The following is a 72,089-nucleotide window of genomic DNA, read 5'->3' as shown; positions in this document are numbered from 1 at the left end:
AACTGTCTTCTGAACTGGCTGCACCATGTTGCGTTCCCACCAGCATGGATGAGGGTTCCTGTTGCTCCACTTCCTCATCAACGTTTGGTGCTGTCAGTGTTTTGGATTCCCACCATGTTAACGCTGTGTAGTGCTATCTCATTACTGTTTGAATTTGCATTTCCCTGATGACATGTGCTTGTCTGCCATCTGTACTCAACGAGTTTCAACTGACAGAGATTCCTTGAAGTGTAACAGAAATACCTGGATAGATATGAAAGAGAAGCTGTGTTTACAGTCACAACATTTTGCTCTCCTTATGACTTTGAGTTTAATGGGATTTGAAAGCAGGTGGACCTTCTACCAAGAGAAGGACAGCAATAAACTCAGACACCAGGCCAGAGAGGGGCTGCAACACCTGCATGGAGTGTGGGCAGCACCCTGATTTGAAGAGGCTATGACTGCTTCTTGACGGTGTGGACAAGGACAAACCAACAGCCCTAGTGAGTCACCAAATACTGCAACAACTTTTATTCGGCTCTATCTGAAATCCTGAACTTCGCAGAACACACAGGTCTATGAAACACAAAAGAATATTCACTATTATTGTGAGGAACAATTTGCCTAGAAATAGTAAGCCACATCTCTACTAGAATCTTATTAAAAGACCAAAGAAGCAAATTCTTGGGTCTTGCAGTCACTGTAGACTCCCTATCAAGCCACTTAAAAAATTGATTCTAGGGGCTTCCCTGGTGGCGCAGTGGTTGGGAGTCCGCCTGCCGATGCAGGGGACGCGGGTTCGTGCCCCGGTCCGGGAAGATCCCACGTGCCGCGTAGCGGCTGGGCCCGTGAGCCATGGTCGCTGGGCCTGTGCATCCGGAGCCCGTGCTCCACAACGAGAGAGGCCACAGCAGTGAGAGGCCCGCGTACCACAAAAAAAAAAAAAAAAATTGATTCTAACGAGTTCTCCACTGTAGAAAGGTATGCACTTTTGCTATCGCCAGAGCAGCAGGAAGCTCTAAAAGTAACGCTTCTTGAAATTAATTTAGTATACTTATTTCCTCATTATTTTGAAATCTGAAATTGATCATATCAGGGATATTAAAGTGTAAATTTTATTGAAAAAAGTTTTATTCCTGGGAAGTGTAACTCAATTGCTTGTGCAAAAGCCAAAATGTGACCTTTTAGAAAAATCATCTCAGAAATGTCTATTTGGAAAATTAGAACTGGATGTCAGAGCTACCTACTCCTAAAATACACCTTTTTTTTTGATTAAAAAATATGAAGAACCACCAAAATATAAAAATAATGGAACAAACAATATTCAGATGAAATGTATTAGACAATTAAATATTCTTTCACTGCAGCTTATGCATAACATATTCTTTTTTTAATATTTATTTCATTTATTATTATTATTTGGACTGCATCGGGTCTCAGTCGCGGCACGCAGGATCTTCGCTGCGGCATGCAGGATCTTTCATGATGGCGCCCGGGCTCTACGTTATGGCACGCAGGCTTCTCTCTAGTTGTGGCACGCAGACTCCAGAGTGTGTGGGCTCAGTAGCTGTGATACGTGGGCTTAGCTGCCCTTCGGCATGCTGGATCTTAGTTCCCCGGCCAGGGATCGAACCCATGTCCCCTGCATTGGAAGGCGGATTCTTTACCACTGGACCACCAGGGAAGTCCCACACATAACCTATTCTTGTTAAAAAAATCACACTGCTTGTCCAAGGTTATCATATTTTAAAGTCTCTCCTGTTTTTCGAGAAACAGAAATATATAATCACCATTACGCAAGTCATATTAAAAATTAACTGCTCGGGGCTTCCCTGATGGCGCAGTGGTTGAGAGTCCGCCTGCCGATGCAGGGGACACGGGTTCGTGCCCCAGTCCGGGAAGATCCCACATGCCGCAGAGAAGCTAGGCCCATGAGCCATGGCCGCTGAGCCTGCGCATCCGGAGCCTGTGCTCCGCAACGGGAGAGGGCACAACAGTGAGAGGCCCGCGTACCGCAAAAAAAAAAAAAAATCACTGCTCGTGGTAAATTGTGAAGTGGGTTATTTGAAAGATTTCCTTTCAAGGGGACAGTGCAGGACGGTAGATAATCAAGTCCCGCCCCTTCAAGCAGAAAGGCAGAGAAAAGACCTCTGAAGAAAGGCCAAGTGCAGTGGTCAACCCTGCCACCAAGCCCAGGGCTATCTGCAGGGAAATTTTCCGCTACCATATGGTTTTGGGACAGCAACATATTTCCAAATCCCTATTAGTTTTCTTAAAATGTTGATGGCTTGGATGTCAGAGAGCTAGCTGTGTGGGGGGTTCCCAGGAGTCAGAAGTTGCCAGTTGGTTCTTACATCATATGCTGGTTTGAGATCCAAAGGAAGAGCTTCACTAATCTTGTAAACAGGTAGAAGCACGGAGCAAAATACCTCAGTGATGTATAGATGATAACAAGATTAAAGGCACTGATTTATCCTTGGAGAAAAATAACCAAAGTGGTCTGTAAACACTATGAGTTGTAAAAGTGTAGAACCTGGCATGGTTATAAAACTTCCCTAGTTCCACGATAACTGCCTAACTTTATCAATCTGTGCATTAACCTGGTACATCGACAACATTGCTTTTGATTAGTAAGCAAAGCTGGTGTCTTGCGGCCATGTGATGCTCGATGGATAGGAGCAACTCAACTCAGCCAGGTGGTTTATGCTCCCTTGAATGCACACAGGAAAATCAGTAGCTGCTTGGTATTATAAAGAGCACCTCTCTGTTCAGGAGTCCAACTCCATATACAGCTTTTTTTTTTTTTTTTTTTTTTTTGCCACGTAGGTGATGCAATGCTCAGAAACCGATACCTTTAGGTAAGAAAAACACACTGACAGCCTAACGGACTCAGGAAGGCTCAGAGTTCTCTCATTTTGGGGGTGACAACTGAGCTGTCGCAGATGAGCATTCTAAGCAGGTGACAAGGGACTTAGCAATTAACGTTCATTGTTATGTGTGCAGTGATCTTCACCCAGCTAATGAGCCAGAATTTTCTAGGACTTCTTAAAATCGTTTCACCGGGTCATCCTTGGTTGGTCTCATAATCCCACAATTCCAGAAAGCGTATCATGAAGCTTTGGACATTTCCGTGTTGTAAGACATTCCGCACTGATCGGATTAACTCAGAACGGACTCTGATGAGCGTGACTGTTTCAGCATCTGTAGTAGAGAGGCGTCAAAACATATTGATTAATTTGAGCAAAACTAGATTTTGATAAGCTCTCCCTACCTCCCTCGTTCTTCCAAGCAGGTATAGTAGGGAGTCGATTCTCTCCAAATACTGAATGAGTTTAAGCTCCTTATTCAGAGGAAATGTCTGGTTTCCACGATGCTTCATTCTGTATTTTCATTTCAGCATGAATATCGCAGCTTACTATGTGTCCTCTCCAAGTGAAACGGAGCAGGACCCTATGGTCCTTCCCCACCATGTCCTCCCCCTGCCTTTTGTCTGTGGAAACACTTTAGCCAAAGAATAAGTTTAATCAGAGAAGTAAGAAAATCCAGAAGCAAAGGAAAACAGTCAAAGGAGACCAAATAATAATAATTTAGTCATTAAGCAAAGTCAAGGACCTTTTAGTTCCTCCTCAAGGGCTATAGATCATATTCTGAGCCACATCCTGTGAGCTGTCTTACAGATACGGAAAGCCCCAGCAGGTGGAAGAAGTTAACTGCGTGATGACCAGACCATAGTCATGACATAAGCTGCCACAGTTCCAAGAACTGGCCTCAAAGAAATGGAAACAAACCGACCCTAGAACTGGAGATTAACTGTACTTAAAACTATCAAGATGATGCTGGTCAAACCACCGATGACCAATTTCAAGATGACGGTCAGAGCTGACTGTGCTGTTTCTACATGCAGTCTCCTCCCTCAGCCTATAAAAGCTCTTGCCCACTGATTGTCGGGAGCGGGGTGGGGGGGGGCGGGGGGCGGAGTCAGCTTTTGGACAGAAGTCCACCCTCCTCCCCAGTTGCCAGCACCCAAAATAAAGCACACTTTCCTTCCCATCAACCTTGCCTTTTTATTAGCTTTTCAGTGGCGAGCAGCGGACCCCACTTCCGGTTACACAAGGACGCAATTCTTGATTGATACTCAAGCTCCTTTTTGTTCTGCGGTCAGTTATTCATTCACTCAAGGTTCTTTGTATGTCCAATATGTGTTCATTTCTTTGCTAAGTGCTGGGGATGCAAAGACAAGTACGGCATGGTTTCTGCTCTCCAGTGTAGCACGAGAGAAAGACTTGCAAACAAGTAATTCCAGTACAATGTGCTATGAATCATGATGAAGGAATGTGTGTGGTGCACTAAGAATACAGAGTAGGGACAGCCAGCATGTCTTGGGAGACTCTGGAAAGAGAACTGGAAGGCACTAAATGTCTCTTTTAATTGACCCCCTTCCTCAGACAATGTCTGGGGAAATTTGCTAACCTTTCTTTTTCAAACTAGGTAATAATAACAGTATGAACTTCTTGGACTCTAAATCCTAACAATAGGAGTTATACTTTTCTTTTTTGAGTAACAGGGGCCCACTGTTTGCCAAGGGGCCATTTGGGACAGCCAAACGCATTTCCAACATCAGGAGTGAGACCACTGCCATTTTGAAATCAAGGAAAGTGTCAGTATAGTTTGCAAAGAGTTTTTCTGAGACTTGTAAGTGAAGGAATCTCTAATACGTCAAAATCAATCTCTGACTTTCACCTACAATATATGACAAACAAAACTGAATACTCCAGTCTCCTGGACGACGCATTGCATCTTCAGGGTACTGTTCAATCCCTGGATTCCTCAAGGAGGTAAAGCCATCAATGCTGGGTAACAGGAACACCTACCGTCCTTGGTTTCACTCTGATGGATGTCAATGGAAACCTTCCACTTTCCGAGAGCTGCACTTCTGATTGAGTCATCCCAGAATAATAACTCCAATGATGGGGAGACATGCTTACTATTATCACAGAAACATACCCACATCCACGGATTCATGTGTGTACTGAACACAGACTTCCAGTAAAGCCAGACTACTGGCTAAGAAGTACCTTAGTTATGCTGGGGCATGTATATCCTAGGTTATGCGGACCTTAATGCCAATATCAGATTTGACATTGGCTGAGAAAGTCTCAACCGAGAACACAGCACCAAGGCCTGTCAGAGCAACTACAGGTCAGATCTCTTGGTCAATGTCAAATTTCCTTTTGGACAGAGGTCTCATAAATGTCATCATCAGGCATGTCATATCCACTAGGGTCCATGTTGCCCTGCATGGTGTTAAGAGAACTAGTACCGAGGCAGCTGATAAAGCTGTTGATCTGTTTTCTTTATTTTTTAATATATTTATTTATTTATTTTTGGCTGTGTTGGGTCTTCATTGCTGTGCGCGGGCTTTCTCTAGTTGTGGCGAGCAGGGACTACTCTTTGTTGCGGTGCATGCACTTTCATTGCGGTGGCTTCTCTTGTTGCGGAGCATGGGCTCTAGGTGCGCGGGCTTCAGGAGTTGTGGCGTGTGGGCTCAGTAGTTGTGGCTCGCGGGCTCTAGAGCACAGGCTCAGTAGTTGTGGCGCACAGGCTTAGTTGCTCCGTGGCATGTGGGATCTTCCCAGACCAGGGCTCGAACCCACGTCCCCTGAATTGGAAGGCGGATTCTTAACCACTGCGCCACCATGGAAGTCTCTCTGTTTTCTAAATTTAATTTCCTAAATAACAATTGCTAGCATTCACGAGAAGGTGCTTTCAGGAACCGAAACAGTGATGACATGTTCCCCGCATAAATGAATCAGATGAGATGATGAGACCTCGGTATCGCAAAACTTAGGTGGGTCATGTGGAAACACAGCATAGTTCTATTTTTAAAGAGCTCTCATTATCACAGCAAAACTAAGAAATTCTCTCAGCTTGTCAAGAAGCATCCTGCTTACTCACATGGTGTCCAACACGACTCCAAAGCAACCCCTGAAAGCCCAAGGTGGGCACTATACTCAATTCCCTTTAGAAGGAAAACAGCCTCCCAAAGCCTCAGTTCCTTATCAGCAGGAGATGGTATAATTTGTCATCCAAACCAGGGCACGTGAGAGGGAAAGGGGGTGGGCTTATCAGCTGGGTCAATGGGCAACAGGTGTCAGCTGCAACTGTCCTAGGTAAACAAAAAGTTACCCCAGTTGTCAGAAACAAGCTTGTTGGTTCCATTCAGTCATTTTTGCCCCTGACTACACATTAGAATCATCTTTGGAGAAAACAGACATACACAAGCATACACCTATACCTACATATGCATACACATGTTTACATGCACAAATACATACGCATATACATATACTGAGATGTCTAAGCCCTACTGCAGACAAATTAAACAAGATTTCTAAAAATGGAGTGAATCTTGGGCATCGACAATTTTTAAAAGCTCCCCCGAGTGATACAAACAAGCAGCTGGGCTGAGAACCACTGAACTGGACACTCTCCAAAGCTTTTCCAGATCTCAAATTCTGGGAGTATAATTCCTGAGAATGAAGTTCCCACCCTTGCTATGGTCAAACTTTTAGTCTCCTTTCTAGAACACAGAATATTTCATACCACTACGATAATAACCAACACGTATTTATGAAGAGTTTATACTTTACAAACCACTTTCTCAACATCATCTTTTTTTTTTTTTCTCACATTAACTCCATGAGAAAGTCAGGTTCGTTATTATTGACTTTCTACAGGTGAGGAAATTGAGGTTTCAAAGATCAAATACACAGGTACCAGGCGTCTTCTACAAGAAGCATAGGGAATAACCATGCCCACATCTTGATTAGCAACGGCAGCAGACAGGAGCAGGTGCCTGGGATTCCTGCCACACAGGTCTGAATTCCACTTCTATCATTTATTAGCTTGATAAGCTGGGGCAAGTTACTTAACCTCTGCAAATATCACATCTAAAATTAAAATAGTGCCAATGCTCTTGTTCTGTAGCGCTGTGGGAAGTACTGCGTGGGAGTTACATGGCAGACCTTAGCCCCATGTCAAAGAAACAGTAACGACTGTATCATTGCTTTTGTTGCTGTTACTGTTACTCCTCGTCCTCTTCACCCTCCTTTCACTGCTATAACTATTACTATTACTACTACTACTGCTAGAACTAATGACAATCATCCCTGCTATAGGCAGAGTCACTGGCCCTGCAAAGAGACAACCTTAATCACAGGAAAACCCTTTGAGCTAATCTTTACCCTCTTCCCACATACTCTGCCCCCAAACCAAAAGGAAACATGAGTGTTCTTCAAATGACACACTCTGTGAAATCAGACACCCCCAGCCGTGTAACAATGTTGAACTCTGGAAGTCTTTGGTATACACAGCAAACCGTCAGACTCTAGACAGATGCTCAGCTGGATTTAGAAATCAGGGTGAGAGCAGCCTTGCAGATGTGCTACGCGAATGTGCCTTCGAGGCAGAACCTATTGGGTTGGCCAAAAAGTTCGTTTGGGTTCTTCCGTAACATCTTACAGAAGACACCTAACGAACTTTTTGGCCAACCCAATATTTATCAGCTGCAAGGAGCACACTTAGCTGGCAGCCTCCAGTGGCAGCCCCCTGGGGTCTGCTCCCATGTTTAAATGGAAGCCCCACACTTTGGGGGGAAGCCCCCAGCCTTTCCCCATTGATGGAGTATGGTCATCAGTACGAGGGTCTGGCCATTTCTGCCCAGTGCCTTGCTACTCGAGGGCCATCTTTGCACTGCAGCTGCCGCTGGACCAGGAATGCAATCTGTGGTTCTTCGTCCTCCATCCCCCCTTTCACAGTATCCGATTACACTGTGGTATAAAGACCCTCTGGTGAAAAATAACACAAAGCAGCCCCATACATGTCAAACAACGCTGTCAAGGACGGTGGGGTGGTACCCTATACAACTGAGAAACAGTGAAAACAACACAAAATGCTTTGTTCCAGAACTGTATTATTTCATGACTTTCTAAGAGGTTATTTGGAAAGCTCTATGGAGTTAGGAAATATGTCTGACGTGTCTCTCTAATGAAGTGCCTACAACATGAGGCTTAAAAAAAGTGATTATGGACCATGTTCTGTTCATGTCATCTTTGTTTTGCAAATTAAATTTGTTATGCCACATGAGCTCAAAGATGTGAATATTTTAATAATGCCAGATCTATAAGTTGCAAGAAAAAGGAATTAGAATTTTAAAATGCATTCAGTTTCAAGGAATTGGATTTCTTGAGGATATATTTTTCACCTACAGAGGAAAGGTATTCTAAATTACTGTGTTTCCATTTTAACCATGTAATTTCATTCTCATTTTGGTAATTCATATTTTTCAACACAATGAAAACATTAAAAACAAGCAAAAGCTAAATGGTAAACTAGTTTAAAATACTAGTTGGACCTAGTAACCTAAATGTTCTTAATGTTAATATTATTATGGTTAAGGATAATCACAATAAAATAGTTACCATGTGACAAAAGGTATTCTATACTCTTTGCATGTATTAATCCATTTGGCTTCAGAAACATTTTACATTTTAAGTATAATCATTACCTTCTTATACACATTGACAAACACTTTATAGGTTATTTGATCTGGTAAATTACGTATTTTTAATGTTAGTATTGTTATGGTTGAAGATAATAATTATGCAATAGTTAAACAGTTCTTACTATGTAACAAACAAAATTCTAGGTTCTCACATATATTAACTCATTTAGCCTCATACACATTCTATAATTTAGGTGTAATCATTACCCATGATGTATGAATTAAGAAACTGAAAAACAGAGAGGTTAAGTAACCTCCCCAAGGTCACACAGCTACACGTGGTACACCCTGGATTTGAACCAGTCTGCATGAACCAGGAAAAGAAATGCCGACTTACCTTAAGCCACATCAATTAAACTTTCAGTCTGTGTGTCTGTATGTAAATGCACACGCAAACTGAGTACTTTTAAATCAAACTGATTTGACTTCAGCAAATGCATCTGAATTTTAAAATCCAAACGAGTATGGTCTTTGTCAGAGTACTCACCCTGAATATCCGAGGCATGTTCAGTGTGCTTTGGCAGCCGCCTCTCTTGTTCAAATGAGTCTCTCACCTCGCGGAAGAGCTCCTGCAAGTGATGAAATGAATCAGCAAAAGCTCCACAAGAAAAGCCAGCTCAGCACTCAGACCTGTCTGGTTCTAGGCCAGAACCAGAATTTTCCAGCTGTGCATCAATCATTTTGTCAGACCTCTTGCACAGTCAATCATCAGTAAATAGTCATTAAGTACCTACTGTATGCCGTTCCCTCAGCTAAATCCCAGAGCTTTTAAAAGGTAAGTATGACTCTACTGAACTAGCAGTATTCACAGAAAAAGAATCCAATTTATATCAAATATTTATCATTTGCCCCGCCCCTCTATGGGATAGTCAGTAAAATACCCTAAACTTTTGAAGACGATTCCAAAAAAAAAAAGAGCTGCCTGCCTTTTCTGTGACTATGATGCAGTCCTGATCATGTACTTTTTTCCAGTTTTACTGAGATAGAATTGACATACAGCACTGTGTATGTTTTAAGATGCAGAACATAATGGTCTGACTTACACACATCATGAAATGATGACAATATGTGTAGTGAAGATGCATCATCTCATATATTAGATACATTAAACAAACAGAAAAAATATGCATTTTTTCCTTGTGATGAGAACTCAGGATCTATTCTCTTAACGATTTCATATAAAATGTGCAGCAGTGTTAATTATCTTTATTATGTTGTACACTACATGCCTATTACTTATCTTACAACTGCAAGTTTGTACCTTTCCACTGCCTTCATCTCATTCCCCCTCTTGCCAACACACCTCATAATCACAAATCTGATTTTCTTTTTTTTTTTTTTTTTTTTGCAAGTTAAGTTTTATTTGGGGTGAAATGAGGACTGCATCCCAGAAGACACTGTTTCAGATAGCTCTGAGAGTTAAACTGCTCCGAAGAGGCAAGGGGGGAGCCAGGCAGTTTTGCAACAAAGGGCAGGTAGTCTGAATGTCATAAGATTATTGTTAATTAACGAAAACCAGACATCTCAAGTTAAAGAATTTAGGGCTTTTCTATGTATGGGAAGATGCAAGAGCCTGGGCTCACTGAAATCCTTCCTTTGATAGGCACCTCAGCTATCTGGGGCCAGTATCCTGTGTTTTCACATCCTGAGTTTCCTCAGGGCTCACCGCGGGGAGTGGCTGCCGTCTGATGGCTGCTAGATGGCAGGTATTCTTCCCTTCCTGAGTTCCCTCAGGGCTCACCCTCTCACCTGGCTGCAATCACTGATGACTGTGACATCCTTTGTTTACTGACAGGGCAGGAAATATCCGATTTCTCAAATCATCCTCTTGGTCAGGAATTCGACCAATACTTGGGAGACACGCATGACCAAATTTAGTGCCATGGTGCTGGGAGGCTCATCCCAGATCAGGAGAAAACTCCTGTTGATATGCCACTCCAGGTGCTACTTTCCGGATTAGGCCCTGTTGATAATTAAAGATTCTCTGGATCCTCTGTCTGTTATGATCCAGGAAATGTTCTCCCTTATTGCTTCTTCCTATACCTAGAACCACATTATTACAATTATTTTATAAGACTCATAAATGTGATCTATTTCCTCAAGATGTTTAGTCATCATCAATTTTGTTGGAGACCTGGTTACACACTGGGTACTGTTTAAGAGACAACAATCTTATAAAATAGACAGGATGTAAGTAATGCAGCTAGTAACACTGACAAAGCCATAGTGTAGCAGGGAGACATAAAGCACAAACAATTTGGAAACAAAGAACAAATTAAAACACTGATTAGTGTAACTATTTGTAATCCAGTTGCAATAAACCATCAAGTCCACAGGAGAGCCAGCTGGAGAAGCCAAATTCTGGCAAGTCTGAACTCTTTTTCTATGAGTCTCTTTGTTCTTGAAGTATAATTGACCTTCAACACTATGCTAGTTCCTGCTACACAACGCAGTGATTTAATACTTCTATACATTTCAAAATGATCACCATGATTAGTCTGGTTACCATCTGTCACCACACAAAGATATTATATAATCATTGACTCTCTGATGAATGCACTTTTAAACTCTTTACCCATACTGTGAAATTCCATTGGCAGGATACAGCTCAGGAGTCATGCTGCTTTAACACGTGACCTGACCCCAGGGACTGGGTTAGGCAGGATTCCACATCACTGGTGCCACCTTAATTTAACGCTTACACTCCTGTCTTGCAATGGCTGGTGTCATCTTTTCTCCCTCATTAGACTGTAGCCTACCTGCCTCATTCATTATTATACCCACGGGCCTGTGAAAATGCCAACACACAGAGCACTCACAGGTGAATATTGCTGAAAAAATACATTCATAGATTAAGGAGACAGTTAATAACCTCTCAACAAGACTGTGTGGAATAAAACACTTACTTCAAAGTATGAGCTCTGACGGGTGTTAAAAAAATCTATCATATTACTTTATGGACAGTCTTGCTCTTCGTCCATTTGATACTTTAGCACTGACACCCATGGCATGTTGTAATTTATAAATTTAGTAAGACACAAGTTCAGACAGCATTGTTAAAGCTGTTGGGAAGACATCATTTAGGTGGTGAAAAAGCCTAGCAAATAATCAAACATTGACATCTAATATAATCTTTCTTCTCTTTGTATCATTCACAAGGGGACGCTATTATGCGTTAAAATGATTTCACAAGTCTAGGTTATTGATAAGACGTCTGGAAGCAAGACATGCAAACAGGAGTCTTACATACATTTAATATTAGGTCACTGACTGTATCATCAATTAAGTTATTGGCAGTTACTGGGTTAGATTATCTCATACTGATGGCTTTTTATATAATGTTTCATACTAAGTTTGAGATAGAAATCTCTAGAAAGTAAATTATACATTATATGTGCCTATGTGTGTTGGGAATATACATCATACATATTAATTTTACATGGGTAGTCATTACTTTGTTTATCTAAATTTGTATTTGTTTGTATCCTTTAAATTTTCTATGAAGAATATGTGTTTCTTTAGAAATACGACAAATATTTTATTTCTTAAAAAACTCAACTCTTACAGGAGTAGAAGTAACTCACACTTCTTTTGTGAAATAATGATTCCCCCTTGAGTGTGCGTGTGTAATCCATATACAAACATAGTTCAAAAGCCTATTTTCATGACCTAGAAGTTACATTAGCAATAGCTCTAATTATGAGAGCTCATTAATAGGAAATTATACTAGTTAATATAGAAATTATACTTTTTTTTTTTTTTTTGCGGTACGCGGGCCTGTCACTGTTGTGGCCTCTCCCGTTGCGGAGCACAGGCTCCGGACGCGCAGGCTCAGCGGCCATGGCTCACGGGCCCAGCCGCTCCGTGGCATGTGGGATCTTCCCGGACCGGGGCACGAACCCGTGTCCCCTGCATCGGCAGGCGGACTCTCAACCACTGCGCCACCAGGGAAGCCCCTGGAAATTATACTTATTTTTAAAATGTAGTTTTCCTCACTAAAAAAAATGAGTTCATAAAGTAGACTCCAAGTAACGGCTATTTAGAACCTCAATGAACATTTTAGATACAAATAAACATAGAAACAGTCTGAACAAGTAACATGCTCTATAGCCATTTGACTTTTATTCAGGACAGAACCTAATTCATCTACCTTTAAATCAATCAGTACTCTATAAAGGTGAAGGAGGCAAGAGATGAGAGGGACAGAAATGACCATATTAATCTCAGCTTTCTTTTTTTTTTTTTAACATCTTTATTGGAGTATAATTGCTCTACAATGGTGTGTTAGTTTCTGCTTTATAACAAAGTGAATCAGTTATACATATACATATGTCCCCATAACTCTTCCCTCTTGCATCTTCTTCTTTTGAATGTTTACATATTTGATTTTATATCGCGATTTCGGTCATGTCTCAAGGAAGGGACACAGAGCACGTGTGCCCTTTGATGCATTGTAGACTCAAGTGGATGATGATAACTGGGTCTGAAAGCTGATTGCCTTCTCTTTGGAGGTGATGTGGGGAATGATAAAGCACAGGCAGGGGAGAGTCTGCTGGTTTCTAACTGGACTAGGGCCATGTTAAAGTGAGACCTCCCTGGCACTCCCAACCCTGGGAATTGGGGCTTCTCTCTGCCATTTACATCCTTCTGGAATCTGCGGTGTCTCACTCACATCAGCCAGCAGGGGGCAGCCTGTAGACAGTTATAGAAAACAATGAACTCGGACCATGTGAGGAAACCTATTTTCACATATGGGTCAGTTCCATCTGGCATTACGTTTGTGGGATTTTGCACGTCATCTTGCAGGATGCAGGCCCACTCTTCTGAAAGTCACTCAGTAACTAAAGGCAAACATTTCTGAGAATCTGCTGTGCTTAATTGCTACTATCCCTTTAATCGAGTTCTTTGGACAGAATCAAGGATCAGAAGTTGTCGCAACACTTTGAGAGCAGCCAATGAATAACCGGGGGGAAGGGAAACTATAAGACAGTGATAATAGTCTCTCAACAGTGTGCACTAAAACAGCCGCAGTTTACTACTTCCCAGTAAAACAGCTAAGGGTACAGCTTTGCCCTCTGACGAACCCGGGTCTCTTTCCTTTGCTCCCTCTATTTGGCCAGGTAATCTGGGGAAAGTGCTTCAGCGTGTGTGAGGCCACTTTCTCTACCTGCTTCAGAGCATTTATTGTGGAGATGGAGATGAGGAACATAACACAATTAGCAAAGGCTCTGGCACACAGTATGGGCTCTGTAACTATTACCTGATTACTATTAATTATGATTACTCTTCATGCACAGGACATTTAATCCAGTGCAAAGGTGCAGCAGAAACTGTCAGGAGTATCTGTCCAGCCCACGAGCCTCCAGGCCTTGAAGCCCATCCCTCGCCATTCCTCATTGCTTGGACCAGGGATGGATCCTGATACACATTTGGCCAAGCATATATTCTCTCCACCGGACACGCAGCCTAGAGGGAAAGGGAGGCTATTCTTTGTGCCGTTTGGCTGAACTGAGGGGCTCCCACGTTTGGTCACGTGCACCGTGAGAAGCAGAGAGAGCAGATCTCCTGAGAGGAAGGGAAATAAAAGAGATGCTGCATTAGAATCCACAAGACCCTGGCATTCCACATTTGCAGCAACACGGATGGACCTGGAGGCTGTCATACTGAGTGAAGTAAGTCAGACAGAGAAAGACAAATATCATATGATATCGCTTATATGTGGAATCTAAAGAAACGGTACAAATGAACCTATTTACAAAACAGAACTTGAGTCACAGAAGTAGAAAACAAACTTACGGTTACCAGCGGGGAAGCGGCGGTGGGGGGGGGGGGGGAGATGGAGGGATAAATTGGAAGATTGGGATTGACATATACACACTACTTTATATAAAATAGATAACTAATAAGAACCTATTGTATAGTGCATGGAACTCTACTCAATACTCTGCAATTACCTATATGGGAAAAGAATCTAAAAAAGAGTGTATATATGTATACGTGTAACTGATTCACTTCGCTGTACACCTGAAACTAACACAACATTGTAAATCAACCAAACTCCAATAAAAATTAATTTTAATTAAAATGTTAAAAAAAAAAGACCCTGGCAATCCAAAGCAGAAGCATGGTTTCCACAAGCTTTCCCCTTTTTAGTGCCCATCCCCTCTGGACTTCCATCGTTCCTTGGGTTCTGTATTCTAACAATAATTTTCTTTATCCACATATGATGATTTTTGCTTTTTTCTCTCAGCAACCAAGGGAGTCTTAACTAAGGCAACAAATCTCAAAAACAGAGAATTTTTTTAAAGAGCTCATTATTTTATAAGTAGAACCCAATAATCAAGACAGACTCATTTCAGGCATAGCAAAATATCCCTTTTCTCCCCTTTTCCTCCAAGATGATATCTGGGTATACGGAAGAGTATTTCCGAGCAGGGCTAGCTAGATGGGCCCCATGCTCAGAAGGCTCTCACACCTGGTTTACTGCTCTGCTGTCACCATCTTGAAATTCTTAATCATTTTACCTCTGAGCTTGCGTTTTACAAGTGAAGTCCGATGGGACAGTAAAGCGTACACACGAATGAGCAGAGAGGATGCATGCGACGTGCATCTCTGCTTTCCCTTGCCACCGCTCTCTTGCATAGGGCCTGCGGTGCCCATGAACAGGCACGGAATTCCAGTGGACCCGCAACGTGTGGGAGACACCCAGTCTCACAGCCAGCACAAGGTAAGCACGCCACACCCGGAACTGAGCCGGCAGGGGTGCTGCCAGCCTCAAGAGGACACGTTATTCATCCCCACCACAACTTCCTACAAATGCAGAAAGAAGGCACAAGGGTACTAAGAAACACAAATGACCAAGAAGAAACCCTATTACTCCCTTTCTTCCTGAGGTCACTTCCCTGTATTGGCCAATCTCTTAACCTGGAAGTGATGACATAGAAGAAAAGTGAAAGAGTAACTCTAGTTGTTTTCCTTGCAGTCCGTGCACACTGGTCAGGTGGAGAATGACCAACGTGGACTGTTCAACAGGCTGTGCAGAATCTTCTAGACCCCCTGATGACCAGGCTGAGGCTTATTCTAGCACTGGCTCTCTACGTGGGCACCTCCGTCGCCCAAACCTGCAACATGGCTCTGGTGTCATGGTGGCCAAATTGAGAACTTCTCAGGAACAGTGGTCCTCAGCCCTGGCTACACCTTAGATTCACCTGGGAGCTGTGTCTCCCTAATGATAATACTGATGTCCAGGCTCCATCCTACACGCATCAAAAGGAGCAGAATTAAGACGCTGTACTGGTGTACCACAGTTCCCAAGGCTATGTCTGCAGAAACAGGCAGGGCGATCTTTGTCTACAAACCCCAACATACAAACATGAAGTGGGGGATTAGCACACTGATTTTCTACCTCAACACCCCTCCTTCCCTCACTCAGCTGTGCCAGGGGGTGGGATGGGTTTTCCCCCTTTGCTTAGGCAGGGACTTGCCCTAAGTCGTAACCTGGGTCCTCTTCATCCACAGGTAGCCAATCCCAATCAACAGTCCTCGTGCCATCACGTCACCTGATGCGGAGGCCCGAGGCAAAGAGGCTGCACCAAAGCTTCGGGCATGAACAGTGCTGCCTCGTGTGAACAAATAGAGAAGGGAAGAGACCCCCAAGCCTGAGACGCGAGAACTTCCATGTTTAACGGTTTGCTGCAGGACGAGCCTCTAAAGTTCCTGGGGTGACGGTGCAGCTGGACAGGATCACTGCTGCCTTCACTTAGCAATGTCTTTATGACAACGATCGTCGTGAACGCCCCGTGAGCGGACATCTGCTTTTGAACATCTTGGGGGACAGTAGAGCAAAGCAGTCAAGGAATGAATCCCGGCTGGGCCAACGATCAAGCGTGCGATCTCGAGAAAGTTACTTTGTCTCTTTGTGCCTCATTCAGCCATCGTCACCACGTGAGCGCCACCGTCGGTCGCCCCACAGGGTTCTTAGGGACGTTGAATGTGCACTGGCGCGGGCAAGGCCCCTGGAGAAGACAAACACCAAAGACCACGCAAGTGCACGTTCAACAAGCAGCAGCGAATGCAAATTTGGCGTTGCTCCACGCCTTTGAGGACAGAAATAGAAACCAAATAAAAAGCACGCCCAGAGAGCCTTTGCGCTGCAGAAAGTATCAGTCACTTGCCACTCTAACATAGAAAGTACAGGAAAAAAAAAAGGCCTAAGTCAAATGTCAAGAAAAATGTGTAACTAATAGAAATGCCTCTGATTTCAACAATTACGCGTCAACATCTGATGAAAACACACCTCGGGTGGGTGGCCCATACAAGTGGGGTCACTGAAATGAAGTCTACGTGGTTACGAGATCCTTCTCACTCAATATTAAGCAAAAATGTTATTTTAGTTTCTTTGCTAACTGAAGGAAAATAACCTTTACACTCGTCTGTGTTCACAGAATGCTGAAATGAAGCTAACTTATATTTTAAATATTACCTTGTGAATGCTTCTGTACCCTACAGAATCCACATTTTTTCCCATAATACAACTGGGAATATGGGCTCATGTTGGTGATGAGCTGATTTTCTAAAATTTGGAGTGTATGAAAAAAGTAAATTAAAAATAAAATTTGGGGCTTCCCTGGTGGCACAGTGGTTGAGAGTCCGCCTGCCGATGCAGGGGACACGGGTTCGTGCCCCGGTCCGGGAAGATCCCACATGCTGCGGAGCGGCTGGGCCCGTGAGCCATGGCCACTGAGCCTGCGCGTCCGGAGCCTGTGCTTCGCAACGCGAGAGGCCACAACAGTGAGAGGCCCGCATAACGCAAAAAACTAAATAAAAATAAAATAAAATAAAATTTGGAGTATACGTGCATGAAAAAACAGGAAAATTAAATTTCAGAATTACAAAGACCTTTTGGAGAGCCCTGACCTTACAATTTTACTTTTCCAGCTGTTTTTTAAGTGCAATGTGGCCATGCAGCTACTCCAAGGACTCTGTTAGGAAAAGTTTACTTGCTGACAATGGCCCTTCAAAAGCATGCTAAGAGTGCAGTCATGCTCCCTCAAGGAGAGAGAGTGAATAAAATACGGGAAAGAAAGTTTGGCGCTTAAAATGACAGCTTAAATAGGGCTCTCTGGCTTCCATGTGGGGATTCAGAAATACAAAACTAATGTTAGGCTGGAGGTAGACTTCCCCAAGCAAGGAATGCTGTTGAATGACTTTGAACTTGCCATCTCTTTTATTCACAGAGAATGAATTCTGTGTGTTCATTATTTTAAATATATCTGCCTACTGGGAAATAGCACAGTTCATCAGAACTTGGGATTTTTTTTCCCCCCAGGAAAAACGGAATCAGTCCATACGATTCAAGAAGTACGGCTCCAAAATACTACCACATTCTAACAGTCACTACTCTGCCACTAGTTTTCTGAGAATTCAAGCCCTAACAGAAGATTCTGAAATTACAGCTGTCTTTTCCATGTCAGCCTGGGTCCTTTCAAACTTTCACTTTGACCTCCATTTCAGACTTCTAACCAATCTTACCCATTCATTTTGTAGCTTTGTGAATAGGGAATGTTTCTGTGTATAGTTTGCTATAACACATCACTTTTGTCTTAGAAATTCTGTGAAGATGTAAAGAATGATTTTGAAAGTTTATGTTAGTGGCATATTTCTTATGGTTTTAAAATCAAGTATGAAATACATTAGTGGACACTCACTAAATGGGGACTCTACTCTCTTCCCAAATGCTCAGAAGTAAGGGATGATGGGAGGACCTTTGAGATCACTTCCCACTCTACAAAATGCTTTTGGTAGAAGGGCATCGTCGTTATTGTCACAGCTGTTAAAAACAAACATTTATTTAGCCTCTACTTCTCTGACCCTATGTGTAGGATAAGATCCTTGGTAGCACTCCAAGAACCACAGCTCCCTACATGGAAATTTATCACAGGGAAACATTTGCATCCATTTACACCGATTTGGTGAGCAACCGTCTTGTACCATCTCTAATATCCAAAATAGCTCATATAATTCAAAAAAGGCAAACAAAACTACTGATTAATTCAATGGTGAACATTTATGCCAAGCAGCATGTACTGTTCACCTAAACATACCTAAAATCGCAACCAACTTTTCAACGCCCCAAACATCACAGTCGTGTTCTTATTTGTTTAGGGAAATGCTCGCCAGATGAATACGTATCATGAAGTTTTATACATCGAAAAGACTGAATTTTCCTGCCTTATGTAGAGATTACAGCTGCACTTTTGCTTGTTTAACTCAACAAATATCATCAGGTACTGCACTGGATGTGCTGGTTTAGGCTCGCCCAGCTGACTCCATCTGGACTCGGCAATGCTTCCCTTCATTCTGTCCATCGTCTGCAGTACTCGCTCCCCCGTTCATGGGCTCACATCACTGTATCACCATTTGCTGTTCACGCTGACTCTTCCAGGGACACGCATGCGACAAAAATAGAACCAGCAGGAGTCTTTTTCTAAGTTTGAGAGGTGGGTAGTGAAAGAACTTTTCCACTGATATGCTGAGAGTCTGTGAGGCTGCCAGCAGCCTCCTGGGGATGTCCAGACTGCAGAATGAAACTAAGATGAGAAAAACAGGAAATGGCACAATGGTGGTCTTCCAGCACCCACTGCATGCTTGATCCAGCCATCTCTACAGTTAGTCCTACCTCTAAACCTCCCCATATTTGATATTTATCCATTTTGGCTGCGCTGGGTCTTAGCTGCGGCACTCGGGATCTTCGTTGCGGCATGTTTAGTTGCAGTATGTGCAGCATACGAACTCTTAGTTGCGGCATGCATGTGGGATCTAGTTCCCTGACCAGGGATCGAACCCAGTACCCCTGCATTGGGAGCATGGAGTCTTACCCACTGGACCACGAGGGAAGTCCCTAAACCTCCCGATATTTGAACTAGCATATTCTTTTTGCTTAAGCCAGTTAGATATCTGAAACATAAACTAAAGATTCTCAACTGATATAAACATTTAGCTACCTTCTAGATGCCGGCAAAAACCAAGAAGTAGAGACTTCCCTGGTGGCGCAGTGGTTAAGAATCCACCTGCCAATGCAGGGGACACGGGTTCGAGCCCTGGTCTGGGAAGATCCCACATGCCGCGGAGCAGCTAAGCCCGTGCACCACAACTACTGAGCCTGCTCTCTAGAGCCCGTGAGACACAACTACTGAGCCCAAGTGCCACGACTACTGAAGCCCGCGCGCCTAGAGCCTGTGCTCCACAACAAGAGAAATCACCGCAACGAGAAGCCCACGCACCACAACGAAGAGTAGCCCCCGCCCACCGCAACTAGAGAAAGCCCGTGTGCAGCAACGAACACCCAACGCAGCCATAAACAAACAAATAAATAAATAAAATCCAAGAAGTACAAGACAGTCCCTGCTCCAAACCAACTCTGAACACAGAAGGTGGAGGCAACTGCATTTCTAACCAAAATGAAAGGTGAAAAATACTATCGCAATGCCTCAAGCATGGTAACAAAGAGAAGGGTGTGGTTAATATTGACAGAAGGTGTTTGAATTTAATCCAAAAGGACATACTGAGACAAAAGAGTTTTTTAGGCCCAGAAGAATAAGTAGAACTTTTAGAGTAGAAAAATGTGAAAGTACATTACAGTAAGAAAAAACAGTGAACTAAAAATGGACAGTTTATCCACTAAGATTTTTTTTTTAATTTTATAATGCCTACTCCAGTCCTTGTCATAGATTAGACACTAAAGTATATTTAAAGAGTGAACAAAGGCATGCATACAATTGATTAGATACATGATTTATCTGGAGTTAGGACCCTGGTCAATGACATGACCCCCTTCTATAACACTGTTCCTAATGGAAATTATGTTCTCTTTACAATAACCTACTTTATGACACAGCTTCCAGGAAAAGGAGTAATCAGAGTGACTTACTGCTGTAATTGATAAATGCAGAAAGGGTAGCTTGAGTTAATTGCTACACTTGCTTTTTTTCTTTTCCAGATGCAAACTAGTTTCCTAAATGTTATAAACTTATACATCACATTTATTAAACACTTTTACCACTTTTTAGTAAAATTATAAATGCCTAAATGTGAAGACCAATTACAAATTCTGACCAAAGAAAGGACTGAAGGAATAACAAGTTTCTGAGACCCGTCAAGGGCCAAAGAGCACGATCCTGGGCACATAATAAGAACTTACTAGCTCATTAATTCACGTCTGAACCACTGTAGGGGAGGAAGGTCTGTCAGCACCGTCGTAAAAGTTATATGAGACAATGGGTACAAAGGATTGGCATGGAATGGGCCCTCAACAGGTGTCATAATTATTAATAAGCTTCCAGCAAATAGGAGTAGATGCAGAAACAAAATACACCAGAATTCTTATTTTCTCCCTTTGAAGTGAGGTGATTAGATAATTGGATGTTTTGGCAATTAGGCTGTTTCTTTTGAAGACAGCATCAGTAATGATGAGATCCTGTACTCCAAATTAAAACAGAGTAGTATTTTGGTGAATCTGATGAAGCATACGGCACCAAAGCTGACATTCTGTTTATCACTCAGTGCTATCACTTGTTTGACACGGATATTATTTCCCCAATAATCCCCTCCAGGAAGGTAATTATCTGAAGGGTAACGAGAAGGACTATTCCCGACCATCTGTACCAATTGTGGACCACAAGCGGCCAGGTCAAGGGCAGAGCTGTTTAGCAACAAAGAAAACAGGGCAGAGAGAATACAGATTTTCTTTTATTGGGCTTTTAAAAATATTTAGGACTCCTCTGTCAGGCATTTGGTATCCCACTCCCACCATCACTTCACAACACCAACACCTGGCTACCAAAGATCTAAAACCCCCTTTGTATAAAAGATATCTCTTAAGTATGAACATTTTGAAAGCTTCTCTGCTCTATCTCACACTTATGCAGAATATCAACTGCAAGCACTGTAATTAAGTAATTCTAATACAATAGCAGAAACACTCAGAAAATCTTTCTACCTTAATCTCTCAGTTCAGTGTATATTATATTTGGAAACTTTCAGATATTAAATTAAAACAAAGCTTATACATAAAGGTTACATTTTTTAATGTTTATTTCTAATAGAAATAGCTTGATACTTAGTTTCTATGCCATGTTAAGATGATCTATAGTGTACACTTTCAGATGTCTCCAATCTCAAGTAAATTACACCTCTTAAGGACGCCTAGCTTTGAATTGTTTTCAAATGTCACCAGCCTGGTTACATACATACATTTGCATATATATGTACATATATAACAGAAAATATATTACATATATAATTCATATACTTTTTGAAAAAAGTATTCTTCCATTTAGAAAAGAGTCACCCAAGGGACTTCCCTGGCGGTCCAGTGGTTAACACTCCACGCTCCCAATGCAGGGGGCACAGGTTTGATCCCTGGTCTGGGAACTAAGATTCGGCATGCTGCACAGTGCGGCCAGAAAATCAAATGAAAAAATAAATAAATAAACATAATCACAAAAGTACCATCACAGCTCTATGCAAGAAGAGTCACCCAGTTTTACTTCAAGTAGTTGGTTCTTCTACCATATTTCTAACAGAGAGAAAACAAGTGTAATGGAAAAGGCCCTTACATTAGTGAGATCTGTTTAGCTTGCAAGATTTAGAAACTCGGTTCTAACTCACTTAAGAAAACAAAGAGCAAAGGGTGGCTGCGGTGTGGGAGTGAGCCAGGGATGGTCGCAGTTGCATCCCCAGGCTCTAGAAATGCCATCACACCTACTAGGCCAGCTTCTCTCCCTCTCTCAGCCCCAACTCCCTCTAAACTGCCTTTATTCCCGGGCTGCCCCTCCACACGGTGGCCTTTGCGACGCCTCCTTAGAGAAAACAACAACCTGTGGGAAGGCATGGAGTCTCCTCTGTGGCTTCACGTGGGACACTCTACTCCACGACTGCAGAACTGCCTTGCTCAGAATTCTACGGTGGTCTCAAAACAAGGGAATGCTTCAACAAGGCACAGAGGGTGTGGTGACCCGAGCTGTCACCTTGAGGCCCCTGTGGCAAAGGGCGCTCCTGTGTGTGCCAACGGTGTGGCCACAATCCTCTGAAATTAAAGGCTGTGCATCTAACCTTTAAAGTGCATCAAGTTCAGCTTGCAGGGCTCTGGGAGGGGGTTACAGGGGTGAGGAGTTCGTACACGGAGGGAGGGTACGGGTGTCGCGGGGAACGATGGCATATACCCCACAGAGCTGTTCAGCTGTACTAAGATGCCAAGGTTGGAAAATAAATGCCACCGCGTGGACAGTAGACTGGAACACGAGATTACACCCAGACACTTTGCGATAGGCTCAGTCCTTGGGGCCGAGGTGTGGCAAGCATCCCTTATCCCTCCCTTACCCCATACCTTTCTCTCTTTAGGAGAATACATGATCAAATCTTGCGGGAGGAAGCTGGGGATGTGGAAAGCCTTGGGCACTTTGTTTCTGTGCCAGCTGCTCTCGTAGGTACCTCCCAGAGCTAAGGGTTTGCTGCCCCCCAGCTCAGTGTGGACATGCACAGCACCCGTGTGTGGCTTTGTACGAGCACATGATCAAGCCTCTGCAATTACACATTGACTGTCTCCCTACCCTCTAGGCTCTAGATGAGAAAGAACTGAATTCCTGTCAATTTTGTGTGCCCTGAACCAGCACTGTGTTTGTTAAACAATGGATACTTAAATGTTCGATAAATGGCTAGAAAATAAACCAGTTCAAAACTAAATTACGGGGCTTCCCTGGTGGCGCAGTGGTTGGGAATCTGCCTGCCAATGCAGGGGACACGGGTTCGAGCCCTGGTCTGGGAAGATCCCACATGCCGCGGAGCAACTGGGCCCGTGAGCCACAATTACTGAGCCTGCGCGTCTGGAGCCTGTGCTCAGCAACAACAGAGGCCGCGATAGTGAGAGGCCTACGCACCGTGATGAAGAGTGGCCCCCGCTTGCCACAACTAGAGAAAGCCCATGCACAGAAACGAAGACCCAACACAGCCATAAATAAATAAATAAATAAATTTTTTAAAAAAGCAAAAAAACTAAATTACCGGGTTTCCCTGGTGGCGCAGTGGTTAAGAATCCACCTGCCAACGCAGGGGATACGGGTTCGAGCCCTGGTCCGGGAAGATCCCACGTGCCGCAGGGCAACTAAGCCCATGAGCCACAACTACCGAGCCCGCGAGCCACAACTACTGAAGCCCGCACGCCTAGAGCCCATGCTCCACAAGAGAAGCCACCGCAATGAGAAGCCCGTGCGCCGCAACGAACGCCCAATGCAGCCAGATAAATAAATAAAAATAAATAAATTTATAAAAGAAAAAAAAAACTATAAATTACTAAGGAAAAAAGAGAGGCAAAACCAGACAAAAGATTTACTGAAAAATGTTCTGAAAAGGCAATTAAATTACTATATACTCACAAGAGTAATTTACTTAAATCCAACAATCAAAACAAGTATTTGTTAATCACACAGTATGTGCCAAGTGCCATGCATGGCGCTGAGATTATAAAGACAAACGTGAATGAATGATATTCTTCCTTACCTTAGGAAACGGAACCTTATAATTAGTTGCATGTGGGTATGACATGGGGTAGAAAGGAGGAGAGAGTTAAAAAAAAAAGAGTTTAAATTGTTAAGAATTACGTTATGGAGCTTTGTGGACACTTTTCCTGTGACCCGTAAATTTGGCGGGATCTCACTCACCGGCAGGGGTGGTAATAACGGCTCATCTCATCTTTCCTTTAAGCAAAGGATCCCAAAGCCGTGGTGTACGTCCTGCCTGCCCCAGCGACAAATTTCTCACCTGTCTTCTGAATCGACCTGCTGGCAGTGCCTCAAAGCAGGAAATAGGTGGCCCGGCCACCACTGCAAATTCTGGCTCTGTGGACCTTGTCTCTCCTTAAATTTTCGATGCCACCGCACCACTTTAAACCAGAGCACCCCAGGAGTCAGACCGGGGCTTTGCAAACTTTAGTGTGCAGAGCAATGCCTGGGGATGCTGTTAAAATGCAGACTCTGCTTCAGGAGATCTGAGGCCTGGGATTCTTCCTTTCTAAGAAGTTTCCCGGAGGAAGCTCTCTTGGGAAGACCACACCCTACCAGAGAGTTCGAAGGCAATAGAAGAAGGCAAGAATGAACAGCTTGGGCTTCCCTGGTGGCGCAGCGGTTGAGAGTCCGCCTGCCGATGTAAGGGACATGGGTTCGTGCCCTGGTCCGGGATCCCACATGCCGCGGAGCGGCTGGGCCCGTGAGCCATGGCCGCTGAGCCTGCGCGTCCGGAGCCTGTGCTCCGCCACGGGAGAGGCCACAACAGTGAGAGGTCCGCGTACCGCAATACAAAAAAAAAAAAAGAATGAACAGGTTGTCCTTCTATATTTCCTGGATATACACACACTTGCCCTCCCGTGACTAAATTCGAATAGTAGTAAAGAATTCAGAGTAATGCAGTTGTGCTATGCATAGGCATTAGGGTGCCTGCAGAAACAGCTGTCTCAGAAGTCTACTTACAAGAATAAACACGAGATCTCTTCCTTAGTCATGACATCCAGCGTTCTTGCTTACAGAAAGTGTTGTGGGCCAGAGCCCAGGTCACTAGCATCCCAAATGAGGGAGAAAGAAAAAAGGCCAAGGTAAAGGCCATCTGGGGAGCTCCCACCCACTCCCTCTCCTGCTTAAGGCAGAGACACGCGTTTTTCGGATTCTCTTCTGTACTTCAGTGAGCGTAAATCTGTCCTTTAACAAGGGGGCCTGGAGAACCTTCAACCAGAAACTCTGCAATTCCTTAAGGCTTGCTTGTTAGGATTACATAGGGAAGACACTGTTGAGGGAGAGAAGGAATTGTCAGTCCTTTGAATCCGGGCGGGAATGCAAGCCAAGTGGGCCGCCTTAGAAAGGTGCTTCTCAGATCTCCCCAGAGCCAGTGGTGCTACCAGACGACACAGGCTGGTCTGCTGAAGCCCTGCTATGCAGCATGAACGTTACGATTTAGCACCAACTCGGATTTCACCATCCCATTTTGCAGAGAAGTCACCTGGGAAGCTCAGAGAGGTCATATAACCCACCCAAGGCCACACAGCTTAAGGAGGGCTACGGATGTGAACGCTGCCCAAAGCCATAGTGCGACCTTTCCAACAATGCTTAAGGAAATATCTGAGGGAGTCTTCCAAAAGCTGCGGGGCATCCAATCCCAACGTAGCCCCTAGACCCCGCCCTTACACGGACAGCTGGACCGCCCCGAGGCTGAGGGGGGAGGGAAACCACTGTCGGGGAGCAGCCGCCAAGAAGGCCAAGCACTTCCGGTGCACAGAAAATGAGGGTCGTTCAGGGTCAGCAGACTTGCAGGTGAGGGCCGGCCCGCACGTGCCGCATAGGGAGTAAAATGCATCCCGAGGTATCCGAAGACAGTATGACCCGAGACGAGAAAGTCTTATCCCTTACCCGCCCTAGGGGACACCAAGGTCAAGCGGCCGAGGGCGCGCCGCCATGCCGAGTTCAGCAGTTTAAGTGGAGCAGGCGGAGCCTAGCGGACGCACGCATCGGCGCGATGACGTCACAGACCCGCGCGGGTAGTCCGGCCTCAATCCCTTCTGCGGAAGCTTCTTGGGCGGGCGTGGTCCGGCCCTGATAGGCACGGCCCGGTTGACTGACGGCCCGGCCCCGCCTTCCGGATAAGGGATGGCGGGCTGGGAGTGGCGGGGGACGAAGTTCTACACGGAAATGCCTCAGACCTGTATTGGTAGGGCGGAGCGCGGGGCGGGCGGGGGGCAGGTTCTGGCCCTCCGGAGGTGGCTCCCGGGCGAGTGGGTCCGTGTAGGCATCCCTGGGGCTGTTGCAGCAGCGACCCTCGTCCCGCCACCCCCAGACCACAGGATAGTGGGGGCACTGGGCCTGCGTACGATGGGTCGGCCCCCCTGGAGACCCATCCCCTTCTCCTCTCTCCAGTCTGAAGAAATTAAACCCAAACCGGGGCTCGGCTGCAGCGACTGAGCCTCCTTTCGCACAGAGCCTGGCTCTGCGCATCAGAACGAGTGTTTTCGGTTCCTAAATTCCAGACCGGGACCAAGTGCCTAATCTGAAGGTCCCGGGACCCCCGAGAAACCCCTGAGGGCATCCAGGGGGAGCAATGGGGGGGGGCACTGTTTTATACACGTGGTGAAATCGTTCCCCCTGAAGTTTCGTGAAATATAGTTTCATTGTTAGATTTGTTGCAAGTATCAGGTGATGCACATGTCATTTCTTTGAGCCTCCAGTTGCCCTCGCCAGTCATGACCTCAGTTTGTCTTGAGAAACTTGGCTATGAAATACACTGCATCGTTGAATAATTGAGTATTGCATTATTGAATAATTGAGAGCATCAGGTTAAAAAAACAAAACAAAACAACAGCAACAAAAAACGGATGCTCATGATGGAAACGGTGGGGAGTCGAGACATATGTTTTAAATTCACTGATGCACCGCAAAGAGCAAATGTGTCTTTCATTTGAAGTTTGCTACCTTCTCTAATGCTTTTACCAGTAGTCCACACCCCCAAAAGTATCAAAAGGTCAAGAAAAAAGGACCAAATGCCTTGCCAATGGGAATTTAACCATTTGGTTTTTGCCAAGTAATTAAAAAGTAGGTTGCATAGTCTATGTACTGAACAAATATAGACTGTTGTAGTTTTTTTTTTTTTTTTAATTAATATGATTGTAGTGGGTCAAGGTGAGAGAGGGAAAAGTTTCCTTGAAAGATTTGGGTGATTAATTAGACTTTAATTGAAAAGATTATGCTTAGAACAGAGAATTCTGTATATAAAAGAAAGCCTTGGAATGATGACTAGCATAAGAGTACACAGCATGTGGAACAAACTATACCAACTTAACGGGCATTCTTGGGTTTTGTGTCACCAATTTCACAGCTAGAATGAAGCACATCAACTTGTCGTTTGCAGCGTGTGGGTTTCTGGGCATTTACCACTTGGGGGCAGCATCCGCACTTTACAAACACGGCCAAAAGCTCCTGAAGAATGTCAAGGCCTTTGCCGGGGCTTCTGCGGGATCCTTGGTTGCTTCTGTCCTGCTAACGGCGCCACAAAAAATAGAGGTAATTAAGTAGTAACTAGGCTGTGTTTCTCATCCAGAAATTACGCCCAAACAACGAAGATGACTGTTAACTACCTACTAAGTTAACTGCAGAGAAGTAATCCTTTGCCTGGGAAACAGAAAAGGTTGACTTCTTTTAAAATTTAATCATTCAGGATCTCTGCTCTCCATTTGGAAAAGATTATTATTTTGGGTGACAACAAGACAAGGAAATAAAATCCCTTCTTTTACTCTTGAGTGTTTATTTAGTCTTAAGATTCCAGCTTTGTTTCTTTCAAGCAAAGGATATTTCTCCATTAACTGATCATGAGAAGAGCACAGAGCCTGTTCTCAAGGCCTTGAACATGTGGCTGATAAGTCTTTGCTTGCTCCTATTTACAGACAGGCATATAAACTAAAATGTTGGCCTGTAATATCTTTTTTTTTTTAATTTTTATTTATTTTTGGCTGCGTTGGGTCTTCGTTGCTGCACGCGGGCTTTCTCTAGTTGCGGCGAGCAGGGGCTACTCTTTGTTGCCGTGCGAGGGCTTCTCATTGCTCTGGCTTCTCCTGTTGCAGAGCACGGGCTCTAGGCACGCCGGCTTCAGTAGTTGCAGCACGCGGGCTCAATAGTTGTGGCACACGGGCTTAGTTGCTCCGCAGCATGTGGGATCCTCCCAGACCAGGGATCGAACCTGTGTCCCCTGCATTGGCAGGTGGATTCTCAACCACTGTGCCACCGGGGAAGTCCCTGTAATCTCTTTTAAGAGGAATGATATTGGAATTTAATTTGTTTTTCATTCCCACAGTAAGAAGCAGCCCTGAATTCCAAGCAGTTTATCTAGAAGTAATAAAAATGAGCATTAAGTATTTCACTTAATGTAATCTATGTTTTTAAAGTCTGTTTTCTGCTTCTAGACAGCCATCATGCATTCTCTGACTGTGAGAACTGGCTTCTGCAGGTGGAGAATATTCTATCTGTTAATTACTTACATTCTCTAGCAGCTTGGAATAGTAATCAAATAATGATTAACATTTCCATGCCCAAGGATGCATTTGTCACATTTAAATGTTGAAATCCACAACATTTTAAACATCAGAAATCTTGTTTTCAAATCTCTGGTGAGCTGCTTATGGAAGAGAAACTGGACTTTAGACCAGTTATTCAGAAATCCGCTGCTCTTTTTCTTTTTTATATACTAGAAAAGTGATGGAAAATTTTAGAGATTGCACAGGATGAGAACGTGAAGTCAGGGAAACTAGCAGACTCATGTGCTTTGAAGTGCAGGCTAGTCCCTCCCAGCTCTTTATTTCCTTTCTGAAGCACAGGGCTACTAAGGGGTTGTTTACTCCTGTTCAGTGCAGTCTTTCCTTTAGGTGGGAGCAAATCCCCAGCTTTGGACTTGGGTAGATTTGGTTTTGAATCCTCAGCAGTTTGAAATATATTAAGTGGGATTGAGAATTAGACTGATTTGGAAATGCTGTGATCATATAGCCCCTTCACTGAAATTCTGCGATGTTCAGACATTGAATCCTTTACCTGAATTTGAGACTTCTGATATCAGTCCGATTACCTGTTCTTTTCTACATTTTCGGTAAATTGGAGATCCAGTCGTATTGTCTCATTGTGTTGGTCAGGCCTTAGGGGTAACTCTCTATCGGGCGCTCACGTTGGCAAGTGGAAAATGATTCTCTGGATTCACCTAGGGCATCCTAGTTTCTCTTTTCTCAAAATCACTTTTCAGCCATTTGCCTTGAGGTTACTTCATTTCTTTTCTCTTGAGCATTTGAAATCTACCCCTTGAAGGATGGCTTTGAGCTTTCTTAAGAAACTGTTTTCTACCTACTCAAGTCCCTGTTAGCTCAGTTCTCCCTGTTGGTATAGAAGTTCTTCGAGCTTTGTGGTGTTGTGACAGAGATGTGAGTAATGAATCCAGCTCCGAGCTGGTGCATGTATAATTAAGACCAGCACCTGATGCTGGTGTATTTTAGGTGGCAGGCAGATTTAGGCTTTGATATGTTAAAAAGCTCAGCGCAGCCGGCCTTTCCTCAGCCCTCAGAATTTGCCAGGCATGGCGTTAGACACAGCAGGGAGCTAACTCAAAGATAAGTCCATTCCTTAATAGGTTTCCAGTCTGGTCAGGGGCCGTGTCTGTTTGTGTGTGTGTGTGTAACCAAAAATAATACAAGAAAATAAGCTGGGTGTGCAGTGTGGCTTAGTAGAAAGAGCATACACTGGGGGGGGGGCACCCCCATTTCTCAGCTAGAAGTCTACAGCGGCTTCTTGAACAGGCAGGCCTGCGTCTGCCCCTGCTGCCTACAATCCACCTACCTAAGCATTCAGAGTGATTTCACCCAAACACAAATCTGAACATCTCATCCTGTGACCTCCCCCTCTCCCACCCCCGGGATCCCTGTTGCCTCAGGATGGGGTGCAGATTTCTTTTTTTTTTTTTTTACTTTTCATTTTATATTGGAGTATAGGGTTTTTTTTTAACATTTTATTTTATTTTTTATTTATTTATTTTTGGCTGCATTGGGTCTTTGTCGCTGCCTGTGGGTTTTCTCTAGTTGCGGCGAGCGGGGCCTACTCTTTGTTGCAGTGCACGGGCTCTAGGCACGTGGGCTTCAGTAGCCGTGGCTCGTGGGCTCTAGAGCACAGGCTCAGTAATTGTGGCTCGTGGGCTCAGTAGTGGTGGCTCACAGGCTCTAGAGCGCAGGCTCAGCAGCCGTGGCGCACGGGCCTAGCCGCTCCGCAGCATGTGGGATCCTCCCGAACCAGGGCTCGAACCCGTGTCCCCTGCGTTGGCAGGCAGATTCTCAACCACTGTGCCACCAGGGAAGCCCTGGAGTATAGTTAATTAACAATGTAGTGATAGTTTCAGGTGTACAGCAAAGTGATTCAGTTATACATAGACATGTATCTATTCTTTTTTAAAGGCTGTTCCCATTTAGGTTGTTACCTAATATTGAACGGAGCTCCTTGTTGGTTATCCACTTTAGATATAGTAGTGTGTACCTGTCAATCCTATACTCCCAATTTATCGCTCCCCCCATCCTTCCCCCCAGTAACCATAATTTCATTCTCTAAGTCTGTGAGTCTGTTTCTGTTTTGTAAATAAGTTCATTTGTATCATTTCTTTTTAGATTCCTCATATAAGTGATATTATGTGATATTTGTCTTTCTCTGTCTGACTTCACTCAGTATGACAATCTCCAGGTCCATCCATGTTGCTGCAAATGGCATTGTTTCATTCTCTTTAGTGGCTGAGTAATATTCCATGGTATTTATGTGCCACATCTTCTGTATCCATTCCTCTGTTGATGGACATTTAGGCTGTTCCCATGTCCTGGCTGTTGTAAATAGTGCTGCTGTGAACATAGGGGTGCATGTGTCTTTTCAAAGTATGGTTTTCTCTGGACATATGCCCAGGAGTGGGATTGCAGGATCATATGGTAGCTCTATTTTTAGTTTTTTAAGTAACCTCCATACTGTTCTCCATAGTGGCTGAGATTTCCATTCCCAGCAACAGCATAGGAGGGTTCCCTTCTCACCTGGGGTGCAGATTTCTTAGTATGACTCCCAGGGCCACGTGGACCTTAGCCCTCTCATGGCTCACTGAGGTTGCCTTTCTGGTCTCTGCCCCGTCTGAGCTGCTTGCACTCTTCTCACCGCTACCTCTGCCTGTTGTCGTCTGCCACCTCCATCTCCTGTCCAACTCCTGTCTGTATCTTAGGTCTCAGCCTAGCAAAGTGAGGTCGGAGGTTGATGCCCACTGTGTTAGCTCCCAGTTGCTGCTGCAACAGATGACAGTAAACATAGCAGCTCTGAACAACACACGTTTATTTTCTAACAGTTCTGGAGGTCAGACGTCTGAAAAGGTCTCACTGTCTACAATCAAAGTGTCAGCAGGGCCACGCTCCCTCTGGAGGCTCCGGAGGACAATGTGTGTCCTGGCCTTTTCCAGGTGCTAGAAGTGTCCTGCCTTCCCTGGCTCTGGCTCCTTCCTCGCTCTGTAAAGTCATAAGCATAGCACCTTGACATCTTGCCAACTCTGACCCTCCTGCCTGCCTCTCCCCCTTACAAGGACCCTTGTGATTATATTGGGTTCACTGAGATAATCCAGGAGCATCTCCTGATCTCGCAACCCTTAACTTACTCGCATGTGGAAAGTCCCTTTTGCTGTGTAAGGGCACCAATTCTCAGGGTCCGGGGCGACCCTAACCTTCGGGGGAAGGAGGGGACGTGAATCTGCCCCATACATGGATGCTGTCCTGGCGCCCTGCCATCTCCTCACCGAGGGACTCCTCAGTCCCAGGAAGGCAGGGGCTCTGTGTATCTCATGCTGAGCCATTGAATCCCAGTTCCTAACCCACCGCCTGGGTGCCCAGTAGGTTGCTGAATGGATGAACTAATAAATGAAAGATAGACCTGGGTTTAAATCCTGGCACTGACGCTCATTTTCCATGGCACAGTGGGAAAGATACTTAACCCTCCAAACGTCAGTTTCCTTACCCGTCCAGTGCGGTGACCATACCCACCTTGCATTGTTATGTGAAGACGAGGCAACAGAGGCCACATCAGTGGATCCCAGCACTGGCTGCCTGTTAGCCCCGACTGGGGGGACTTTTGTGAAAGACCAGTGCCCCAGGCTGATCTCCAAGGACTCTGACCCGGTAGAGTCATCGCAAGCCCTTTGTCTGTTGTGGGTGGTGGTGTGAATCGTCGGCACTGTTGTAGAGCTGCAGTCCGAACGTTCCAGAGGCCACAGGATTGGTGTGGGTGAGGAATTTAATTATGTTGGAGACGCCTGTAGAGAAATGTGCTCAGTTACAATCAGAACCCAGCCGCCAAGGATTTTCCACAGGTGGGCAAAGCCATGTGAGGTGGTTTAAAAAGAAAAAGAAAAAAAAAATATTGCAATTGGCAGACCGTATAGCTTGCCTGGGGCCCAGGAATGGTGGGCGAGGGACAGGCCTCGTGGGGATGCGTGCCTGTGAAGCATCCGACATCTGGGGTTGGCTTTATACGGTCCAGGTGCCTTGTGTGGTAGGCACAGGGTTCTGGAACCAGAATCGTAATGTTTTTGACAAAACATAGGGTCACCTGTTAATTTTCTTTTTCAGGAATGTAACGAGTTTACCTACAGTTTTGCCGAAGAAATCCGAAGGCAGACTTTCGGGGCAGTGACACCCGGCTATGATTTCATGGCCCGATTGAGGTGCATATATAGAGTACATTCCCCCGCCCCCTCCCCCAAGCCTGTGAAGACAGAGGATGCTCTGGATACATTGTAGCAATCAGCATTGTAGCAGTCAGCATTCTCTCTCCTGAAGCGTTTACAAGGCGGTCAGTAATTAAAGGTGAAGCATGCAGTGCGTGGCCAAGCCGCTCAAGATGGCTGTTCTCCTGCTCTCTGTACATCCCCTGCTCGACCAGTCCTTGCTTCATCTGCACGCTACTCACAAACGTGCTTGCCTCCTGCCCCAGCTCGTGACTGGCCTAATCCTTGGGCCAGAGCGGCTCCACCTGGTAGTTTATTAAAGGGAAATACCTGCCCTCCACGATGGGTGTTAACCTGACGGGCTGTGAGCTGCTAGTTTCTGTGGTAACAGATGAGCCCACCTGACATCAATTCCCCATATAAATGGTGGCCTCCTCCGCCCCCGGGTAGCAAAGATGGCTGCTTTGTCCTGTCGGCTGCTTGCCGAACATGATGGGGTGTCTCTCCAGGACTCTTTTGCTTTGGACATGTAAGATCCCCCATCCAGTAAGCCATAGGTGTCGCTGTCCCTGTCTCCGGGCTCTTTCTCGGTCTCCAGTCTGGGCAGCTACAAGGCTTGCAGGCCAGTGGGGCGCAGCGGCTCCCTTATTTCTTCTTCAGGAGCGGAGTGGAGGCGATTCTCCCTCCCAACGCGCACGAGCTGGCTCACAACCGCCTGCACGTCTCCATCACCAACGCCAAGACCAGAGAAAACTACTTAGTCTCCAGTTTTCCCTCCCGGGAGGACCTCGTTAAGGTAACACTGCCGCATTCCCTGTCGGAGGAAACGAGCAACTGCTGATATACATACTTCCGCAAACAGTGAGCGCGCCCGCGTTCTTTAGGTCCAGCATTGCATGCCATGCCTGATAGATGGTACACGCGCCATAAATCATGCGTCTGAAGGATGCATCCGCCAGTATCCCTCCGAGGCCACCTTATGGCAGGCGGCTCCCAGAGACCTCAGGAGTAGCTCAGTGTTTTTGCTTGTGATGTTCCGTGTGCTCACGTTGATCCTGGGATTAAACTTGACTAGCGAGAACCATTCCTTACATTGACGTAGATAATACTCCTGCAGTTTGTGTAAGACTTTGTTTCAGTACTACCGTATTCGGTCCTTCCACAGCCCTGTAAATCAGGCAGGACAGGTGAGATTACTGTACTTTTGTCGCTTTTTTAAGAGAAGAAATGGGTGGAAAGATTTTGTGTGACACACCCCAGGGTGTACTGACTGCCAGTGGGAATCCAGGTCTCTTACCTTTTCACTCTAATGTTCCTTTTCCTTTCTTCCATTTTGCGTTGATGCCTTTCTAGCCAAACACATGTGAAAGTCGGTTGGGAAATCATTGTCTCTGGGATAGTTCAGCTGATTTGCAAATGACAGTGCATTGCTAAGGTAATACATTAAATATTTTACATTTGAAAGGGTGCACTTCTCTTCCAAAAGCCAGGCTATTTTCTTCTTTTTCCTCTTGTGGGAATTGTAGCGAGCTTCAGGTGATACAGAGGACGTATTTGGATACAGCAGCAGGCGATGGATTGAGAGAGCTATGAGTTCCACCTGAATTAGATGATAAATGCATTGAGTTTTACTATCAAAACTCACTGCTCGAATTTTATGTTTGAATGATATGATTTGAAATACCTAATGAAATGTGGAGCCGACAAGGAAAATTACTTTGTGACTTAAGGGATTAGAATATTTTCACTCCCGTCTCTCACTTACACATTGATAGTCATTCCATCTTAGAAAAATATTTTTCTATAATATTATTATACTCTTGTGTAGACTTAAAAAATAGAAAGGGAGAAGCTCATGACCCATGCCTGAATTGTCACCAATCGTCAATGCCGACGCAGATATATCAGGCTTGCAGTGGTTAGAATACCTCTTCTTGTTGGGAAGAGAACAAGGTTGGGAGCAAAAGACTATCGTCCTATCATGAAACGAGGGCAATTCTACCCACAGCTACTACCTTCTCCTTGAGTCTGTCCGTGGCTACTGTATCTACAGTGGCTGAGCCCCTGATGTTTCCTACATCCCGCCCTGATTTACTTACCACTGTTCCGCATACGAATTTTACTGCTCTGTTTACTTAGTTTTTGTCTATCTTCCTTCACCAGAGTGTAAGCTCGGGGTGGGGGTGGGGGGTAGGAGGGTCCAGGGACTGCTGTGTTCTGTCCACTGCTGTATTCCCAGCGCCTGGCACAGTATCAGCTCCATCAACCTGTGCTCCATGAGTGAATGGGAATGAATAAGCCAATGAACTAAGATGGCATCTATTAAAAGAATGAAGAAGCTGGATCCTTCATGTTCAATGATCTGGACAAAACGTAATTCAGCTCATCAGTGGCCCAGCTGGGACCACAGTCCAGGCCTCTAACATTCTGCTTGGTAGCCGTGGGCCCCTCTCCCAACGCGAGATAAAATCACCCTCTTAATTCCTTTCATGTGGGAGTGTCGTGAGCTGAATAACGTCCCCCAAAGATGTCCATGTTGTAATCCCCAGGACCTGTGAATATGGCGTCTCCCATGGCAAAAGGGATTGTATAGATGGGGTGAAGGTGAGGGTCTTGGTGGGGAGGTGATCCTGGGTTAGCTGGGCCTACCCAAACTAACTTAGTCACACGTGTCCTTAAAAATGGAGATGTTTGCTCCTTCTGAGACGCAGGAGCCTTTGTATGAGGAGGGCACTACGGGTCCTCCCCTTGACAGCCAGCGAGGCAGAGGGACCTCAGTCCTACAGCCAGTGGAGCTGAATGCTACCAGTATCTGAATGAGCAGGAAACCAAGTCTCCCCTCAAGCCCGCGGGAAGGAATGCAGCCCTGCCAGCACCTGAATTTTTTTGCCCAGGTGGATCCGGCCCGTGCTGGATCCCGACCTCCAGACCCTAGGATCATACATTTATTTGGGTTGTTTTAGCCTTTCGATTTGTGGTAACTTGTTATAGCAGCCATAGCAAACTACTGCAGTAAGCAAACAGGACTTTTTTTTTTTTTCAAACAGGAATTTTTGATTTGCTTTGTTTTGGATAATAACTACTCAGAGAACTGGTGAAATTACTTGAGTTCATGGAACAGCAGAGAACTAGTTGGCACAAATGTATAATACCTTGTAAGGAGAATAATTGAATAATTAATATGTATCCTAGGTTATATGAGAAGCATTTTAAATGTTTAGTAGAATGCTCTAACCTTTTGCAGAAACTCAAAGAAAGGAAGGGTAGATGGTTCCTTGACAGCAGATGGTGGCTATAAAAATGTATGAAATGTATGCCTGGAATACTCATGAATATGTAGCTCAAACAGTAAGACTGGTGAAGACTGCAGGAGGGAGGGCGGAGAATATGAAGGGAAAATATCTCCCCCTCCCCCAACACACACACACTGGGCAGTGACATGCTGTGTTCTGATCAAAGAGGCCAGTGGGAGACCGCCGTCTGGGGTGGTAGTTCTGACCACCTCATTCAGTGCCAGGGGAGAGAAGAAAGGCGCCGGCCACTCCCCCACTTCCTTAGCTAGAGACCGGAGGGCGCTGAGTTCCAGAAGCCAAGAGGAGAAGCAGCCCACAGTTTGTAACTGGCGTCTCCTGGGAGCTTTGCCTGCCTGGCTCTGATCCCTCAGCCTTGGGTTTAATGTCTATGATCTTGGAAGTCTGTAAGTGACAGACGGAGATTAAGATTGAAACCAGAGGTAGAGCATGTCAAGGATCAATTGCTAGCCAGGACAGGAATATGGGAGAGTACTAAATATTGGTGATTTTTAATCAATGCCTCGTTTATGCTCTTAATTACTAGATTTTTTTTTCTTTTTAATGCCAAGCTCTTCATTATCCACCAGCCGACTGCTGCCTTTTATTATAGATAGGTTCTCTGTGTTCCTGAAAATCCAACTAGAAACCTGTATCTCACAGTGTGTGCATGGGTGTCCATGTGTCTGTGTCTTGTTACACTGTCTTGGATTATCACTTGTTTTTTGTGCATCTCCCAGTGTTCCTATTTAGGTCTGTCATTCCCTGATGGTGTCCTCTGAGGCTAATTACGTTTGAGCCTCAGTTTTCTCAACTGTGAAATGGAGATGAAAGCTATCGGTGTTACCATGGCGAGTAAATTGAAAAAATCATGTAAACGTGTGCTTGAAATAGTCAAGTCCTATAAGCTTGTTAATTACAGTCCATATTTAGTAAATAATGAACACATAAGATAATAAGCCACACACATCACTGGTCAGCATCCCTGTGTGAGTCTGTCATGAAATTTTAAGGTCCCAGCTTTCCTTTTGCAGACTGGGTAGGCTTCACCCTTTCTTAAACATTTTCTTCTTTTACCCCTTATCTTTGTTCAGGAGCAACGTGCTCACCTACATCTGTACAATCTCGGGAAATGGATTATGACCAAGTTCTGCTGCCTTTAGGCGTCTGATTTTTATACCTCTTCAACCATTGACCTGGTGTACATTCACCAATGTGCTTGTGTGATGATTCATACTTAAATTATATTAACTTCACTTTTGGTGGCATGAAAAAATTATTCTTTCATCTGATAGCTGCAATGATAGTTGATTATTTTCTGAGAACCTCTTTGGACCAATTATGTGGTCCAAAGACTCATTTTATTTGGGATTGGATTTCCATAGTATTTGGGATCTTATGTCCATGGTAATTTAATTCAGTGCTATGGTCTGAATGTTTGTGTCCCCCCCCAAATTCCTGTGTTGAAATCCTAACCCCCAATATGATGGTATTTGGAGTCAGGGGTCTGTCGGAAGTGATTAGGTCATGAGGGTGGAGCCCTCATGAATGGGATTAGTGCCCTTGTAAAAGAGACCCTGGAGAGCTCCCTCACCTCTTCCACCATGTGAGGACATAGAAGTGGGTTCTCAGTAGACACTGAATCTGCCAGCCCCTTGATCTTGGACTTCTGAGATTCCAGAACTGTGAGGAAATAAACTTGTGTCCTTTCTAAGCCACCCAGTCTGTGGTATGTTGTTGTAGCAGCCTGAGCAGACTGAGACAGGAACTTGGCACTGACAGGTGAGGATGCTGCTGTAACAAATACCTAAAAGTGTGGAAGTGGCTTTGGAGCTGAGTAACAGGCAGGGGCTCAATGAGTTGAGAGGTGCATGTTAGAAAAAGCCTGCGTTGCCGTCGGTGATTCTGGTGACGACTCGGAAAGAAAAAATCAAACCGTAGAGAGAGCCTCCATATTCTTAGAGAGACCTGGATAGTAAAGGCCATAGTGATGAGGTCTCAGACGCAAGCGAGGAAATGTTATCAGACAATGGAGGAAAGGTCACCCGTGTTATACATTGACCAAGAATAGCAGGATTATGTTCATGTCTTCGTGTTCTGGGGATGGTAGAACTTGCAAGTGATAACACTGGATATTTGATGAGGTGATTTCTAAGCACAGTTTTGAAGGAGCAGCCTGGTTTCTCTTGGCTACTTAGAGTAAAACACAAGAAGAGAGAAATACTTAAAGATGGAATTGTTCCTCAGAAGCAAATCAGAACTTAAAGATTTGGAACATTCTCAGCCTCTGCATACTGAAGAGAATAAGAGAGCCTGTTTAGGACACAACAGGAAGGGTGTGGCCATCTGGCCAGATAACCCTGTGATAAGGAGGTTCGACGAGTTGGCCGTCTAGACAGAAGCCAGGACCTATATGTAGTCCAAGACCATGGACAAAGGCCATTCAGAGGTCATCAGGGCAGCTCCCTTCCACCAGAGGCCCCCGAGTGCCAGGACTCCCGCCAGCACAGGGCACTGCAGAGACGTCCCACGAGGGCAGTGCCCTGCAGAGCCATGGGGGCGGGGCTAAGCCCCACATTGCCCCGTAACCCCATACTGTAGAGCACTGATTCCAGCCCTGGGGAGCATCGGCCAGGAGGCCCAGGCACAGAGGCAAATACTTGTCATGGGTCCTTAGCAACTCCTTGATTTGTGGGCCCGTTTACATATTGTGCCCCGAATGTCCCAATGTATACATCTTGCACCTCAACTCACCCATTTTAAGCTCCAGATTTTATACTGGGCTATCCTTCTTCAGAAGGAAACATGCAATCAGGAAATCCAAACATATTTCAATATTAGCCTCCTGCAACGCATACTTAGGGAAGTAAACCCTTTATTTACAAGAAAGTCGTACGCCACCTCCACAGCTCAGCAGGAATGGCTTTGAAATTAACCGTGCCACGGAGCGGGAGGGATAGTGTTCTGGCCCTTGTCTGAATTGGTACAAATCATCAAATTTGTGTTTAAAACTGCCGCTCCGTGTATGTGCTCTGAGATGTTCTTTTGACATCCGTGAATGCTCTTTGGCACACATACGCCCAGGAAGGCGTTCCTGCAGAATGGTGTCCCCCACCACCACCCGTCTCCATTGCCAGGATGTCCTGAATTGCCTTGCACATGGTGAGCATGCTCTTACAGCAAGACCTTCTCACGTTTAGCCCTGTGAAGGTGAAATAAGGACTGAATTTAAGATTGGTCATTATCTTGAAGACTGGGTAAGACAAATTTGAATCTGTCTTTGAATTTCAACTACACCAGCAGGTTCTGAATACACAGCCAGATTCTCATTAAACTCCACAGTCAACTTTAGGCATAAATGAAACTGGTTGACAATTTATTCTCTAAGGAAGCCAGGCCACATAATTTTCTCAACACCCCTTTTCTATAAAATGTAAAATGAAAAAAGCTAACCTGAACCTGTATTGAATCCTCACTTGGCAATGCTTTATACAGTTGCTACAGTAAGTCGCTGACGTTTATTTTTATCTTTGTGTATTTGGTGAGAAGAAAACACAAAAAATCAATGGTTTCACGTACATGTAATTCTTAAAGTGCTGGCTTAAGTGACAGGGCAGGAACACTAACTAGGTCCCTGCCTTCTGTATTGGTGCCCTCAACAAAAACAGTCTGCAGACATGGGCACATGTCCCCAGGGGGCTCAGACCCCCCGCCCCCCCAACTTGAGAACCACTGCCCTAGATGTATCGATATTTGTTGGTGAGAAAAATTTCACTGGAACACCAGTGAGGTAAGACAGTAGAAGCATGTTGAGGCATAATAATACATATTTCATGGACTGTCTCCCGCCTTAGAAAATCCTGTTTGCTTGCAATGAAATGGCAGTAAGTTGACATCGAATAAGACAAGCCGCTTAGTTCCTAACTATCAAAAGCTAATTTTCCCACTAACCATAGTTTGATATACAAATCACTAGCCCGTTTAAACTATGACAGAACAAATACACTGATTCTGGGGGGGATGACGGGTATTTTCCAGTTCACCGCACCTTTCATGTCAGTTCAGAGGATTCTTACTGTTACTATCTGTATCAAAGTAATTGGGTCGCATTTTTCATCTAAACAGCTCAAAAAGAGTTCTAAGCATTAACTTGTGAACTTCACATTATAACTTGACACACGGGAGGTAAAAAACCCACATAATTCTGTTTCTAAGGGTAGTGATTTTTTTTCTTTTTTTTTTTTGCAGGCCACATGTCTGTTATAGTGAAGTAAGTCCTTACAGTTATAGAGTGTGTTTGGCTGTTTAAAGGCGTCTAAGTACTGTAATTTCGCAATATGTGTGCTATGCACAAATTGTTATCGCTATGGTGAAGTGTTGCATTTTTGCCGAATAACTTCATTAAATAGCTGCATTGTGCTTGCAGAACGTACCTAGGGTCTGTAATTATTTTTTTAAAGGAGTAGCCAACTGATGATAGGGCCAGATTAGTTAGCGTGAAGGCAGTGACCGTAACTGTGAACAGCCTTGCTCTGAAAAGTGCTCAGCTGCTCAGGTCCGGGCTCCCAGGGGGCTGACGAGGTTGGGCCTGAAGAGGCTTGGTTTCTATCCTGTCGGCCCCGCGGATGGATGTGATCTTCCGCAAATCACCGGAGGGGATGCTCACTCCTGCTTGGCGTCTTTGTGGAGAGGGTGTGGGTAACGTCATGGGGGCCCCACACCGAAAGCTGAGATTTTGAAATGAATGCCTAAGTGGGCGGCTCGTTTGCATTGACCCTTCTTAGAAGGCTGAGAATTCTTGTGCAAGGGTGTCTTCATACCATGGCTTCATGCTTTGCTCTCGACACCTTACAGTTCTGAATACCTGCATTTTCGCTCCACACGGGGCCCAGATGTTGTGTAGCTGGTTCTGGCACCCAGCATCAGCCTGGCACAGCAGAGACGTGCAGTAGCACCTGGCATGATCCCTTCCTGTCTCCTGCTAGAGTCCCTCTGTTGTGCTTTGACACCATTGAGTTTGCTCCTACTCCAGTCTGAAGCCCCGCCATGCTTCTCGGACGAGCTGTCAGGGGCCCGTGGCTGAGGCCGCGCTGGCACCCAGGACCGATGCCCTGGCGCTCACGTACACCAGCAGCATGGGAGGGTGCTGTTTCCCCCCTACGGAGGGTCTTCCTTCCTACTATGGAGAAGGGGGGCGGTACCTGCAGGTATCAGTAGCATCTGGCTGTGAAGGAGATGCAGACCCTTTCCCGTCTGTGGGATCGTTGGTCACAAGGAGCGCCCGCATAAGAAAGTCTGTGCCAAGCCCCAGCCGCGTCGCAATGCAGTTGTGTCAGGCCGCCGCCCACAGAGGAGTGTCCTATGGGAATCACGTTATGCTGGTGACTGGGTCTCTCATTTACTTGCACTTCAGAATAAATCAGCTATTTTTAAAAACTTTTATTGGCGTATCGTTGCTTTACAATGTTGTGATAGTTTCAGGTGTACAGCAAAGTGAGTCAGCTATACGTATACGTCTATCCCCTCTTTTTTGGATTTCCTTCGCATTTAGGTCACCACAGAACATTGAGTAGAGTTCCCTGAGCTATACAGTACGTTCTCATTAGTTATCTATTTTATACATAGTATCAATAGTGTATATATGTCAATCCCAATCTCCCAGTTCATCCCATCCCCCCTTTTCCCCCCTTGGTATCCATAGGTTTGTTCTCTACATCTGTGTCTCTGATTCTGTTTTGCAGATAAGATCACCTATACCATTTTTCTAGATTCCACATATATGCGTTAATATACAGTATTTGTCTTTTTCTTTCTGACTTACTTCACTCGGTATGACAGTCTCTAGGTCCATCCACATCTCTACAAATGACCCAGTTTCGTTCCTTTTTATGGCTGAGTAATATTCCGTTGTATATATGTACCACGTCTTCTTTATTCATTCCTCCGTTGATGGACATTTAGGTTGCTTCCATGTTCTAGCTCTTATAACTAGTGCTGCAATGAACACTGGGGTGCATGTGTCTTTTTGAATTATGGTTTTCTCTGGGTATATGCCCAGTAGTGGGATTGCTGGGTTTTGAGAGCAGACCTCACAAATCATACTTATACCATTCTTCCTTTGGGGGAAATGCCCTCTGATCTCTAAAGAATTCTAAGTGGATGACGTACAAATCATTTTGGGGACCATAATCCAGTTCTGAATAATATCTACTTGGAAAAAAAAATCTCGTGAACTCTTTGACAACAAACAGCCCTGGAGTCTTCAATTATCAATTGAAGGATTGGAGCTTCAGTATTCCATATCTAATACTGTATCTTTCCAAATAGAACACTAGCGGTTTGAAAACTGCATTGCGGAATAAAACTTGCACATGTCAGAAGAGCTCCCAGAGCTCAGCTTCTTCTGTGGGAAGAAATGGTAATATTTTAAATGGCAATCTTTTTCGACTTTTTAAATGGAAGATAAAGTATAATTGGTGCCCCTCCCTGCCAGTGTCTCATTACATATCCAGGCCATGTAACTAGCCCATGAAATGTGCTACATCCTGGTGACATAAATGAAAACATCCCCTGAGCCGTAATAACCAGAGGGGTTTGTTTCTCTGGAAGATAGCGTGAAACTTTCAAATAATTCTTACAGTGTAGGATAGAACATCGTAAATAACTTACTTGCAACCTGTACACACTCAGGAAGTTAGACTTACCTGGACTTTAATTGTGTAATGACTTGGCTGTCTACAATTTAAGTGCCAGTATTACTCGGGTGAAGTGGATGGAGTTGGAGAACAATGATTTGTGCATATCTCTTTAAGGTCTTTTCTGATATCAATAAATGTTATCTTCTATTTAAGTGTGTCCCACTGTGCCCTTGAAATACATGGAACTTATTGTTATAGTAAATTTTTGTACATTTAAGCGATTTTAATTTCATAGTAGGGGACATGAAATACATCGTAGGAGTGTTAATGCCTCCTTTCACAAGCTGTTTCTTTATCCGTCTAGGTCCTGTTAGCCAGCAGCTTTGTGCCCATTTACGCAGGACTAAAACCAGTGGAATACAAAGGGCAGGTAAGATGCTTACAACTGACAAATGATCAGTAAATCCCGTGTTCATATGTTTCCTTCGAAAGATCCAATTGTACTATTATTCTGGTGGCTCCAACTCCATTTGTATGACTTGTTTCCCCATAGTTTTGTTTCTGTTTAGCAGAAAAAACAAAAAAAATCAAGTGCAGGTGCTGTGGTGCCCTATCGCCTGCACACTTACACACACACACTGATAACCAGACACAGTACCTGTTCAACACACACCAGAGTTAAAAGTTGTGTGATCAAACACAGTAGCTATTTAATACATAAACCGGAGATACGCATCTCAGAACCAAATGCAGTATCTATTTAACCCACACCAGAGATATGTGCTTTTTGTCATCAAATACACTGTCTCTTTAACACCTACTCAAGCTCAGGCACATATTCATGGATGATTAATGCCATTTGTTTTATATATACATGATATGTACGTATTCATTCATAAATGTGTACAGGAAAAGTGTTTAATGGCTGTCATTCATTCTTTCACTTTGAAGGCCCAGCAAAGGGCCTGTGCTCAGTGAATGCATGATCTTACAACCAAGGAATTGACTTTTGCAAATCTCTTGGCTAATGTGATTGGGGGTCTGTCTGTGTTCTGACCTTGTCAGGCCTTGTGATTTTCTTTCTCTGAGTTTTCCTGGTTATTCCCGCCCTTTTCTGTGCTTGTCATAGGATCCTTGGCCCAAAGCAGTCTGCCCTGGGCCGGTTGTCTCAAACGGGCAGATGAGGATGAGGTTGAGTAACTGGATGAGGCCATGTATGGACAGCCTAAGAGTGGACCATCAGGTCCAACTTGGACTCTCTTTATTACCTATTTGCATACAGTATGTTGTTTGCAGTGATGGGCTTACATGTTGTAGGCTAAAACCCTCTTTGTGACCAAGTAGAAACATAATATACATTGAATTTTTTTAAAGCAGCATAAAATAAACATAAGCTCATGGAAACCCAGGTGTTTTTTTGCTGTTGTTGTTTTGGGTTTTGTTTTTTTTTTTCCATTTTGGATACTGCCTCTCAGAGCTAGCAGATACTCAGTTACCAAGGAGTATGATCTTTGCTGTCATTTGAAAATTGGAGAGGTTTCCCCTTTACATAATGATTTTAAAGTAAGTTAAGTAACATTTTCTCTTAGAGCCATAATTTAAGTGCCATAAAATCAACATTTAATTTCATAGTAAAAAATCAACCGTAAAAAAAATCAACATTTGTTTTTACGTATAAATTTCGAATACAGATGCTATCAAAATCAACTTTACATTATGATTATGAACTTTAATTTTATGATCTGAAATGTAATGATTTTACTTCACGCTATTGCTTGATAATATATAATCATGACAGAAATGGCTAAATGGTAGAAAAAAATATGCAAAATGCTCAGGTGTTTCATGAGATTGTATATGATCATGAAAAGGGGATTCAGAATCCAAGAATCAACAGAATTTCTGTTGTGATAGATAAATTAAGAGGTGGTGACTGAGAACGTGGGATGTAGGTATAGTAAGGAAGTGATGGAAAGGAGATGGGGGGGAAGGAGGGATGGAATCAAGGCTAGAACAGAGCTGAGTCCCAGAAGCCTAGTATATTCTAAGACGATGCTGAATATTTCCTGTGTTTAAATAGTAATCACTGTATTATGAAGGAGGTATGGGTGGTAATGGCTCCTAGTTTCTTCCAACATACACTGTCCTCTTCTTCCTTAGTAACAGAAACCCAGTTTTTTTCTGGGCCTGTTACCGTGTAGCTAAAAGGCCACATTCTCCACCTTCCCTTGCAGCTAGGTGTGGCCATCCCCTTACGTGCTGGCAGTGAGAGGTAGGCCGAATTACTGTGGGACTTACAGGAAGGGAGGTTGTGTACCTTTTTTTCCTTCCTGCTGCCTGGAACTTAGATGTGATGACCAGACCTCTGGCAGCTGTTGTGAATCATGAGGTCACAGATCACACCCTAGATAGAGACAAATAATGAGATGGAAAGACCTGGGCCCTGAGTGACTTGAGGAGGGGGACCTTACCAGGCCACCTTCTGTATTTCTTTTGCCAGGAAAAGTAAAACTTCCTGTTTTTATTGCTTTCTATTGGATGCATTAGAGTCCACTCCCATGTGCTGTAGGGATTATTACCCCCGTATTTTACAGATGAGGAAATTGAGTTGTAGAAACATTCATTCACTTCACTGAGGTCACCAAGCTTAGTAAGGGGGCATCTTTCCCAGGATGATCTCTAATGTTTGCATCTGTGCTGTGCCTCTTGCTTTACTTTGCTTCGGTCATTCCTTTAAAAAACCATCCCCCTTATTTTATTTCTGTCCTGCCCCATCCCCACTGCTCCAGGTGTATGACCGGAAGCCTAGGAATAGTTAAAGGGTGAGATGTCTCAGTTGAATTTCCTGCTATGTGATTGAATACTTAGACGGGAACATGAAAGGGCAGCCTCAGTTAAACAGGGAATGCAGCACCTGGAGGTGTGAGAAAAAAGGGACCTTGGGAGGTGGGACACGGCCTTGCTGATGACTGACATCTGTGCACAGTTGGCACGTCATAATTACTTGTTGAATAGAACCTAGTGTCTCCAGAAAGCGTTCGGTTTACCTTGGGTGTTTAATGAAGTGCAGGAAAAGGGGCCCCTGTGCACACGATGATTGACAGTGTGCTCCTCAGAGACCTTGCTTCCTGTCTACAGCCACACGGTGGCGACTTGCCAGTGCCCTTGTGTGCTTGCTATGGACTCTGTCAGGCCCCTCCCTTCCCCCAGCTAAATACGCTTTCTAGACCAGGTTAGTCTGTAGAATCGCTCCATTTTAGGGAAATGGGAACTTTGCTTTAAATGCAGTGTTTTGCTGTGGGTGTGAGCTTTTCCTAATTCCATAAAACTTTGTGTCACGCTTTCTCCTGTTCTGGGTCTTGATGCTTTTGTGGAGGTCAGGTTTTGATTTGCTGGTTGGCCTTGGTGGTTTTTCTGAAGCGATGGAGGTTGCAGCAGCAGGGGGGCAGAGAGAGCTCAACATCACTTGGGTTTGAGGCAGAACCACAGGTGTCCTGCACTGCTTCTGCATGCAGCTCCTGTTCAACCCGCTGACCACTCATCTCCACGTCCGGTGTCACTTAGCTATGGAACATACTGGGTTTTACTAATACTTATTTGTGGACCTGATATTTTTATTGAAAAAACTTTTATTAATCACGTAGACGTTTCATACCTTCATAAGATTTAAGATTGACTTAAGTCACAGCAAATAACAGCATGATTCCTTCCTAAACTGTCTACCAGTTGTTTGAAGTGGTACAACATCTTGGAAAACGGCTTGGTTTTCCTAATTTTTTATTTTTTGAATTTTTAAAATTAATTAATTTTAAAATTTTATTTATTTATTTTTGGCTGTGTTGGGTCTTCGTTGCTGCGAGCGGGCTTTCTCTACTTGCTGAGAGCGGGGGCTACTCTTCGTTGTGGTGCGCGGGCTTCTCATTGCAGTGGCTTTTCTTGTTGCGGAGCACGGGGTCTAGGCACGTGGGCTTCAGTAGTTGTGGTGGGCTGGCTCAGTAGTTGTGCTGCACGGGCTTTGTTGCTCCGCGGCATGTGGGATCTTCCTGGACCAGGGCTCGAACCTGTGTCCCCTGCATTGGCAGGCGGATTCTTAACCACTGCGCCACCAGGGAAGTTCCTGGTTTTCCTAATTTTTAAAAAAGTTTTTGTAGCTTTCTCTGGCTTTATCTTAGGAGACTGTTTTTAGCACCCTACTTATACTGGATATTCATTAACAATTGAATAAATGGAAATAAATTGAAGTTCAATCTTATCATTTTTACCAGTGGATTTTCCTTCAGTGTACATGGCCTCTTTCCAGTGATTGAGTAAGCTGTGGGAATGTGCCTACTTTCAGAGCACGTTTTCACAGGTTCTGGTCATCAATGTGGAACAAGAATAAGGATTTTCAAGAGGAGGTCTTAACTGATCAGTTTTTGGTTTTGCTTTTTAATATTTATTTATTTAGACTTTGCCGGGTCTTAGTTGCAGCACGTGGAATCTTTTTAGTTGCAGCATGCGAACTCTTAGTTGCGGCATGTGGGATCTAGTTCCCCGACCAGGGATCAAACCCGGGCACCCTGCATTGGGAGATCAGAGTCTTACCCACTGGACCACCAGGGAGATCCCTGATCAGTGTTTTTTTTGTTTGTTTTTTTTGTTTCATTTTAAGACATAGCATTAGTGTTGGCAAGTGACTATTTTATTGTTGTTTTGATATTTTAATCTCTGGAACTGTGATGCAGATCACAAGAAGAGCTATAGGTTTGTTTTTTGCTCTGAGTTAGATTTCAAGTACTATTTTAACAGTGTGTGTGTGTGTATTGTATAGAGAGTATTTATCATTGTATTCTAGTCATCGAGCCTTTTGCATGGGTTATGAATTATTCATCTTTTCGTTATTGGCATATCTGTGGGAAAGAATTGTAGAATGCTCTGTTACTATGTGTTTATATACAATTATTATTACAGTCCTTTGGCTTCTGTTTCTTTACGATTTAGACATGTCACAAGGATACCTATCTCAGTCACTGTCACAGCACACGGTGGTGGCTGGCTGGGCGACCAGCTAGATTTGGCTTCATGGAACTCTGGTTATCAGTTTACAGCTATGCTGAAATAGAAGCTCTTATTTTTCATCGGCTTTTTAAATTCTGCATGTCTATTTGATTTTTGAAAAAATAGGTTAGTTTTCCAGGGAACATCTTCTATTAATAAATAGCACTTGTAGAATTTCAACTGCTGGAGTTTTCTGAAAGGTGGGTATATAGAATCACCATTTTTGAGCACCCTTCAGAAATCCAAAACTTAAGTCGGCAATCCACCAAAAATCATTACTTAGTACAAGTCAGCGCTGCAGGTTTTCTCAACCAGTTTTAAATTTGTTTAATTTTATTTATTTTCACCTGTCACCCTTTCATTAAAAAATCTCCTATGTCTCTTTTCCCCTCCTGTGTTTCTTCATCCCAAATGGTAGATTCTGACCTGTGTCCTGGGGGGTGGGTATCTACTTGACATAAACACACTCCCTCTCCCTTCTCCCCCTCCCCTCTTCTTCCCTATCCCCCCTCCCCCTTTGTCCCTCCCCCTTCCGCCCTCTCCCCCTCCCCCTTCCACCCTCTCACCCCTCCCCTTCCTCCCTCTCCCCTCCCCCTCTTCCTCCCTCTTCCCCTTCCCCTTTGTCCCTCTCCCCTCCCCCTTCCACCCTCTCACCCCTCTCCCTTCCTCCCTCTCCCCTTCTCCCCCTCCCCCTTCACCCTTCCTCTCTCCCCCTTCCTCCCTCTCACCCCTCCCCCTTCCTCCCTCTCACCCCTCCCTCCTTCCTCCCTCTTCCCCCTCCCCTTCCTCTCTACCCCTCTTCCCTCTTCCTCTCTCCCTCTACCTCTCTCCCTCTTCCCCTTCTCCTTTCCTCCTCTCCCCCTTCTTCCCTCTCCCCCTTCCTCCTCTCCTCCCACCCCTCCCTCTCCCCCTCCCTCCTTCCTCCCTCTTCCTCTTCCCCCTTCCTCCCTCTCCCCCTCCCCCTTCCTCCCTCTCCCCTCCCCCTTCCTCCCTCTCCCCTCCCCCTTCCTCCCTCTCCCCTCCCCCTTCCTCCCTCTCCCCCTCCCCCTTCCACCCTCTCACCCCTCCCCCTTCCTCCCTCTCACCCCTCCCTCCTTCCTCCCTCTTCCCCCTCCCCTTCCTCTCTACCCCTCCCCCTTCCTCCCTCTTCCCCTTCTCCTTTCCTCCTCTCCCCCTTCCTCCCTCTCCCCCTTCCTCCTCTCCTCCCACCCCTCCCTCTCCCCCTCCCTCCTTCCTCCCTCTTCCTCTTCCCCCTTCCTCCCTCTCCCCTCCCCCTTCCTCCCTCTCCCCTCCCCCTTCCTCCCTCTCCCCTCCCCCTTCCTCCCTCTCCCCTCCCCCTTCCTCCCTCTCCCCCTCCCCCTTCCTCCCTCTCCCCTCTCCCCCTCCTTCCTCTCCCTCCTCTCCCCACTCTGTTTTGAGTCATGCCCAAGAACCTTCTGTAGGCGTGACTGTTTGTTCTCTATATCATGACAGCAAACAAGGTATGTTTGTAACTAAAATTTTTTTTTTCAAACCTCCTTCACTTCCCCTGGTCCGCTTCCCCTCAGCCCTGCAGAAGCAGCTCTGGTCTTCCCCGCCTCCACTGTGTCTTACAGTGTGTGAGGAAGAACAGTGAGTGTGGAGTGAATGGACCAGCTCCACCCCTTTTGCCAGCGTGCTTTCCAGCAGGGCCGGCAAATATTTTCTTTTCTTTTTTTTTAATTGAAGTAAAGTTAATTTACAGCCTTGTGCCAATCTCTTCTGTACAGCAAAGTGACTCAGTTATACACAGAGACATTCTTTTTTCATATTCTTTTCCATTCTGTTTTATCCCAGGAGGTTGGATATAGTTCCCTGTGCTGTACAGTAGGACCTTGTTGTTCATCCATCCTATACATAATAGTTTGCATCTGCTAACCCCGAACTCCCAGCCCAACCCCCTCCCTCCCGTGCTCCCCCTTGACAACCACAAGTCTCTTCTCTGTGTCTGGGTGTCTGTTTCTGTTTCATAGATAAGTTCATTTGTGTCAGATTTTAGATTCCACATATGAACGGTATCATATGGTATTTATCTTTCTTTTTCTGACTTACTTCATGCAAATATTTTCTGAAAGTATCAGATACTAACTACTCTCTGCATTGTGGGACATACTGTCTGGACCAGCACAACTCCTCAACTTTGCTGTTTTGTGGGAAAGCTCTGTGAAGTGGGAAATGTCATGGCTGGGTGCCAATAAAACTTCATTTCCCGAAGCAGGTGGTTGCCCAATCCCTGACCTGGAACAAGTAACCCTGCCAGCATCAGTTTCCTTTTCTGTAAAATGAGGAAACTGAACATACTACTAGGATGACCCTCCTACCCAATAGGGTCATAGTAAAGGTCAAATTAAATGATACATGAGAGGCTGTTTAATAAACCATTAGGCCCTGTGCCATGGTATTTATAATAATTATAGATATAAATGTCTCATTCAGTCTTCCAAAAAAAGTACTTTAAAAATTTATTTTATTGAAGTATAGTTGATGTACAATGTTGTCTTTAATTTCTGCTGCACAGCACAGTGACTCAGTTATACACATATATACATTCTTTTTCATATTGTTTTCCATTACTCTTTATCAGAGGATATTGAATATAATTCCCTGTGCTCTGCAGTAGGACCTTGTTGTTTATCCATTCTATATATACTGGTTTGCATCTGCTAACCCCAAACTCCCAATTCTTCCCTCCCCAACCCCCCTTCCCCCTGGCAACCACAAGTCTGTTCTCTAGGTCTGTGAGTCTGTTTCTGTTTTGTAGGTAAGTTCATTTGTGTCACATTTTAGGTTCCACATGTAAGCGATATCATATGGTATTTGTCTTTCTGACAAAAGTATTTTTTTTTACTTGCTTTTTGAGCAAAATACACTTGAAGCAAATTCAGCCCTGCATCGCGGTTCTATCGTGAGCATGTCGCAGTGTGGAGTGCACACCCAGGCACACACTGGGTGCTGTGGAAGGACTTGCTAGATGAACAAATAAGCCCTTTCAGCTCAAGTGCCCACCTCAGGTTTTAAAGTTTCCTCTTTAATTATGTAACAAGAGTTGCTGGAATTCGTGAGCCTCGCATGTACCCATAACATGTCATGTGTAAGGCAGAGGTTGACACGTACTGACAGATGAATACCCTGCCGGGCTTGGGTGTGACAGGTGCCATTACCCTTTAGAATAACTGCATTAGCTCTGGTTTCCAGTGCTGTCACCCTCAGAGGACAGTCACACTAGACCCCCTACCCCACCATGGGGCACGAGATTTTGTTCTCTACTGAGCAGTTGTGTCTTCACAAGTCTCTGGGCTTAGGCAGTGGACCTTACCATGGAGCACGTTTAGAATATGGGAATCAAGGGTATTAGGACAAGTGACAACAACTGCGGGGACAGAAGCAAGTTTGATTTATTTATTTATTTGCGGTACGCGGGCCTCTCACTGTTGTGGCCTCTCCCGTTGCGGAGCACAGGCTCCGGACGCGCAGGCTCAGCGGCCATGGCTCATGGGCCCAGCCACTCCGCGGCACGTGGGATCTTCCCAGACCGGGGCACAAACCCGCGTCCCCTGCATCGGAGGCGGACTGTCAACCACTGCGCCACGAGGGAAGCCTGCAAGTTTGATTTTTGAAACACATTTTGCCCGGGAATTTTTTTTTTTTTTTTTTTTTTTACATATTTGGGCATTCCCTTTCCTTTGAGGATGATGGTGCTAGGTACTGAAACTAACCAACACAGGGCAACGCTACCCTGGGAAGACCCATGAGGAAAATTTTGGAATCCTAGGACTCATGGCAGTAATTCCCAGCTTATGGAGTGCTGTCCACGAGGTGGGAATGGGGGACTGACTGGAGGAATGTATTGCAAACAGTCAGAGAATCATGGCCAGGAGTATGTAAAATGCAGAATTTTAAACCGTCTGTACCACATGCAGTATATTTGCATGGAGGAATGTTGGCTGCTGTTGGCGTCGTTTCCAGCAGTTTTGCTAGAATCTGAGTGCCCGAGTGTGTGTGTGTGTGGTTGTTGGGAGTGATACAGCTCAGGAGAGCATGAGCCAGGAGTAAGATGCACTCTGCATTTAGAAGTGAGCTGGTGGGGTTATGGTGACAGAGGAGTCAGTAACGCTGAAGACTGAATCAAGTCATTGGATAAGCTGTATGTTTTCCCTAGTCATTTATCCGATCACAGTAAGCTAACAATAGCAAACGAAACTTGGAAAAAAAGATTTTCATTTCCCTGAAACCTCAGTCATTAGCCCTATGATAGATTAGAACACTTTGCAATTTAATGAGCTAGACTGCCCTTCTTTTCCTTAAGTTGAATAAATCAGGTGAGCTCTCAGTTAAGTTATATGACCCTTGGTACGTATTTTTAATTTCCCTTGATGAAACCTATATGAATTTTTACATCATTGGTGAGATGTTCTACTGAGGATAAGAAAGGTAATTTTGGAAGGTGTCTTTTTCTCTCTCTAGGTACTATCCTATTCCAGAAATTGGTGTCTACACCCAAAGCAATCAGGGAAGAAAAAAAAAGCTCCAGGTCAATAAGGCACAGAACCAGATATCTGGGGGCCTTCTCACTACAAACCTCCCTTTTTTAGACTGTGTTTGTATAGTCGTGTGCGTGTGTATATATGTATGCATATATCCACATACACATATTATACACAAACAAATATGTGTGCTCTATAATAAACATAATTATATGTGTTTTGTTCTTTTAAAAATAATGACAATAAGCAAATTATCTAGGCCAGGCTCATTTTAATCTAATCTATTTATGTTTCCTGCTCCACCAAAATGCAGTTCCCTCAACAGAAATTTTCAACACATTTTCACCTTTTATTTACTTACTTTTATTCCCTCTGGGGGGAGTTGGTGGCTGGCTGAGGCCTTTGTAAACAGTGCTGTACTGATCATTTAGTAACCAGCTCTAGAAATCAAAACAAGAAAGATTTTTAAAAAGACATGTGAGAAAAGAGGAATGAACAGTTTTAACTGAGTTAAGGATGCTTTATTTTATTTTTTTATTTTTAAAATTTTTGGCTATGTTGGATCTTCGTTGCTGGGCGTGGGCTTTCTCTGGTTCCGGGGAGCAGGGGCTACTGTTCATTGTGGTGCGCGGGCTCAGTAGTTGCGGCTCGTGGGCTTCAGTAGTTGCAGCATGTGGGCTTCAGTGGTTGCGGCACATGGGCTCAGTAGTTGTGTTGCATGGGCTTAGTTGCTCCGTGGCATGTGGGATCTTCCTGGACTAGGGATCAAACCCCTGTCCCCTGCATTAGCAGGTGGATTCTTAACCACTGCGCCACCAGGGAAGCCCCAGGATGCTTTATTCTAACTGGTTTCTTGCTCATCACCCCACCTTCTTGCTTTCTCCACAAAAGATTCTTCTGTGCAGCATTCTCCACACTTTCCAGCCCCCCCCCTTTTTTTCTCACATCACCTGCAGGGTATTTCCAATTCAGATACAGCTGGGAGCATTTGAACTTCAGTGTTGCATGTTTGCTTATTTAGTTATTGTTAGAGCTGATTCGGTTAACATGTGGGCTCAAGGAAAGATGGAGACTCTTTTGCCTTGAAACAATGTAAGGAGTATTATCTTTGTGTTTCTTCAGTCCTTTCCCAGTGTACAACTCTGCACAAGCCTCTAGAAGCTTCTCTGACCTGCTCTGTCCATGCCTTTCCTTCAGGCTTGGGTCTGAAAGCACAGAATCTCTTCTGAGTAATGTTCCTGTTTAACACAGCACCTCTCCTCCCCAGTTCTTCAAGGCTTGAAGACGTTACGTACTCAGGAACCGCTTTGGAAATGGAAGGGTTTCTGGCGGTTCTATTTATTTTTAAGTTTGCTACAGAAAATGCCGATTTCCAGTTCTTAGGATAAAAGTAGAACCTCCTGGGACTTCCCTGGCAGTCCAGTGGTTAAGACTCCACGCTTCCACTGCAGGGGGGCACAGGTTCCATCCCTAGTCGGGGAACTAAGATCCCACAAGCCACAGCAGCACAAACTCCTGTTTTGGGGACGGTTTGCTCAGTGTCAGAGTAAACCTGGCTTTGCATTCTGATTAGATAATGAATCCCAGCCTAATTACACATGGCTTCTTATGCAAGCACCGTCATCAGTAAAAGTTTAGGTACTTCTTATGTGAAATGATCTACTTAAAGCTTTTAAACAATTGGAGAGACTTCCTGATTCCATTCAGGGTTCTTATTATATGGGTTAATGATATGCATACAAAGATTTGCTTTGCTTCCAAAACAAATCTAATCTGACGGGTCCTGATAAATCGTAAGTTAAGGGCGTTCCCAAGGCATGCCTTGTTAGAAGGAAAGAGTCCTTTTGGGGAAATGCATGCTCGTTTTCTTCACGTGGGAGGGATGTTGTCGACAGGTGCTGATGAGCGGTGTGCTTTCCACAGAAATGGGTAGACGGATGCTTTACCAACAGCCTGCCCCTCCTGCCTGTAGGCCGGACAGTGACCGTCTCAGCATTCAGCGGGAGAGTGGACATCTCCCCGCAGGACGAAGGGCAGCTGGATTTCTATGTGACCATAGCCAAGCAGGACATACTGGTGAGTAATGATGTTCAGTGATAACTGAAGACTCCTCATCTCCGAAAACTTTCCACATGCTTCCAGAACTTTGGCAACTCAGTTTTATGTACAAATTGCATAAATATTTTAAATAATCTACATGTGTCATGCATATGGACATGACTGTTACTATCAACAGTCTATTTGTGAAACATTTTCCATTTCTTCACTTATTTTTCAGGTCAGTATACTGGGCAGGATTTCAGTGCACTTTTAAATTAGATCACTTAATTGTTTTAAAAGATGGCAGGAATTAAGTAGGTAAGAGAAAAACTTAGGACCTAACAGAATAACTTACATAAAAATGTGGATTCCCTTAATCTCGTCGAATAGCTCTCAACAGGAGGTGATGTCGTACGCAGGAGACACTGGCAGTGTCTGGAGCCAGTTTTGGTCATCACGTCTGGGGTGTGTGCTGGCATCTAGTGGGTGGAGCCCGGGGAGGCTACTCAGCATCCTACAGTGCACAGGACGGCCCCACCACAAAGAAGCATCTGGCCCAAAACGTCAGTGGTCCCCAGGCTGAGAAACCCTCATGCAGTGTATGGGTGGGGGTGAATTTTTAAATTTAATTTTCTTCCTCCTGATTTTTTTTTAGATTGCTAATAGCATCTATGATAAGAAAGCTTCGGTTACAGAGATGATGTCCATTTACCTGTACCGTAATATCCTCCAGCTTCCATGTGTCTTTCTATCCTAGCTGTCCACGGCAAACCTGGTGAGGCTTCACCAAGCCCTTTTCCCACCAAGCGAGACGATAATGGAAGCACTATATCGTCGTGGCTTTGATGACGCCATCAAGTTTCTACTTAAAGAAAGTTGGTTTGAATACAACGCTTAAAACTTTACAACGCAAAGCACATTTCAGACCGCTCTTGATGGAGGTCTCTAATCCTTTTTTAAAAGCCTATCATAACTCTCTGTTTTGTTATTAGTTTTTGTAATATCTGTAATTTTTAAATCATTACTTGGTGCAAGGAAATGAGGCATTTTGGTTGAATTTGGCAGCGTCATTAAGAAGGTTACACTCAGGTGATAAGGAATCATTGTAAGAGAACCACCACATCCTTTGAAAGCCCGCTGGGAATGTAAGGGGTTCTCTGGGGAAACCGTGGAATGCTGAAAATGAGGTTCGTGCACACATTCTCTGCACGGATAACGTGGCAGCACCCTTCAGGCGTGAAGCACGGGCGTTTCCAGGAGACACCGGTGTCCTGTAGCTCCAGAATGGAAGGAAGCATGTTCTCAGGCTGCACCCCACTCCCTCTCAGGTGGGCCAGGAAGGATGTGAGAAATAGTCAGCATCATGAAAGGCCTTTAACAAGGGGTGGAGCAACAAAGGCCTGCTTTTCCTAGGTGTGTACAGTTGTTCCTGGGGTGGAGGTAGAAAGGTGAATAGCAGAGAGTAACCGGAAGCCCAGAGTTTGAAATTAGGTATGTCTTCCTTAGCCCTCGCCCTCCAGAAACCTGCTCGCCAGCTCACATCATTGTCAGGCTCTTCTGACGCCTCCCTGTCGTTAATATTCTCTGTCCTTATCTCCCCAGCTCTTCCTCTGTTCTGGTTTCTCTGTCTTTCTCTCCCTATTCCTTCAAGGCCATACTTCACCAAGTGTTCAGTCATTACTCTGTGTACCAGACATAGGTACTCTAAGAACTTAAATGGATAAGATACTACTAGACACGAAGAGCCAAGTCAACCAAGTAGCCTAGCAAATAACAATTCAGTCCAGAATCATCATTCCTTCATTATTTTTAAATCATGCTATACCGACCCCAGGTCTTCCATTTTTTGAGTAGTTGTCCTGTCACTTGAGGACTCATGTGTAGGTTTACACTGACTCATGTACACCTGTCTTAAATCTTAACTCATTTTTATGGTGCTTTCCCAAGCATGAACTCTTAATTACTATGAAGCAGTGAGACACAAACCAGTTTAATTGCACGTCTTTAATTGTTTTGCATTTCTCTTTTTACCGTTTGAAACGATTCTTTAAGTCAATTTTATGGTTCTTGCCCAAAATACACAACTTTTAGCACAGAAACACCAACTACTGCTTGTTTTCTTACGAGTCATGCCAGGACTCGGAGAGTAGTGATGTTTCTTGGGGAGTCTGTGTTTTTTCCTACTCTAGCAAACATGTAGTTAAATCTTAATATGTTTTTCTCATAAGTGACTTGAAGTGGATGGATTCTCCGTTCTTCCGTCTGTTTAGTCACTAGATTTTCCCCTTACCTGTTATTTTATGTGAATAATCTATTTGTATGCTATTTCAGTAAATTACTTATCGATTCCTCCCCGAGCAAAACCAAACCTTCATATGTTAGACTTTTAAAAACTATATCGTACCTTCTACATCTGTCTTTGACCATGTGAGTGGATGGTACTTGCCTTGAAAAATCCTGTAAGATGGTGGAAAGATGGGTCTGCAGGGCAGCAACTTTCTAACACTTGGGAGACGTGGCCCCGTAATACAGCACCTCATCTGTAGCATCAATGTCCTCCAGGTGTGCTGTGCCATCTCCTCACCTGACGCCTGTCACAGCCCACGCTGCGTGGTGGCTACAGAGCGTCCTCCTGCAGCTGTGGTAACAGAAACGGGCGCTCACGACAGGGCGCCCATGTTATTGGGACCAGCCCTTCAAAGCGCTGTAGCACTGGTGTATGGAACATCTTAAGAGACTTTCTGACCCAGTTCCTGATAGGTTTGCTCGGTAATTACTGGGACTGGCAGCTTGATAAGTGCCCATTACCCTGTTGGGGTAATTTCCTAATATCTTTGAACCTGTCATTTAAAATTTCATTAGTCTTCTTTTCAGTAACAGTCTCTACTTTGTAACTATGGTAACCCACTGCTTCCACTGACAATTAGAGAAAATAGATTTGGTTTTGAAGTTAAGTAATGTGCGAAAGGACCAAGCAGTATATTTAAAACAAAAAAACAAAACCCCCCACAAACTCTCTTACATTCTGGTTTCCCAATATGGGGCATTGTGTGTGCATATGAGGAGCTTGCAAAGAAAGAGCTGTGAGGCTCTGAGCATTGAATTATGATTCTAAACAGACATGGGCAGTTAACATGGACACATTTCATTTATGCTGCTTTTTTTCCTGATGCCTAAAACACATACATATAATTACATATATATATATATAAGTCATAGAAATGTTTCTGGATCTAGGGCATTACTTTTACAGTTGAGGAACCAATGATTAGGGAAATTCGGGGTTTTGAGGTTGTTCTGGCCTGAGTTATGTCTACACTATAGCAAAATAAAACTGAAATTTGAAGTAATTATCCACATAGCTTGAAGTGGGAGGAAAAGCAATTACTGCAGATGAGGAAAAGTGGATAAACTTCAGTAATAATAGCTATTATATACGAGTAACAATATTATTTCATTATAACTTTATATTATAGTACTATTAAAAGTAGTTATTATCATTGTTCACAGATTGACAGTTTAGGTGGGCTGAATTCATGTAATTGCTCACCTCTGCACTTACTTTCGCCCCTATTGACACAACTCAAAGCTTTGCTGACTAAATGCTAATACATATAGTTATGTATCCTCACATACGTCCCCTTGGGAGAATTCTCCTGCTCTCTCTTTTTTTTTTAATATCCCTTTCTCTTGACGGACTTCAAGAGGGGCAAGAACAAGATTCAATCTTTTCCTTGTTATATATAGAAAGCATCTCTGAATATGCAGTCTTGCACAACTCATAATAGCATATCCAACTTCATCTTGAAATAAGGTAAAGGTAGTTTGTTGGAAGCACAGACGAGGGAAGGGATGCATTTCGCTGCCACTTCTCATGGCTCCTTGCACGGGATGCACAGAAGCAATGGTAGTAGACGGAGGATGTCATCATCCCTAGCAAGGCATCTTAGTCTATTCAGGCTGCTGTAACAGAAAACCACAGACATTGCTCCCTGTTCTAAAGCCTAGGAAGTCCAAGATCAAGGCACTGGCCGATTCACTGTCTTCACATGGTGGAAGGGGTGAGTAAGCTTTCCAGGTCCTTTCTTAAGGACGCTAATCCCGTTCATAAGGGCTCCACCCTTGTGATCTAACCACCTCCCAAAGGCCCCACTTCCTGTTACCATCACCTTAGGGGTTAGGATTCCAACCTATGGTTTTTCTGTCGGCGGGACACAGACATGCCATCTGTAGCTCAAAGGGAGGTAGATTTGCTGCTGTACAACGAGGGGAGGGAGGAATGTCCATGAAACCCAGGTAATTCCCTTTGGTATCCCCTCTACTACCATCACTAGTGGACTAGTTAGTGGAAAACTACTGTGACTGTCTATGGCAGAAGCAAGAGTACAGATCTGTCAGGACTGAACATTTGGGTCATTGCGCTGGAGGACGGGCTCTGATCACCAGAGGTGTGGGTGGAAGCAGAGAGAGTGCGTGATGGAGAACGAGTGGAGTGAGACTTAGCTGAGGAGCAGTGACACAGCCACAGGCGGGTATCCTGCAGCACAAGGCAGGAGCAGTGCTCTGGGACGGCCAACCTGATGCAAGACAGTGAAGCCTTGGCACTGTTCAGAACCCCAGGCCTCCATCACTGCTGACTGGGGGAGCCTCCTGCTCATGTCCTTTGAGTGCACTCTCTGTGTGACTGTATGTATTTGGCAGCAACCACCTGGCTTGTGGGAACTCAGTTCCCTGACCAGGGATTGATCCAGTGAAAGTGAAAGGGAGGAAACCTCATCACTGGACCGCCAGGGAATTCCCTCTCTCTGACTTTAAGATAGCCAGAGCCACTGTCTTCTACTTGCTACCCAAGTATAGTTGATATAGTTAAAATGCATCAATTCCTCCTCAACAACTAGGGAAAAAGTAGATGAAGCCTTGCAAATTATCTTTCGCATAATGTCTTGTGTTTAAAAATCCCTGTGAAAGGAAGCAGGCTTTTACGGTAGGATATCTGTCTTCCTAAAGCATTAAGAGGTTGGTAAACACAAAAGGATTTCAGTTAGGTTGTCAGTTACAGAGACAGAGACTCACCATGTGTCTCCGAATGAGGGGTGTGATGCTGCATTGGAATTTACATGCAGTATGAGGAGAACCATCATTTGAATCTCATAGTTTTACCACACTAAAGCTGAAGGACATTGTGTGGGCTGCTCTACTATCATTCTTCATATTTCGCTATCAAGTGTGTTGTTAGATTAGCAGCTTTGCAAATCCCTGCCTAGCACACTGAGAACTGAATACATGATTGAATTTGAGCGGGTTTCCCGGTTTCACAATCTGAAAACTTGTTTCCAAACACAGTAAGGTTGTTTGATTGCCCGTTATAACCACCCGTATATCGTGATGCTTGGTACACCATTCTCTTCAGAGATTTCCAACCTCTCTTTTTTTTTTTGTAAATAAGGTTTTTTAAAATTAATTAATTTAGGCTGCATTGGGTCTTTCTCGCTGTATGGGGCTTTCTCTAGTTGCAGCGAGCGGGGGCTATTCTTCGTTGTGGTGTGCGGGCTTCTCATTGCGGTGGCTTCTCTTGTTGCAGAGCACGGGTTTCAGTAGTTGTGGTACGTGGGCTCAGTAGTTGTAGCTCGTGGGCTTTAGAGCGCAGGCTTAGTAGTTGTGGCACATGGGCTTAGTTGCTCTGCAGTATGTGGGATCTTCCCAGACCACGGCTTGAACCCATGTCCCCTGCATTGGCAGGCGGATTCTTAACCGCTGCACCACCAGGGGAGTCTGTAAATGTCCAACCTTGCTTGAATATGACCTACTTTATATGGTGATCCAATACCTATATGCATATATTTTACATACACATATGTATACATAAATTAAAAAATTAAAAATAATTTCATAAGACAGTACTCCCGTTATGTGTAATTCTTCTTGATATTTTTTATCACCTTTTATTAAAAAATATTGTCATGACATTTAAATGATTTCACAGCTGCTAACAAGTCAGGAGCTAGAGTCTGAAAACACAATTCTAACCAAATTTTAGAACATCAGAGTCACTGAGGTTCTCAATTTGTGTTTAAAATGCATTTGTTTAAATTAAAAAAATCACCCTTCATATATGGCATGGTAGAATAAATAATCAGTTCTATGTTTGAAATATTTATTTCCTCTCTCATCCTAAGTTCTTTTTCTGTGTGTGGGGGATTTTTTTTTCTTTATTCAAACAGAAAGTCATGAAAATTATAATCATCCTCATCAGTTCACTCAGTCCCATTTAATTAATTTTTTTTCATCTTGATCTTTTGTTAGCACTTTTATGAATTCATCAGTTTTCCATTAGAGTTCTGAAAATGCTTATTTATTCAGTTCAGCAGTATGGTCAGTTACTGGAAACCTGTACTTGTCACAGTCTTTTCCATGAATTCCTTGAAGATGAAACCCTTTTATAGGAACATTTTTGCAAAAGCATCAGAGTACACCCAGAACTGTCTGTAAATGAAAAAAGACTTAAAAATGACCATGGTTAAATATTTGATGAAAGTTCATAATCAATTGACAAGGAAATGTAGTTATTTCTGAGATATACATTTTAAATAACTAGAATTATGACATATAACATTATATCAGAACATATAAGATTTTTAGAAATTTCATGTAATGTCTGAAACATTTATATTAACATATTTCCATACAAATAACCCAAAGAAAGTTTAGTATTAGTTGTTTTTTTGTTTGTTTTTTTATACTGCAGGTTCTTATTAGTCATCAATTTTATACACATCACTGTATACATGTCAATCCCAATCGCCCAATTCAGCACACCACCATCCCCACCCCACCGTGGTTTTCCCCCCTTGGTGTCCATTCGTTTGTTCTCTACATCTGTGTCTCAACTTCTGCCCTGCAAACCGGTTCATCTGTACCATTTTTCTAGGTTCCACATACATGCGTTAATATACGATATTTGTTTTTCTCTTTCTGACTTACTTCACTCTGTATGGCAGTCTCTAGGTCCATCCACGTCTCAACAAATGACTCAATTTAGTTCCTTTTTATGGCTGAGTAATATTCTATTGTATATATATGTACCACAACTTCTTTATGGATTCATCTGTCGATGGGCATTTAGGTTGCTTCCATGACCTGGCTATTGTAAATAGTTCTGCAATGAACATTGGGGTGCTTGTGTCTTTTTAAATTCTGGTTTTCTCTGGGTATATGCCCAGTAGTGGGATTGCTGGATCATATGGTAATTCTATTTTCAGTTTCTTAAGGAACCTCCATACTGTGCTGCATAGTGGCTGTATCAATTTACATTGCTACCAAAAGTGCAAGAGGGTTCCCTTTTCTCCACACCCTCTCCAGCATTTGTTGTTTGTAGATTGTCTGATGATGCCCATTATAACTGCTGTGAGGTGATAACTCATTGTAGTTCTGATTTGCATTTCTCTAATAATTAGTGATGTTGAGCAGCTTTTCATGTGCTTCTTGGCCATCTGTATGTCTTCTTTGGAGAAACGTCTGTTTAGGTCTTCTGCCCATTTTTGGATTGGGTTGTTTGATTCTTTAATATTGAGCTGCATGAGCTGCTTGTAAATTTTGGAGATTAATCTTTGGCAGTTGCTTCATATGCAAGTATTTTCTCCCATTCTGAGGGCTGTCTTTTTTTTAACATCTTTATTGGGGTATAATTGCTTTACAATGGTGTGTTAGTTTCTGCTTTATAACAAAGTGAATCAGTTATACATATACATATGTTCCCATATCTCTTCCCTCTTGCGTCTCCCTCCCTCCCACCCTCCCTATCCCACCCCTCCAGGCGGTCACAAAGCACCGAGCTGATCTCCCTGTGCTATGCGACTGCTTCCCACTAGCTATCTACCTTACGTTTGGTAGTGTATATATGTCCATGCCTCTCTCTTGCTTTGTCACAGCTCACCCTTCCCCCTCCCCATATCCTCAAGTCCATTCTCCAGTAGGTCTGTGTCTTTATTCCTGTCTTACCCCTAGGTTCTTCATGACATTCTTTTTTAGATTCCATATATTTTTGTTAGCATACGGTATTTGTCTTTCTCTTTCTGACTTACTTCACTCTGTATGACAGACTCTAGGTCTATCCACCTCATTACAAATAGCTCAATTTCGTTTCTTTTTATGCCTGAGTAATATTCCATGGTATATATGTGCCACAGCTTCTTTATCCATTCATCCGATGACGGACACTTAGGTTGTCTCCATCTCTGGGCTATCGTATACAGAGCTGTAATGAACATTGTGGTACATGACTCTTTTTGAATTACGGTTTTCTCAGGGTATACGCCCAGTAGTGGGATTGCTGGGTCATATGGTAGTTCTATTTGTAGTTTTTAAAGGAACCTCCATACTCTTCTCCATAGTGGCTGTACCAATTCACATTCCCACCAGCAGTGCAGGAGTGTTCCCTTTTCTCCACACCCTCTCCAGCGTTTATTGTTTCTAGATTTTTTGATGATGGCCATTCTGACTGGTGTGAGATGATATCTCATTGTAGTTTTGATTTGCATTTCTCTAATGATTAATGTTGTTGAGCATCCTTTCATGTGTTTGTTGGCAGTCTGTATATCTTCTTTGGAGAAATGTCTACTTAGGTCTTCTGCCCATTTCTGGATTGGGTTGTTTGTTTTTTTGTTATTGAGCTGCATGAGCTGCTTGTAAATTTTGGAGATTAAGCCTTTGTCAGTTGCTTCATTTGCAAATATTTTCTCCCATTCTGAGGGTTGCCTTTTCGTCTTGTTTATGGTTTCCTTTGCTGTGCAAAAGCTTTGAAGTTTCATTAGGTCCCAGTTGTTTATTTTTGTTTTTCTTTCCATTACTCTAGGAGGTGGGTCAAAAAAGATCTTGCTGTGATTTATGTCAAAGAGTGTTCTGCCTATGTTTTCCTCTAAGAGTTTTATAGTGTCCGGTCTTACATTTAGGTCTCGAATCCATTTTGAGTTTATTTTTGTGTCTGGTGTTAGGGAGTCTTCTAATTTCACTCTTTTACATGTAGCTGTCCAGTTTTCCCACCACCACTTATTGAAGAGACTGTCTTTTCTGCATGGTATATCTTTGTCTCCTTTGTCATCGATAAGTTGACCGTAGGAGCATCGGTTTATCTCTGGGTTATCTTCCATTAATCTATATTTCTGTTTTTGTGCCAGTACCATATTGTCTTCATTACTGCAGCTTTGCAGTATACTCTGAAGTGAGGGAGTCTGACTCCTCCAGCTCCGTTTTTGTCCCTCAAGACTGCATTGGCTATTCGGGATATTTTGTGTCTCCATACAATGTTTTTTTTTAACATCTTTATTGGAGTATAACTGCTTTACAATGGTGTGTTAGTTTCTGCTTTATAACAAAGTGAATCAGTTATACACATACATATGTTCCCATATCTCTTCCCTCTTGCTTCTCCCTCCCTCCCACACTCCCTATTCCACCCGTCTAGGTGGTCACAAAGCACCGAGCTGATCTCCCTGTGCTATGCGGCTGCTTCCCACTAGCTCTCTATTTTACGTATAGAAGTGTATATATGTCCATGCCACTCTCTCACTTTGTCGCAGCTCACCCTTCCCCCTCCCCATATCCTCAAGTCCATTCTCTAGTAGGTCTGTGTCTTTATTCCTGTCTTACCCCTAGGTTCTTCAAGACATTTTTTTTTTCTTAGATTCCATATATATGTGTTAGCATACGGTATTTGTTTTTCCCTTTGTTACTTCACTCTGTATGACAGACTCTAGGTCCATCCACCTCACTACAAATAACTCAAATTCGTTACTTTTTATGGCTGAGTAATATTCCATTGTATATATGTGCCACATCTTCTTTATCCATTCATCCAATGATGGACACTTAGGTTGCTTCCATGCCCTGGCTATTGTAATTGGAGCTGCAATGAACATTTTGGTACATGACTCTTTTTGAATTACGGTTTTCTCAGGGTATATGCCCAGCAGTGGGATTGCTGGGTCATATGGTAGTTCTATTTGTAGTTTTTTAAGGAACCTCCATACTGTTCTCCATAGTTGCTATACCAATTCACATTCCCGCCAACAGTGCAAGAGTGTTCCCTTTTCTCCACACCCTCTCCAGCATTTATTGTTTCTAGATTTTCTGATGATGGCCATTCTGACTGGTGTGAGATTATATCTCATTGTAGTTTTTTTTCTTTGTTGTTGTTGTTGTTTTTTTTTTTTTTTGCGGTACATGGGCCTCTCACTGTCGTGGCCTCTCCCGTTGCGGAGCACAGGCTCCGGATGCCCAGTCTCAGCGGCCATGACTCATGGGCCCAGCCACTGCGCAGCATGGGGGATCCTCCCGGACCAGGGCATGAACCCATGTCCCCTGCAGGGGTAGGCGGACTCTCAACCACTGCGCCACCACAGAAGCCCTCTCATTGTAGTTTTGATTTGCGTTTCTCTAATGATTAATGATGTTGAGCATTCTTTCATGTATTTGTTGGCAATCTGTATATCTTCTTTGGAGAAATGTCTGTTTAGGTCTTCTGCCCATTTTTTGATTGGGTTGTTTGTTTTTTTGTTACTGAGCTGTATGAGCTGCTTCTAAATTTTGGAGATTAGTCCTTTCTCTAGTTGCTTCATTTGCAAATATTTTCTCCCATTCTGAGGGTTGTCTTTTGTTCTTGTTTATGGTTTCCTTTGCTGTGCAAAAGCTTTGAAGTTTCATTAGGTCCCATTTGTTTATTTTTGTTTTTATTTCCATTTCTCTAGGAGGTGGGTCAAAAAGGATCTTGCTGTGATTTATGTCATAGAGTGTTCTGCCTATGTTTTCCTCTAAGAGTTTGATAGTTTCAGGCCTTACATTTAGGTCTTTAATCCATTTTGAGCTTATTTTTGTGTATGGTGTTAGGGAGTGTTCTAATCTCATACTTTTACATGTAGCTGTCCAGTTTTCCCAGCACCACTTATTGAAGAGGCTGTCCTTTCTCCACTGTACATTCCTGCCTCCTTTATCAAAGATAAGGTGACCATATGTGCGGGGGTTTATCTCTGGGCTTTCTATCCTGTTCCATTGATCTATCTTTCTGTTTTTGTGCCAGTACCATACTGTCTTGATTACTGTAGCTTTGTAGTATAGTATTAAGTCAGGGAGCTTCATTCCTCAGGCTCCGTTTTTTGTTCTCAAGATTCCTTTGGCTATTCAGGGTCTTTTGTGTTTCCATACAAATGGTGAAATTTTTTGTTCTAGTTCTGTGAAAAATGCCAATGGTAGTTTGATAAGGATTGCATTGAATGTGTAGATTGCTTTGGGTACTAGAGGCATTTTCACAATGTTGATTCTTCCCATCCAAGAACATGGTATCTCTCCATCTATTTGTATCATCTTTAATTTCTTTCATCAGTGTCTTATAATTTTCTGCATACAGGTCTTTTGTCTCCTTAGGTAGGTTTATTCCTAGATATTTTATTCTTTTTGTTGCAATGGCAAATGGGAGTGTTTTCTTAATTTCTCTTTCAGATTTTTCATCATTAGTGTATAGGAATGCTAGAGAATTCTGTGCATTAATTTTGTATCCTGCTACTTTACCAAATTCATAGATTAGCTCTAGTAGTTTTCTGGTAGCATCTGTAGGATTCTCTATGTATAATATCATGTCATCTGCAAACACTGACAGCTTTACTTCTTCTTTTCTGATTTGGATTCCTTTTATTTCCTTCTCTTCTCTGATTGCTGTGGCTAAAACTTCCAAAACTATGTTGAATAAGAGTGGTGAGAGTGGGCAACCTTGACTTGTTCCTGATCTTAGTGGAAATGCTTTCAGTTTTTCACCGTTGAGGACAATGTTGGCTGTGGGTATGTCATATATGGCCTTTATTATGTTGAGGTAAGTTCCCTCTATGACTACTTTCTGCAGGGTTTTTATCATAAATGTGTGTTGAATTTTGTCGAAAACTCTCTCTGCATCTATGGAGATGATCATATGTTTTTTTTTCCTTCAATTTGTTAAGATGGTGTGTCACGTTGATTGATTTGCGTATATTGAAGAATCCTTGCATTCCTGGAATAAACCCCACTTGATCATGATGTATGATCCTTTTAATGTGCTGTTGGATTCTGTTTGCTGGTATTTTGTTGAGGATTTTTTGCATCTATATTCATCAGTGATATTGGTTTGTAATTTTCTTTATTTGTAAATTTCTTTATTGTAAAGAAATTGTAAATTTCTTATAAATTGTAAATTTCTTTATTTTTCCTTTTTCATTCCTACTTTTATTGATGAGTCCTATCCCTCCTTTTCTTGATGCGTCTGGCCAGTGGTTTATCAATTTTGTTTATCTTCTCAAAGAACCAGCTTTTAGTTTTATTGATCTTTTCTATTGTTTTCTTTGTTTTTATTTCATTTATTTCTGCTCTGATCTTTATGATTTCTTTCCTTCTGCTAACTTCGGGTTTTGTTTGTTCTTCTTTCTCTAGTTCCTTTAGGTGTAAGGTTAGATTGTTTACTTGAGATTTTTCTTGTTTCTTGAGGTAGGCTTGTATAGCTGTAAACTTCCCTCTTAGAACTGCTTTTGCTGCATCCCATAGGTTTTGGATCATCGTGTTTTCACTGTCATTTGTCTCTAGGTATTTTTTGATTTCCTCTTTGATTTCTTCAGTGATGTCTTGGTTGTTTAGTAACATATTGTTTAGCCTTCATGTGTTTTTTTGTTTTTACGGTTTTTCCCCTGTAATTCATTTCTAATCTCATAGCGTTGTGGTCAGAAAAGATGCTTGATACGATTAAATTTTCTTAAATTCACTGAGGCTTGATTTGTGACCCAAGACGTGATCTATCCTGGAGAATGTTCCGTGCACACTTGAGAAGAAAGTGTAATCTGCTGTTTTTGGATGGAATGTCCTATAAATATCAATTAAATCTATCTGGTCTATTATGTCATTTAAAGCTTTGTTTCCTTATTTATTTTCATTTTGGATGATCTGTCCATTGGTGTAAGTGAGGTGTTAAAGTCCCCCACTATTATTGTGTTACTGTTGATTTCCTCTTTTATAGCTGTTAGCAGTTGCCTTATGTATTGAGGTGCTTCTATGTTGGGTGCATATATATTTATAATTGTTATATCTTCTTGGATTGATCCCTTGATCATTATGTAGTGTCCTTCCTTGTCTCTTGTAACATTCTTTATTTAAAAGTCTATTTTATCTGGTATGAGTATAGCTACTCCAGCTTTCTTTTGGTTTCCATTTGCATGGAATATCTTTTTCCATCCCCTCACTTTCAGTCTGTATGTGTCCCTAGGTCTGAAGTGGGTCTCCCGTAGACAGCATATAGTTGGGTCTTGTTTTTGTATCCACTCAGCAAGCCTGTGTCTTTTGGTTGGAGCATTTAATCCTTTCGTGTTTAAGGTAATTATCGATATGTATGTTCCTATGACCATTTTCTTAATTGTTTTGGGTTTGTTTTTGTACATCCTTTTCTTCTCTTGTGTTTCCCACTTAGAGAAGTTCCTTTAGCATTTGTTGTAGAGCTGGTTTGGTGGTGCTGAATTCTCTTAGCTTTTGCTTGTCTGTAAAACTTTTGATTTCTCCATCAAATCTGAATGAGATCCTTGCTGGATACAGTAATCTTGGTTGTAGGTTCTTCCCTTTCATCACTTTAAGTATATCATGCCACTCCCTTCTGGCTTGTAGAGTTTCTGCTGAGAAATCAGCTGTTAACCTTATGGGAGTTCCCTTGTATGTCTTCATTTTTCCCTTGCTGCTTTAAATAATTTTTCTTTGTCTTTAATTTTTGCCAGTTTGATTACTGTGTGTCTCGGTGTGTTCCTCCTTGAGTTTATCCTGTATGGGACTCACTGCACTTCCTGGACTTGGGTGGCTATTTCCTTTCCCATGTTAGGGAATTTTTTGACTATAATCTCTTCAAATATTTTCTCGGGTCCTTTCGCTCTCTCTTCTTCTTCTGGGACCCTTATAATGTGAATGTTGTTGCGTTTAATGTTGTCCCAGAGGTCTCTTAGGCTGTCTTCGTTTCTTTTCATTGTTTTTTCTTTATTCTGTTCCACAGCAGTGAATTCCACCATTCTGTCTTCCAGGTCACTTATCCGTTCTTCTGCCTTAGTTATTCTGCTATTGATTCCTTCTAGTGTAGTTTTCATTTCAGTTATTGTATTGTTCTGTGTTTGTTTGTTCTTTAATTCTTCTAGGTCTTTTTTAAACATTTCTTGCATCTTCTCGATCTTTGCCTCCATTGTTTTTCCGAGGTCCTGGATCATCTTCACTGTCATTATTCTGAATTCTTTTTCTGGAAGGTTGCCTATCTCCACTTCATTTAGTTGTTTTTCTGGGGTTTTATCTTGTTCCTTCATCTGGTACGTAGCCGTCTGCCTTTTCATCTTGTCTCTCTTTCTGTGAATGTGGTTTTTGTTCCACAGGCTGCAGGATTGTAGTTCTTCTTGCTTCTCCTCTCTGCCCTCTGGTGGATGAGGCTGTCTAAGAGGCTTGATGGGAGGGACTGGTGGTGGGTAGAGCTGGCTGTTGCTCTGGTGGGCAGAGCTCAGTAAAACTTTAATGCACTTGACTGTTGACGGGTGGGGCTGGGTTCCCTCCCTGTTGGTTGTTTGGCCTGAGGCAACCCAACACTGGAGCCTACCTGGGCTCTTTGCTGGGGCTAATGGCGGACACTGGGAGGGCTCACACCAAGGAGTACTTCCCAGAACTTCTGCTGCCAGTATCCTTGTTCCCAGAGTGAAACAAAGCCACCCCCCGCCTCTGCAGGAGACCCTCCAACACTAGCAGGTAGGTCTGGTTCAGACTCCTATGGGATCACTGCTCCTTCCCCCTTGGTCCTGATGCTCACACTACTCTGTGTGTGCCCTCTAAGTCTGTGTTTCCCCCAGTCCTGTCGGAGTCCTGCAATCAATTCCCACTAGGCTTCAAAGTCTGATTCTGTAGGAATTCCTCCTCCTGTTGCTGGACCCCCAGGTTGGGAAGCCTGACGTGGCGCTCAGAACCTTCACTCCAGTGGGTGGACTTCTGTGGTGTAAGTGCTCTCCAGTCTGTGAGTCACCCACCCAGCAGTTATGGGATTTGATTTTACTGTGATTGTGCCCCTTCTACCGTCTCATTGTGGCTTCTCCTTTGTCTTTGGATGTGGGGTATCTTTTCTGGTGAGTTCCAGTGACTTCCTGTCAATGATTGTCCAGCAGCTAGTTGTGATTCTGGTGTTTTCGCAAGAGAGAGTGAGAGCACGTCCTTCTACTCCACCATCTTGGTTCCTCCCTCTCTTATCATCTCAGCCTAAGTTCTTAAATATATTTTATCTAACTTTATCGCTATAGAACATTGCACAGAAATAATTTCTACTCCAGAACCACAACAGTTTTCTATTAATATATTATTTTACTATCTGCTGTAAGAGAGCTATAAATAAAAATGCCTTAGTTTATTTCATCTATAAATATCTACTGAAGTGGTGATAGTAATCCCATAATGTAAGTCTTTACTCAATTAATAATACAACTCAAAAAGTAATTTTTATTTTTCAGCCACATTGTGGGTTTTCAAATAGTGACTTTAGCTTTAAATATGTAAATAGTTGCTATTTTACATAGGTCATGGTCACCTTTGAACAGTGATTATATAATCAGTTGGCTAGATTCTGTCTTGAACAATTTAGTATTGCAAGCTCATACAATTTTTGTATGAAAGAGTACCGTTGATTTCATTGTCATTTGTTATTTGATACACCAGCAATATACTTTGTTATGTTTTACAATGGCTGTACTCTCCTTGTCAGTAAAATATAAGCTTGCTATTAAAAATGAATGCATATGGAGTTAGAATCAACTCCATATGCAATATGGTGAAATACGTTGCTTAAAGATCAGGTTTTACACTGATCTGTCCCATTTGCTCAGAGGCAATAATTCATTCATTAACATCCATATTATTTTTCAGTGTCATTTAAGTATTGGTATGACACCAATGTAGTTTTTAAAATTTTTAAATTTACTATTATTATTATTTGCGGTACGTGGGCCTCTCACTGCTGTGGCCTCTCCCGTTGCAGAGCAGAGGCTCTGGATGCACAGGCTCAGCGGCCACGGCTCACGGGCCCAGCCACTCTGCAGCATGTGGGATCTTTCCAGGCCGGGGCACGAACCCGTGTCCCCTGCACCGGCAGGCGGACTCTTAACCACTGCGCCACCAGGAAAGCCCAGCGCCAATGTAGTTTTAATGTACATTTCAAAATACCAGTCATCTGCAAGATGTTTACATGCATTAGAAGGACCGGATAGAAGATGTTTCATCTGTTGTTTTTGGGTCTATGCCATCAGTATTGATTGAGAAGTCAGTGGGTGCCAGCATGTGTGCTAGATGGCTGAGATGTGAAAGTGAACAAACGGAATAGGTCCCTGGCTTCATGGAATATTTGTTTAAAGGGTAAGACTGTAGAAGATAGTAACAAGTAGCTGTGCAAATAAACAAGGTTTAGGAAAGGCAGATGGTATTAAATTACAAAAACAAATAGAATACTGTGCTACAGAATAAGAGGAGCGGCCTCAGATATAGTGTCACCATTTCTTCCACTGGCACCTTCCTAGGAGTTCAAAACATGGCTCCATTTCCTCAAGGTGTTTTCTTGCCATCTGCTGGGAAGTTACTGTATTTTTCTCATTGTACTGCCGATCTTCCATGTTTTTGTTGTGCGTAACACCTGCCCAGCCACACACAGGTGCCATTGTGTAGACGTTGTTAGAGATGCCACCTTGCAGTACTTTGGCTGTGTCTGTGGTGGGGGTGGTACTGTTGGTGATGGACCTTCTTTGCATGCTTTTCCTCCTGGGTTAGCTTGATAAGGTGTGGGCACAGATAATGCAAAATCATGAATAATAATAATGCATTTTCTTTTTCATTTTGTTGTGTGTGGGTGGTCAGAAATGTTCTGAATGCTGCATCAGAGAGACAGGCATCCATGTCCATACATCTCTCCTTTTATGGCATGACCCCACCCTTGTTTTTTTTTTGTTTTTTTTTTGTTTTTTTTTTTTTTGCTTTATTTTGTCACAATGAACTCTCCTTTGGAAAACAGTTTATTTCCTTGTACAGTATTTTTCCATACTGGAAAAAGAAAAATATAGACGGTCTTAAAAGGGACAACCTCATATTTCATACCTTAATTCAACTGTTGGCAATTAGCACATTTGCTTCGACATTTAAAAAACACACAAAAATATTACATTTTAAATCGAAAGCTCCTCTTCTTTTATTCCCCTTCTCTCCCGTTTCCCAAAGGTAACACTTGTACTGAAATTGGCCTGTAATAAACACGTATCCATACGCATACACAAACACACATACAGATATAACAAAATGAAGTATTTCTGTGTGCCTTTTAACGTTTATATAATGTCATCATTCAGTGCGTATCTTTTTTTTTAACATCTTTATTGGACTATAACTGCTTTACAATGGTGTGTTAGTTTCTGCTTTATAACAAAGTGTATCAGTTATACATATACATGTGTTCCCATATCTGTGCCCTATTGCATCTCCCTCCCTCCCACCCTCCCTATCCTACCCCTCTAGGTGGTCATAAAGCACGGAGATGATCTCCCTGTGCTATGTGGCTGCTTCCCACTAGCTATCTATTTTACGTTTGGTAGTGTATATATGTCCATGCCACTCTCTCACTTTGTCACAGCTTATCCTTCCCCCTCCCCATATCCTCAAGTCCATTCTCTAGTAGGTCTGTGTCTTTATTCCCGTC

At 43.5% G+C, this 72,089-nt stretch overlaps 1 protein-coding gene across 1 annotated transcript; it reads left to right on the top strand.

Moving 5' to 3' along the window:
* Nucleotides 1-26,229: 26,229 nt before the first annotated feature.
* On the top strand, nucleotides 26,230-55,245 carry PNPLA4 (patatin like domain 4, phospholipase and triacylglycerol lipase; the record flags this gene model as incomplete). The annotated part of the gene is made up of 7 exons (XM_082865549.1): nucleotides 26,230-26,290; nucleotides 27,452-27,636; nucleotides 32,742-32,836; nucleotides 33,500-33,635; nucleotides 43,132-43,197; nucleotides 54,230-54,382; nucleotides 55,104-55,245. The coding sequence occupies 7 exons, from the start codon at nucleotides 26,230-26,232 to the stop codon at nucleotides 55,242-55,244; spliced, it is 837 nt and encodes a 278-aa protein (XP_082721675.1). The 3' UTR covers nucleotide 55,245.
* Between the last annotated feature and the right edge of the window lie 16,844 nt (nucleotides 55,246-72,089).

This window comes from Leucopleurus acutus (assembly GCF_964270905.1).
Source record: "Leucopleurus acutus genome assembly, chromosome: Y".
In the NCBI taxonomy this organism is placed as follows: Eukaryota; Metazoa; Chordata; class Mammalia; order Artiodactyla; family Delphinidae; genus Leucopleurus; species Leucopleurus acutus.
This window is presented reverse-complemented; position numbering and strand designations above follow the sequence as displayed.